This window comes from Pseudophryne corroboree, unplaced genomic scaffold (assembly GCF_028390025.1).
Source record: "Pseudophryne corroboree isolate aPseCor3 unplaced genomic scaffold, aPseCor3.hap2 scaffold_356, whole genome shotgun sequence".
NCBI classification, from domain to species: Eukaryota; Metazoa; Chordata; class Amphibia; order Anura; family Myobatrachidae; genus Pseudophryne; species Pseudophryne corroboree.
Genome location: NW_026970012.1, coordinates 352,619 through 424,707, shown reverse-complemented (window position 1 = coordinate 424,707; position 72,089 = coordinate 352,619).

The window sequence follows — 72,089 nt, the reverse complement described above, 5'->3', positions numbered from 1 at the left end:
CTGGCAGGGGTTAAATATCTCCATATAGCCCCCGGAGGCTATATGTGAGGTATTTTTTGCCAAATAACAGGTTTCCATTGCTGCCCAGGGCGCCCCCCCCCCACCGCCCTGCACCCTCAGTGACTGCCGTGTGAAGTGTGCTGAGAGCAATGGCGCACAGCTGCAGTGCTGTGCGCTACCTTAAGAAGACTGAAGAGTCTTCTGCCGCCGATTTCTGGACCTCTTCTCTTTTCGGCATCTGCAAGGGGGCCGGCGGCGCGGCTCCGGTGACCCATCCAGGCTGTACCTGTGATCGTCCCTCTGGAGCTAATGTCCAGTAGCCTAAGAAGCCAATCCATCCTGCACGCAGGTGAGTTCACTTCTTCTCCCCTAAGTCCCTCGATGCAGTGATCCTGTTGCCAGCAGGACTCACTGTAAAATAAAAAACCTAAAACTAAACTTTTCTAAGCAGCTCTTTAGGAGAGCCACCTAGATTGCACCCTTCTCGGCCGGGCACAAAAACCTAACTGAGGCTTGGAGGAGGGTCATAGGGGGAGGAGCCAGTGCACACCACCTGATCCTAAAGCTTAACTTTTGTGCCCTGTCTCCTGCGGAGCCGCTATTCCCCATGGTCCTTTCAGGAACCCCAGCATCCACTAGGACGATAGAGAAATGGCGCTGTGTGCTGAGGAGATAGGCCCCGCCCCCTATTTCGGCGGGCTCTTCTCCCGGTTTTTCTGATACCTGGCAGGGGTGAAATACATCCATATAGCCTCAGGGACTATATGTGATGTATTCTTTTTACATTGAGATCTCACGGTGCCACTGGGGGCACAACCGGGGGCTGTATATGTAGTACTCCTTTTACAAAAGTCTGGACTTCAGGAACTGAAGCCAATTCTTTCTGGAAGAAAATCGACAGGGCCGAAATTTGAACCTTAATGGACCCTAATTTGAGGCCCATAGATAATCCTGTTTGCAGGAAATGTAGGAATCGACCCAGTTGAAATTCCTCTGTCGGGGCCTTCCTGGCCTCACACCATGCAACATATTTTCTCCAAATGCGGTGATAATGTTGTGCAGTCACCTCCTTCCTGGCTTTGACCAGGGTAGGGATGACCTCTTCCGGAATGCCTTTTTCCTTTAGGATCCGGCGTTCAACCGCCATGCCGTCAAACGCAGCCGCGGTAAGTCTTGGAATAGACACGGTCCCTGCTGAAGCAGATCCCTTCTTAGAGGTAGAGGCCACGGATCTTCCGTGAGCATCTCCTGAAGTTCCGGGTACCAAGTCCTTCTTGGCCAGTCCGGAGCCACTAGTATCGTTCTTACTCCCCTTTGCCGTATAATTCTCAGTACCTTGGGTATGAGAGGCAGAGGAGGAAACACATACACTGACTGGTACACCCATGGTGTTACCAGAGCGTCCACAGCTATTGCCTGAGGATCTCTTGACCTGGCGCAATACCTGTCCAGTTTTTTGTTTGTTTACGTGGGCGACTGCCGTGATGTTGTCCGACTGGATCAACACCGGCTGACCCTGAAGCAGAGGTTTTGCCAGGCTTAGAGCATTGTAGATTGCTCTTAGTTCCAGTATATTTATGTGAAGAGACGTTTCCAGGCTTGACCACACGCCCTGGAAGTTTCTTCCTTGTGTGACCGCTCCCCAGCCTCTCAGGCTGGCATCCGTGGTCACTAGGACCCAGTTCTGTATGCCGAATCTGCGGCCCTCCAACAGATGAGCACTCTGCAACCACCATAGCAGAGAGACCCTTGTCCTTGTCGACAATTTTATGCGCTGATGCATCTGCAGATGCGATCCGGACCATTTGTCTAGCAGATCCCACTGAAAAATTTGTGCATGGAATCTGCCGAATGGAATCGCTTCGTAAGAAGCCACCATTTTTCCCAGGACTCTTGTGCATTGATGCACAGACACTGTCCCTGGTTTTAGGAGGTTCCTGACTAGTTCGGATAACTCCCTGGCTTTCTCCTCTGGAAGAAATACCTTTTTCTGAACAGTGTCCAGAATCATCCCTAGTTACAGCAGACGTGTCATCAGGATCAGTTGGGATTTTGGAAAATTCAGAATCCACCCGTGCTGTTGGAGCACTACTTGAGTTAGTGCTACTCCGACCTCCAGCTGTTCTCTGGATCTTGCCCTTATCAGGAGATCGTCCAAGTAAGGGATAATTAATACGCCTTCTCTTCGAAGAAGGATCATCATTTCGGCCATCACCTTGGTAAAGACCCTGGGTGCCGTGGACAATCCAAACGGCAGCGTTTGAAACTGATAATGACAGTTTTGTACCACGAACCTGAGGTACCCTTGGTGTGAAGGGCAAATTGGGACATGAAGGTAAGCATCCTTGATGTCCAAGGACACCATAAAATACCCTTCTTCCAGATTCGCTATCACTGCTCTGAGTGACTCCATCTTGAACTTGAATTTTTGTATGTACAGGTTCAGAGATTTCAGATTTAAAATAGGTCTTACCGAGCCGTCCGGCTTCGGTACCACAAATAGCGTGGAGTAATACCCCTTTCCCTGTTGTAGAAGGGGTACCTTGACTATCACCTGCTGAGAATACAGCTTGTGAATGGCTTCCAAAACCGTAGCCCTGTCGGAGGGAGACGTTGGCAAAGCAGACTTTAGGAACCGGCGAGGGGGAGACTTCTCGAATTCCAACCTGTAACCCTGAGATATTACCTGCAGGATCCAGGGGTCCACCTGCGAGTGAGCCCACTGTGCGCTGAAATTCTTGAGGCGACCCCCCACCGCCCCTGAGTCCGCTTGTAAGGTCCCAGCGTCATGCTGAGGCCTTTGCTGAAGCCGGGGAGGACTTCTGCTCCTGGGAAGGGGCTGCTTGGTGCAGTCTCTTACCCTTTCCTTTGCCTCGGGGCAAATATGAATGTCCTTTTGCTCGCTTGTTCTTATAGGAACGAAAGGGCTGCGGCTGAAAAGACTGCGTCTTTTTCTGTTGGGAGGGGACTTGAGGTAAAAAGGTGGACTTCCCGGCTGTTGCCGTGGCTACCAAATCCGATAGACCGACCCCAAATAATTCCTCCCCTTTATACGGCAATACTTCCATATGCCGTTTGGAATCCGCATCGCCTGACCACTGTCGTGTCCATAGACTTCTTCTGGCAGATATGGACATCGCACTTACTCTTGATGCCAGAGTGCAGATATCTCTCTGTGTATCTCGCATATAAAGGAATGCATCCTTTAATTGTTCTATAGTCAATAAAATACTGTCCCTATCCAGGGTATCAATATTTTCAGTCAGGGAATCCGACCAAGCCACCCCAGCACTGCACATCCAGGCTGAGGCGATTGCTGGTCGCAGTATAACACCAGTATGTGTGTATATACTTTTTAGAGTATTTTCCAGCCTCCTATCAGCTGGATCCTTGAGGGCGGCCGTATCAGGAGACGGTAACGCCACTTGTTTGGATAAACGTGTGAGCGCCTTGTCCACCCTAGGGGGTGTTTCCCAGCGCGCCCTAACCTCTGGCGGGAAAGGGTATAATGCCAATAACTTCTTTGAAATTAGCAGTTTTTTATCAGGGGTAACCCACGCTTCATCACACACGTCATTCAATTCCTCTGATTCAGGAAAAACTACAGGTAGTTTTTTCAGACCCCACATAATACCCCTTTTTGTGGTACTTGCAGTATCAGAGATATGCAAAGCCTCCTTCATTGCCGTGATCATATAACGTGTGGCCCTACTGGAAAATACGTTCGTTTCTTCACCGTCGACACTAGATTCGGTGTCCGTGTCTGTGTCGACCGACTGAGGCAAAGGGCGTTTTACAGCCCCTGACGGTGTTTGAGACGCCTGTACAGGTACTAATTGGTTTGTCGGCCGTCTCATGTCGTCAACCGACTTTTGCAGCGTGCTGACATTATCACGTAATTCCATAAACAAAGCCATCCATTCCGGTGTCGACTCCCTAGGGGGTGACATCACCATTACCGGCAATTGCTCCGCCTCCACACCAACATCGTCCTCATACATGTCGACACACACGTACCGACACACAGCAGACACACAGGGAATGCTCTGATAGAAGACAGGACCCCACTAGCCCTATGGGGAGACAGAGGGAGAGTTTGCCAGCACACACCAAAGCGCTATAATTATATAGGAACAACCTTATATAAGTGTTGTTTCCTTATAGCTGCTTAAATATATATAATATCGCCAAAAAATGCCCCCCCTCTCTGTTTTTTACCCTGTTTCTGTAGTGCAGTGCAGGGGAGAGCCTGGGAGCCTTCCTAGCAGCGGAGCTGTGTAGGAAAAATAAGAATTTACTTACCGATAATTCTATTTCTCGGAGTCCGTAGTGGATGCTGGGGTTCCTGAAAGGACCATGGGGAATAGCGGCTCCGCAGGAGACAGGGCACAAAAGTTAAGCTTTAGGATCAGGTGGTGTGCACTGGCTCCTCCCCCTATGACCCTCCTCCAAGCCTCAGTTAGGATACTGTGCCCGGACGAGCGTACATAATAAGGAAGGATTTTGAATCCCGGGTAAGACTCATACCAGCCACACCAATCACACTGTACAACCTGTGATCTGAACCCAGTTAACAGTATGAGAACAGAGGAGCCTCTGAAAGATGGCTCACTACAACAATAACCCGATTTAGTTAACAATAACTATGTACAAGTATTGCAGATAATCCGCACTTGGGATGGGCGCCCAGCATCCACTACGGACTCCGAGAAATAGAATTATCGGTAAGTAAATTCTTATTTTCTCTATCGTCCTAGTGGATGCTGGGGTTCCTGAAAGGACCATGGGGATTATACCAAAGCTCCCAAACGGGCGGGAGAGTGCGGATGACTCTGCAGCACCGAATGAGAGAACTCCAGGTCCTCCTTAGCCAGGGTATCAAATTTGTAGGATTTTACAAACGTGTTCTCCCCCGACCACGTAGCCGCTCGGCAAAGTTGTAAAGCCGAGACCCCTCGGGCAGCCGCCCAAGATGAGCCCACCTTCCTTGTGGAATGGGCATTTACATATTTTTGGCTGTGGCAAGCCTGCCACAGAATGTGCAAGCTGAATTGTACTACAAATCCAACGAGCAATAGTCTGCTTAGAAGCAGGGGCACCCAGCTTGTTGTGTGCATACAGGATAAAACAGCAAGTCAGATTTCCTGACTCCAGCCGACCTGGAAAACTATATTTTCAGGGCCCTGACAACATCCAGCAACCTGGAGTCCTCCAAGTCCCTAGTAGCCGCAGGTACCACAATAAGCTGGTTCAGGTAAAACGCTGACACCACCCTAGGGATAAACTGGGGACGAGTCCGCAGCTTTGCTCTGTCCGAATGGACAATCAGATATGGCTTTGTGAGACAAAGCCGCCAACTTTGACACTCGCCTGGCCGAGGCCAGGACCAACCGCATGTTCACTTTCCATGTGAGATATATCAAATCCACAGATTTGAGTGGTTTAAACCAATGTGATTTTTGGAATCCCCAAAACTACGTTGAGATCCCCCAGTGCCACTGGAGACATCAAAGGGGTTGTATATGCAGTACTCCCTTGACAAACTTCTGGACTTCAGGAACTGAAGCCAATTCTTTCTGGAAGAAAATCGACAGGCCGAAATTTGAACCTTAATGGACCCCAATTTGAGGCCCATAGACACTCCTGTTTGCAGGAAATATAGGAATTAACCTAGTTGAAATTCTTCCGTGGAGCCTTCCTGGCCTCACACCATGGAACATATTTTCACCTAAACTGTGATAATGTTGTGCGGTCACCTCCTTCCTGGCTCTGACCAGGGTAGGGATGACCTCTTCCGGAATGCCTTTTTACCTTAGGATCCGGCGTTCACCCGCCCCTGCGTCAACGCAGCTGCGGTAAGTCTTGGAACAGACATGATTCTTGCTGAATCAAGACCCTTCTTATCTCTTGAAGTTCCGGTTACCAAGTCCTTCTTGGCCAAACCGGAGCCACGAGTATAATTCTTACTCCTCTCCTTCCTATAATTCTCAATACCCTGGGTATGAGAGGCAGAGGAGGGAACACATACCCGACTGGTACACCCACGGTGTTACCAGAGCGACCCAGCTATTGCCTGAGGGTCTCTTGACCTGGCGCTTCAGGTGGGACGCCATCTTATGACCACCTTTGGTCTTTCCCACGGTTTACAATCATGTGGAAACTTCCAGATGAAGTTCCCACTTTTCCGAGTGGAATTCATTCCTGCTGAGGAAATTCAGTTTTCCACTCCCGGAATGAACACTGCTGACAGTGTTATCACATGATTTTTTGCTCAGCGAAAAGTTCTTGCTGTCATTGCCCTCCTGCTTCTTGTGCCGCCCCGTCTGTTTACGTGGGCGACTGCCATGATGATGTCCGACCAGATCAGCACCGACTGACTTTGAAGCAGAGGTCTTCCTAGGCTCAGAGCATTGGAAATTGCTCTTAGCTCCAGTATATTCATATGGAGAAAAGTCTCCAGACTTGACCACATTCCTTGGAAATTTCTTCCCTGTGTGACTGCTTCCCAGCCTCTCAGGCTGGCATCCGTGGTCACCAGAACACAGTCCTGAATGCTGAATGTGCTGTCCTCTAGAAGATGAGCACTCTGCAGCCCCCACAGAAGAGACACCCTTGTCCTTGGAGACAGGATTATCTGCTGATGCATCTGAAGATGCGATCCGGACCATTCGTCCAGCAAATCCCCCTGAAAATTTTTTGCGTGAGATCTGCCGAATGGAATTGCTTCGTAAGAAGCCACCATTTTTCCCAGGACTCCTGTGCATTGATGCACTGATACTTGGCCTGGTTTTAGGAGGTTTCTGACTAGTTCGGATAGCTCCCTGGCTTTCTCCTCCAGGAGAAACACCTTTTTCTGGACTATGCCCAGAATCATTCCTAGGAACAGCAGACGTATCGTCGGAAAAACGCTGCAATTTTTGGAATATTTAGAATCCACTCGTGCTGTCATAGAACTACTTTAGATAGTGCTATTCCGACCTCCAACTGTTCTCTGGACCTTTCCCTTTTCAGGATATCGTCCAAGTAAGGGATAATTAAGATGCCCTTTTCTTTGAAGAGAATCATCTTTTCGGCCATTACCTTGGTAAAGGCCCGGGGTGCCGTGGATAATTCAACGGCAGCGTCAGAAACTGATATTGACAGTTCTGTACCACGAACCATAGGTACCCTTGTTGAGAAGGGCAAATTTGGACATGGAGGTAATCCTTGATGTCCAAGGACACCATATAGTCCCCTTTTTTCCGGTTCGCTATCACTGTCTGAGTGACTCCATCTTGATTTGAACCTTTGTATGTAAGTGTTCAAAAATTTCAGATTTAGAATATGTCTCACCAAGCCGTCTGGCTTCAGTACCACAATATAGTGTGGAAGACTAATACCCTTTTCCTTGATTGTAGGAGGGGTACTTTGATTATCACCTGCTGGAAATACAGCTTGTGAATTTTTTCCCAATACTGCCTCCCTGTCGGAGGGAGCCTTTGGTAAAGCAGACTTCAGGAACCTGCGAGGAAAAGATGTCTCGAATCTCCAAACTGTACCCCTGGGATAATACTTTGTACGATCTAGGGGTCAACTTGCGAGTGATCCCACTGCACGCTGAGACTCTTGAGACGACCCCCCACCTCACCTGAGTTAGCTTGCACGGCCCCAGCGTCCTGCTGAGGACTTGGCAGACTCGTTGGAGGGCTTCTGTTCCTGGAAAGGGGCTGCCTTCTGCAGTCTACTTCCCTTTCCTCTATGTCTGGGCAGATATGACTGGCCTTTTGCCCGCATGCCCTTATGGGAACGGAAGGATTGAGGCTGAAAAGACAGTGTCTTTTTCTGCTGAGATGTGACTTGGGGTAAAAAGGTTGGATTTCCCAGCTGTTGCCGTGGCCCCCAGGTCCGATGGACCGACCCCAAGTACCTACTTTCCTTTATACGACCATACTTTCATGTGCCGTATGGGGTCTGCATCACCTGACCACTGTCGTGTCCATAACATCTTCTGGCAGATATGGACAACGCACTTATCTTGATGCCAGAGTGCAAATATCCCTCTGTGCATCTCGCATATATATATATATATATATATATAGACTGCATCCTATTAAATGCTCTATATCACTAAAATATTTTCAGTCAGGGAATCCGACCAAGCCAACCCAGCACTGCATTTCCAGGCTGAGGCGATCGCTGGTCGCAGTATAACCACCGTATGTGTGTATATACTTTTTAGGATATTACTCCAGCTTCATATCAGCTGGCTCCTTGAGGGCGGCCGTATGATAAGCGTGTGAGCGCCTTATCCACCCTAAGGGGTGTTTCCCAACGCGCCCTAACTTCTGGCGGGAAAAGGTATAACGCCAATATTTGCTATCGGGGTAAACCCACGCCTCATCACACACTTCATTTTATTTTATCTGATTCAGGAAAAACTACGGTAGTTTTTTCACTGCCACATAATACCCATCTTTGTGGTACTTGTAGTATCAGAAATATGTAACACCTCCTTCATTGCCCTTAACGTGTGGCCCTAATGAGGAATACGTTTGTTTATTCACCGTCGACACTGGATTCAGTGTCCGTGTCTGTGTCTGTGTCGACCGACTAAGGTAAACGGGCGTTTTAAACCCCTGACGGTGTTTTTGAGACGTCTGGACCGGTACTAATTGTTTGTCGGCCGTCTCATGTCGTCAACCGACCTTGCAGCGTGTTGACATTATCACGTAATTCCCTAAATAAGCCATCCATTCCGGTGTCGACTCCCTAGAGAGTGACATCACCATTACAGGCAATTGCTCCGCCTCCTCACCAACATCGTCCTCATACATGTCGACACACACGTACCGACACACAGCACACACACAGGGAATGCTCTGATAGAGGACAGGACCCACTAGCCCTTTGGAGAGACAGAGGGAGAGTTTGCCAGCACACACCAAAAACGCTATAATTATATAGGGACAACCTTATATAAGTGTTTTCCCTTATAGCATCTTTATATATATGTCTAACGCCAAATTAGTGCCCCCCCTCTCTGTTTTAACCCTGTTTCTGTAGTGCAGTGCAGGGGAGAGCCTGGGAGCCTTCCCTCCAGCCTTTCTGTGAGGGAAAATGGCGCTGTGTGCTGAGGAGATAGGCCCCGCCCCCTTTTCGGCGGGCTCGTCTCCCGCTCTTCAACGGATTCTGGCAGGGGTTAAATATCTCCATATAGCCCCCGGAGGCTATATGTGAGGTATTTTTTGCCAAATAACAGGTTTCCATTGCTGCCCAGGGCGCCCCCCCCCCACCGCCCTGCACCCTCAGTGACTGCCGTGTGAAGTGTGCTGAGAGCAATGGCGCACAGCTGCAGTGCTGTGCGCTACCTTAAGAAGACTGAAGAGTCTTCTGCCGCCGATTTCTGGACCTCTTCTCTTTTCGGCATCTGCAAGGGGGCCGGCGGCGCGGCTCCGGTGACCCATCCAGGCTGTACCTGTGATCGTCCCTCTGGAGCTAATGTCCAGTAGCCTAAGAAGCCAATCCATCCTGCACGCAGGTGAGTTCACTTCTTCTCCCCTAAGTCCCTCGATGCAGTGATCCTGTTGCCAGCAGGACTCACTGTAAAATAAAAAACCTAAAACTAAACTTTTCTAAGCAGCTCTTTAGGAGAGCCACCTAGATTGCACCCTTCTCGGCCGGGCACAAAAACCTAACTGAGGCTTGGAGGAGGGTCATAGGGGGAGGAGCCAGTGCACACCACCTGATCCTAAAGCTTAACTTTTGTGCCCTGTCTCCTGCGGAGCCGCTATTCCCCATGGTCCTTTCAGGAACCCCAGCATCCACTAGGACGATAGAGAAATGGCGCTGTGTGCTGAGGAGATAGGCCCCGCCCCCTATTTCGGCGGGCTCTTCTCCCGGTTTTTCTGATACCTGGCAGGGGTGAAATACATCCATATAGCCTCAGGGACTATATGTGATGTATTCTTTTTAGCCAGAAAGGTAATCTCGTTGCTGCCCAGGGCGCCCCCCCCAGCGCCCTGCACCCTCAGTGACCGCTGGTGTGAAGTGTGCCTGAGCGCAATGGCGCACAGCTGCAGTGCTGTGCGCTACCTCATGAAGACTGAAAAGCCTTCAGCCGCCGGTTTCTGGACCTCTTCTTACTTCGGCATCTGCAAGGGGGTCGGCGGCGCGGCTCCGGTGACCCATCCAGGCTGTACCTGTGATCGTCCCTCTGGAGCTAGTGTCCAGTAGCCTAAGAAGCAAATCCATCTTGCACGCAGGTGAGTTCACTTCTTCTCCCCTAGGTCCCTCGTTGCAGTGAGCCTGTTGCCAGCAGGACTCACTGAAAATAAGAAACCTATCAAAACTTTTACTCTAAGCAGCTCTTTATGAGAGCCACCTAGATTGCACCCTGCTCGGACGGGCACAAAAACCTAACTGAGGCTTGGAGGAGGGTCATAGGGGGAGGAGCCAGTACACACCACCTAGTGGTCAAACTTTTAAATTTTGTGCCCTGTCTCCTGCGGAGCCGCTATTCCCCATGGTCCTGACGGAGTCCCAGCATCCACTAGGACGTCAGAGAAAGATAATTATACTCACCTGATCCAGGTTCCAGATTAAATCCACGTACTTGGCAAAACAACAAACCGAACACCCGGACCAGACGGACTGAAAGGGGTCCCATGTTTACACATGGGACCCCTTTCCACGAATGCAGACATCCGAATCTCGCGGGAATCCGACAGCGGGATGATGACGTTCGGGCGCGCTCGGGTTAGCCGAGCAAGGCGGGAAGGTTCGAACCTGCCTCGGACCCATGTAAAATGGGTGAAGTTCGGGGGGTCCGGATTCCGACGAACCGAACCCACTCATCACTAGTATGTACGTGTGTGTCAGGTGCCGTGCGCGTACGTACGTACGTACGTACGTACGTACGTACGTACGTACGTGTGTGTCAGGTGTCGTGCGTGTACGTGTGTGTGTGTGTGTCAGGTGGCGCGTACCTACATGTGTGTATGTCAGGTGCTGTGCATGTGTGTACGTACACGCGTGTATGTGTCAGGTGCCGCGCGTGTACGTGTGTGTGTGTGTGTGTGTGCCAGGAGCCACGCGTGTACATGCGTGAGGGTGTCAGGAGCCGCGCGTATACGTACATACGTGTAGGTTTCAGGTGCCGCGCGTATACATACGTGTGTGTGTCAGGAGCCGAGCGTGTACGTACATGTGTGTGTGTCAGGAGCAACGCGCGTGTGTGTCAGGAGCCACACGTGTGCATACGTGTGTGTGTCAGGTGCCACACATGTACGTACATGTGTGTGTGTGTCAGGTGCCGCGCGTGTACGTGTGTGTGTCAAGTGCCGCGTGTGTACGTACGTATGTGTGTGCCTGGAGCCGCGCGTGTACATACATGTGTGTGTGTGTGTCTCAGGTGCTGTACGTGTATGTGTGTGTCTCAGGTGCTGCACGTGTATATGTGTGTATTTCAGGTGCTGCATTTGTATGCGTCAGCTGCCACGTGGGTGTCAGGTGTTGAGCGTGTATGTGTTTGTGTCAGCTGTCGCATCTGTATGTGTGTGACTGTCAGGTGCTGCGCGTGTATGTGTGTGTCAGGTGCTGTTCATGTATGTGGGAGTGGCAGGTGCTGCATGTGTATATATGTGTGAGTGGCAGGTGCTGCGTGTGTATACGAGTGTGTGTGAGGTGCTGCGAGTGTATGTGTGTGTTAGGTGCTCTGAGTGTATATGATTGTGTGTCAGGTGCTGTGCGTGTGTGCGTTAAATGCCACATGTATATATGTGTGTCAAGTGCTGCGTGTGTGTGTGTGTGTGTGTGTGTGTGTGTGTGTGTGTGTGTGTCAGGTGCTGCATGTTTGTATGTGTGTGTGTGTGTGTCAGGTGCTGCATGTCTGTATGTGTGTGTGTGTGTGTGTGTCAGGCGCTGCATGTCTGTGTGTGTGTGTGTGTGTGTGTGTGTGTGTCAGGTGCTGCATGTCTGTATATGTGTGTGGGTGTGTCAGGTGATGCATGTCTGTGTGTGTGGGTGTGTCAGGTGATGCATGTGTGTGTGTGTGGGTGTGTCAGGTGCTGCATGTCTGTGTGTGTGTGTGGGTGTGTGTGTCTGTCAGGTGCTGCATGTGTGTGTCAGGTGCTGCATGTCTGCGTGTGTGTGTGTCAGGCGCTGTATGTCTGCGTGTGTGTGTCAGGCGCTGCATATCTGTGTCAGGTGCTGTGTGTGTGTGTGTGTGCGTGTCTGTCAGGTGCTGCGTGTCTGCGTGTGTGTCAGGTGCTGCGTGTCTGCGTGTGTGTCAGGCGCTGCGTGTCTGTCATGCGCTGCGTGTCTGCGTGTGTGTCAGGCGCTGCGTGTCTGCGTGTGTGTCAGGCGCTGCGTGTCTGCGTGTGTGTCAGGCGCTGCGTGTCTGCGTGTGTGTCAGGCGCTGCGTGTCTGTCAGGCGCTGCGTGTCTGCGTGTGTGTCAGGCGCTGCGTGTGTGTCAGGCGCTGCGTGTGTGTCAGGCGCTGCGTGTCTGCGTGTGTGTCAGGCGCTGCGTGTCTGCGTGTGTGTCAGGCGCTGCGTGTCTGCGTGTGTGTCAGGCGCTGCGTGTCTGCGTGTGTGTCAGGCGCTGCGTGTGTGTCAGGCGCTGCGTGTCTGCGTGTGTGTCAGGCGCTGCGTGTCTGCGTGTGTGTCAGGCTCTGCGTGTGTGTCAGGCGCTGCGTGTGTGTCAGGCGCTGCGTGTGTGTCAGGCGCTGCGTGTGTGTCAGGCGCTGCGTGTCTGCGTGTGTGTCAGGCGCTGCGTGTCTGCGTGTGTGTCAGGCGCTGCGTGTCTGCGTGTTTGTGTGTCAGGTGCTGCGTGTGTGTGTCAGGTGCTGCGTGTGTGTGTGTCAGATGCTGCGTGTCTGCGTGTGTGTCAGGTGCTGCGTGTGAGTATGTCAGGTACTGCGTGTGTCAGGAGCATGTGAGTGTCAGGTGCGTGTGTGTGTCAGGCGCTGCGTGTGTCAGGCGCTGCGTGTGTCAGGCGCTGCCTGTGCGTGTGCGTGTGTGTCAGGCGCTGCCTGTGCGTCAGGCGCTGCGTGTCTGTGTGTGTCAGGCGCTGCGTGTCTGTGTGTGTCAGGCGCCGCGTGTCTGTCTGTCAGGCGCCGCGTGTCTGTCTGTCAGGCGCCGCGTGTCTGTCTGTCAGGCGCCGCGTGTCTGTCTGTCAGGCGCCGCGTGTCTGTCTGTCAGGCGCCGCGTGTCTGTCTGTCAGGCGCCGCGTGTGAGTCAGGCGCCGCGTGTGCGTCAGGCGCCGCATGTCTATGTGCGTCAGGCGCCGCGTGTGAGTGTGTGCGTGTGTGTCAGGTCCGTGTGAGTGTCAGGTGCTGCGTCTGTGTGTGCGTGTGTCAGGTGCTGCGTGTGAGTGTGTGTGCGCGTGTGTCAGGTCCGTGTGAGTGTCAGGTGCTGTGTGTGTGTGTGTCAGGTGCTGTGTGTTTGCGTGTGTGTCAGGTGCTGTGTGTGTGTGTGTGTGTGTCAGGTGCTGTGTGTGTGCGTGTGTGTCAGGCGCTGCATATGCGTATGCGTGTCAGGCGTTGCATGTCTGTGTGTGTCAGGCGCTGCGTGTCTGGGGGGGTGGCCGGACACACAGCAGAGAGGGGGTGGGGGTGGCTGGACACACAGCAGAGAGGGGAGGGTGACCGGACACACGGCAGGGAGGGGAGGGGGTAGGGGGTGGCCGAACACAGCGGGAAGAGGGGGGAGTTGCCGAACACACAGCAGGGGAGGGGAGGGGAGGGGATGGTGGCCAGACAAACAGCAGGGGAGGGGAGGGGGAGGGGAGGGTAGGCCGGACACACAGCAGGTGAGGGGGGGGGGTGGCTGGACACACAGCAGGGAGGGGGGGTAGGCAGGACACACAGCAGGGGAGGGGGGGTAGGCAGGACACACAGCAGGGGAGGGGAGGGTGGCCGGACAAACAGCAGGGAGGGGGGGGGGGTAGGCCGGATACACAGCAGGGGAGGAGGGGTGGCTGGACACACAGCAGGTGAGGGGGGGGCTGGACACACAGCAGGTGAGGGGGGGGCTGGACACACAGCAGGTGAGGGGGGGGGGGCTGGGCACACAGCAGGTGAGGGGGGGGGCTGGGCACACAGCAGGTGAGGGGGGGGGGGCTGGACACACAGCAGGTGAGGGGGGGGGGCTGGACACACAGCAAGTGAGGGGGGGGCTGGACACACAGCAGGTGAGGGGGGGGCTGGACACACAGCAGGTGAGGGGGGGGCTGGACACACAGCAGGTGAGGGGGGGGGCTGGACACGCAGCAGGGGAGGGGGGGGGGGGCTGGACACGCAGCAGGGGAGGGGGGGTAGGCCGGACACAGCAGGGGAGGGGAGGGTGGCCGGACACACAGCAGGGGAGGGGAGGGTGGCCGGACAAACAGCAGGGGGGGGTAGGCCGGACACACAGCAGGGGAGGAGGGGGGGGCTGGACACACAGCAGGTGAGGGGGGGGGCTGGACACACAGCAGGTGAGGGGGGGGGTAGGCCGGACACACAGCAGGGAGGGGGGGGGGTAGGCCGCCGGACACACAGCAGGGGAGGGGAGGGTGGCCGGACAAACAGCAGGGAGGGGGGGGTAGGCCGGACACACAGCAGGTGAGGGGGGGGGCGTGGCTGGACACACAGAAGGTGAGGGGGGGTCTGGACACACAGCAGGGAGGGGGGGGGTAGGCCGGACAAACAGCAGGGAGGGAGGGGGGGTAGGCCGGACACAGCAGGGAGGGGGGGGGGGCTGGACACACAGCAGGGGGGGGTAGGCCGGACGCACAGCAGGTGAGGGGGGGGGGTGGCTGGACACACAGCAGGGAGGGGGGGGGTAGGCCGGACACACAGCAGGTGAGGGGGGGGGGCTGGACACACAGCAGGTGAGGGGGGGGGGCGGACACACAGCAGGTGAGGGGGGCGGGTGGCTGGACACACAGCAGGGAGGGAAGGGGGTAGGGGGGTGGCCTTATTATAATAACCGTGTGGGGGAGGAGTCTGCGGCGGTGGGTGAATGAGATGTGGGGGCAGGCTGCTAAGGGTGCAGGGGAAGGGAGCTGGATGGATCTGAATGTGAGCCGCACGTAAGGGACCATACTGATCCTCCCCACCTCAGCCCGCTGGTGCTGCTGCTGCCTGACTTCTTCCGTGCAGCACAGCTGTCTTCTCCGGCTGCCGCTCCCGCACCCGCTTCAGGTGTGGGGGTACCATACCGCTCAGTAGGCAAGCGCTGTCAGTCAGGAGTCAGCGCTGCACCGGATGTCTCTTCTGGATGTCCTCTGACTTTCTCCTGCGGCGCAACTCCAGCTATTCCTCCCGCTGCGGCTCCCACTTCGGGTAAGGGGACCATATTGCTCAGTAGTGAGCACTTTCGGTAAGCCTGCGGCTGCTATGCCGCTACCCCTCTCCTCCACAGTCCTAATGGGTCGCTGCAGTCTGTAAGGGACCGCAGGTGCACACACCCAGGAACCGCTGGCTCTCCTCCCGCCGCCAGCAGCTACTTTTATAACCTCAGCCTGCACGAGACCCCTTCCCTCACTCACTCTCGCTCTCCTGGCGGCCACTGCGCAGCCGCAACAAATTGAAAAGCCCTATCTCTATAATGGGGCATATTTCTCTTAATTAAAAAAACCCTATAACTTTCTGAAAAACCACAACCCCAAAAGGCACTACACTGGGGCATACTCTATCTAGTAAAACAAACCCCAAGTCTTAATTCGTCCTCTATCCGGAGTTATGCCTTCCCAAAAAATATCTAATTCACTCTATAGGAAAACGGTGTCAAAAAGCCACAAAGGAAGTCACAGAAAAAAACTGACAGTTGGAACTTTAGGTTACTCCCAATTCCTCATTTTTTATTATTTTGCCCTGAAATTTTGCATGCAGCACCGGGTGACGATTCTACACGCCCATGCCAAATTTCAGCTCAGTACGTCCAATCAGTTTTGAGGTGTAGCCCCTCAAACACCATGCCCCCATCTCAGAAGTTCCCTATGGGAGAATTCCGTTTGTTCGATTCAGCCTTAATATAAGGGCACGACCGTGCCCTTATAATATCTATCTATCTATCTATCTATCTATCTATCGTATGTGTGTGTATATATACATCTATACATACACGCTAACACCTGGACATACACTGATGTACCCACACCTTATATCCATACATACACGCCCTGACACCTGGACATACACCAACATTCCCACACCTGCATCTATACATACACATGCTGACACCTGGACATACACCAACATACAAGCACCTGCATCTATATATACACGCGCTGACAAATGGACATACACCGACGTACCCACACTTGCATCTATACATACATGCACTGACATCTGGACATACAAGCACCTGCATCTATACATACACGCGCTGACACCTGAACCTACACTGACCTTCCCACACCTGCATCTATACATACACATTCTGACACCTGGACATACACAGACGTACCCACACCTGCATCTATACATACACGCGTTGACACCTGGACGTACACTGACGTACACACACCTACATCTATATATGCATGGATGCAAATGTGGGTACGTCTGTATACGTCCAGGTGTTAGCATGTGTATGTATAGATGTTAGGTGTGGGTACATCAGTGTATGTCCAGGTGTCAGCACATGTATGTATAGATTCACATGTGGGTAAGCCGGTGTACGTCCACGTGTCAGCATGTGTAGGTATAGATGCAGGTGTGGGTACGTTGGTGTACGTTTAGGGGTCAGCGTGTTAATGTATAGATGTTGGTGTGTGTATGTCAGTGTACGTACAGATATAGGTGTGTGTGTGTGTGTGTGTGTGTGTGTGTGTGTGTGTGTGTGTGTGTGTGTATGTATGTATGTATGTATGTATGTATATGTATAGAGGAAGGTGTGATACATACATATAACACATACATGATAGATACATACATATATCACACACACGATAGATAGATAGATAGATAGAACACATACATACAAGATAGATACATACATACATACATACATGATAGATACATATATATACACACACATACGATAGATAGATAGATACATACATATATATATATATCACAAACATATATGATTCATACATATATCACACACACATACATGATACATACATGAGAAAGACCTGGGATGGTGATGAGGCCAGGGCACCCTGCTGATGTTGCGTTCAGGAAGGCAGTGTTCCAGGGCGGATGCCAGTCGGGGAGAGCGCCGCGCAGCCCGGGAAAAATACTGCTGAGGAGCTACATCTGGAAGAGCCCCTGGGAGGGAGAGTGCCACATGCCCCATCCTGCGCGGCAGACTCTGCAGGCCTGCACATGGGAAGGGAGGTCTCTGGCCACACGTACTCACCCTTCTGCTGAAGCCCCGCTGCTGTCCCCATCAGCGCTCTCCAGCGGGGAGCGGGGCCAGGATGAACCTCAACCTGTGAGAACTATCTTCATGATCAAAAGATCTCATATGCAAGATAAGTATGTGTTGGGATAGGGCTGGGGAGGGTGGCTGCTCGGGCACACCCCCGTCAAGTTAAGGAGATTTAACTGAGGAAGCACAAGGGGACAACAACTGCAGGGAGACCACATCTTTTCAGATGAACATGGGAGGGCGGAAGGCTGCCTAATACTGAAGCACCCTCAGACATTAAACCATATGCAACAACTATTGCAAGCATTCCTGGGGGAAGGTCTGCAGCAGATGGATTTGCATACGGTGATGTCATCCAAGCAGTGGGCCAAAGTTGGCTGGAACCCTCATCTGTATATGAAAAGAGAAAAGGGGCATGCAGGGCATGGCGGCCTTTTGCGGCGCTTGGATAACCCCAAGTTTGCATTAAACACCCCCACCCTCCTTCGGTGTGGGGCTCATGTTGGCCATGCCCAAGCCCCTGAAGCATTCAAGCTGATTTCTTGCAGCAGCTGGGCACTGTAACAGCTTCAGAGCTGCTCTACAAGACAAGTAAAAGGGTGTGGGCCCTGCAGCACCACCTGTAGTTTGCATACACACATATATAGGACAGCATCTCTTATATGCCCCAGGGTCAATAAAATAGTATCCTTGTCTAGGCTATCCATCCCCTCAGATAAGGTATTTGTCCATGCCGCTACAGCACTACACACCCAGGCCGACGCAATTGCCGGTCTGAGTAAGGTACCTGAATGTGTATAAATGGACTTCAGGGTAATCTCCTGTTTGCGGTCAGCACACTCTTTGAGGGTAGCCGTATCCTGGGACGGGAGGGCTACCTTCTTGGATAAGCGTGTTAATGCTTTGTCCACCCTAGGGGAGGATTCCCATCGTAACCTATCCGTTGATGGGAAAGGATACGCCATAAGAATCCTTTTGGAAATCTGCAGTCTTTTATCTGGAGATTCCCAAGCTTTTTCACATAACTCGTTCAGCTCGTGTGAGGGGGGAAAGGTTACCTCAGGCTTCTTTCCCTTGTACATATGTACCCTCTTGTCAGCGACAGGGGGTTCCTCTGTGATGTGCAAAACATCTTTTATTGCCATAATCATAAATCGAATGGATTTTGCCAATTTTGGCTGTAACTTTGCATCATCGTAATCGACACTGGAGTCAGAATCCGTGTCGGTATCTGTGTCAACAATCTGGGATAGTGGGCGCTTATGAGACCCTGACAGTCCCTGCAACATAGGATCAGGCATGGGTTGAAACCCTGACTGTCCCAAAGCTTCTGCCTTGTCTAATCTTTTGTGCAATGAGTTTACACTAGCATTTAAAACATTCCACATATCCATCCAATCAGCTGTCGGCGGAGACACCACATTCATTTGCTCCCGCTCCTCTCTAATATAGCCTTCTTCCTCAGACATGTCGACACACGTGTACCGACACACTTCACACACAGGGAATGCTTTTTCTGAAGACAGTTTCCCCACAAGGCCCTTTGGAGAGACAGAGAGAGAGTATGCCAGCACACCCCCCAGCGCTATATAACCCAGGAATAAAACAGTAACTTAATGTTTGCCCAGTAGTGCTGCTGTATGTAATTTGCGAATTATGTGCCCCCCCCACCCCTCTTTTCAACCCTCTTGTCTAACGTGGTATAAGCAGGGTAGAGTCCGGGGAGCTTCCTCTCAGCGGTGCTGTGGAGAAAAAATGGCGCTGGTGAGTGCTGAGGGAGAAGCCCCGCCCCCTCGGAGGCGGGCTTCTGTCCCGCTTAAACTGTAAAATTGGTGGGGGCTTATACATATATAAAGTGCCCAGCTGTATATATGTTATATTTTTGCGAAAGAGGTTTATATTGCTGCCCAGGGCGCCCCCCCTGCGCCCTGCACCCTTACAGTGACCGGAGTATGTGAGGTGTATGGGAGCAAAGGCGCACAGCTGCAGTGCTGTGCGTTACCTCAGTGAAGATCATGAAGTCTTCTGCCGCCTCTGAAGTCTTCTTTTCTTCTCATACTCACCCGGCTTCTATCTTCCGGCTCTGCGAGGGGGACGGCGGCGCGGCTCTGGGACGGACGGCGAGGGTGAGATCCTGCGTACCAATCCCACTGGAGCTAATGGTGTCCAGTAGCCTAAGAAGCAGGACCTTGCAACTCAGAGAGTAGGGCTGCTTCTCTCCCCTCAGTCCCTCGATGAGGGAGTCTGTTGCCAGCAGTGCTCCCTGAAAATGAAAAACCTAACAAAATACTTTCTGTCAGAAAGCTCAGGAGAGCTCCTGAAAAGCACCCAGTCTCCACTGGGTACAGTATCAAACTGAGGTCTGGAGGAGGGGCATAGAGGGAGGAGCCAGTGCACACCCAGAACTAAAGTCTTTCTTAAAGTGCCCATGTCTCCTGCGGAGCCCGTCTATCCCCATGGTCCTTACGGAGTCCCCAGCATCCTCTAGGACGTTAGAGAAAATAGGATTTTAATACCTACCGGTAAATCCTTTTCTCTTAGTCCGTAGAGGATGCTGGGCACCCGTCCCAGTGCGTACTGTGTCTGCAGTTATTAAATGGCCCTTAACTCCAGAACATTTATGTGGAGATGAAAACATCCAAGGAAGACTTGACCATCTTCCTTGGATGTTTTCCCCCTGTGTGACTGCTCTCCAGCCTCAGAGGGTTGCATCCGTGGTCCCTAGGATCCCGTCCTGGATCCCGAACCATCGCCCCTCTAGGTGGTGAGAACTGTGCAGCCACCAATGGAGTGAGATTCTGGTCTTGGAAGACAGGATTATCCTCCGGTGCATGTGTAGGTGGGATCCGGACCACTTGTCCAACAGGTCCCACTGGAACACTCTGGCATGGAACCTGCCAAACTGAATGGCCTCGTAGGCCGCAACCATCTTCCCCAGCAACTGAATGCAATGATGGATTAACACTCTTGCTGGTTTCAGAATTTGTTTGACCAGACTCTGGATCTCCAGAGCCTTTCCACTAGAAGAAAACCTCTTCTGTGTCCAGTATCACTCCCAAAAACAACAACCGCGTCATTGGGACCAACTGCGATTTTGGCAAGTTTAGGAGCCAACCATGTTGTTGAAGAACTGTCAGGGAGAGTAGATGTTTTGCACCAACTGGTCCCTGGATCTCGCCTTTATCAGGAGATCATCCAAGTACGGGATAATTGTGACTCCTTGCTTGCGAAGGAGAACCATCATTTCCGCCATCACCCTGGTGAAAATCCTCGGAGCCGTGGACAGACCAAACGGCAACGTCTGAAATTGGTAATGACAATCCTGAATTGCAAACCTCAGGTAGCTTGATGCAGTGGCTAAATGGGAACATATAAGTAGGCATCCTTTATGTCTACCAAAACCATGAAATCTCCTTTATCCCCCGGACTGGAGATCACTACCCTGAGAGATTCCATCTTGAAATTGAATTTCTTTAGGTAGAAATTAAGGGATTTCAGATTTCAGATTGGTCTGACTGAGCCGTCCGGCTTCGGGACCACGAAGAGGCTTGAATAAAAACCTTCTCCCTGCTGACTAAGGCTGATTTGAACAATCGGTGAGGGGGAACGTCTTGAAACCCCAGTTTGTACCCTTGGGACACTATTTGTAAAACCCACGAGTCCAGGTCCGAATGAATCCAGAACTGACTGAAGAGTTTTAGACGTGCCCCCCACTGGTGCGGGCTCCTGCAAGAGAGCCCCAGCGTCATGCAGTGGATTTGGCAAAAGCAGAGGACGATCTCTGCTCCTGCGATCTTGAAGAGGCTACAGACCTCTTCTCTCTTTTCCTTCCTCTACCTGCAAAGAAAGGGGAATCTTAACTTCTTGCATATCTATTGGGCCAAAATGACTGCGTCAGATAATGATGCGTCTTCATCCGTTGAGAGGGAACATAGGGCAAGAAGGATGACTTACCTGCGGGAGCTGCCGAGATCAAATCAACTAGGCCGTCGCCAAACAAGGCTTCACCTTCATAGGGAAGAGACTCCCTTTCTTCTTGGAGTCAGCATCAGCATTCCCTTGGTGAATCCACAATGCCCTCCTATCCGAGACTGCCATGAAATTGGCCCGGTGTAGGATTTTTAAATATGTGTAGTTTACTGTATGCAAAGGTTTAAAACCTTTTAGGAACTGAGATCTAAGGTGTATTACATGTAGTTTAAAAAAAACAAAAAAGGTTTATTTTATGGCAGTAGTTTCCAAACTGGGGTTCTTGCACTGGTAGCATAGTTTGGTGGTCCAGGACCAATTAAAATTATTTATACTTTATTAAATTGGCAAAACCATTCCCTCACAACATAACTGAACCTGAGGATGACATGCTATAAACACAATTTACTTAATTTTATATTTTTTTCTGAATTTCTCAATAAAAAAAACTTTGGCCTAGGGGTGCCGTGAAACAAATTTTGATACTCTAGGGCAGGGGTGTCAAACCCATGGGCCGCATGCCGCCCCCAATGCATCCTTTTGTGGCCCACAGGCCGGGGTCCGACAGGGGTCCTTTTGTGGCCCGATCACCTTGCTTAGAGCGAGGGCAGGAGAGTGCAGCCAGAGTCTTTGCTTTCTATGTGCGGCACCATCTTCCCGAAGAGATCACCGGGAAGATAGTGCCCCTTCCACTGGCTACAGCACAGGTATACTGGGGTGGGGTAGCAAACTGGGGGCCCCAATGGGCCCCTCCAGCAGTCCCTCTACCAAAACACGTCTTTTGGTTTTGCGGTGTTGTTATAACTACATGGTGACGATACTGTAGCACAGAGATTTTCAACCATTTACAACTCACGTCACACAGAACAAGATTTAAATATTGACAAGGCACACTGAAATATAATGGTTATGCATGGTGCAGTATCGTGTCCTAGGATGTCATGTCGCAGCTTCTCCATAGGTAACGCCTGAACAGGCCCGGTGACAGGGGGGACAAAGGGGACACTTGTTCAGGGCTCCAAGTATTAAGAACAGAAATAATGGGGCCACAGTGCCAATATTGCTTTTTAAAGTGTATCCACCAACTGCTCAATTTAAGCAGGAAAACAATTAACAGGCCAACTAAACCCTCCCCCCTCCTTTTACCCCATCACTTTGTCCAGTCCCTGTGGTCCATACTGTATTGCCATTATTATGCATGTTGCTGTGCTGGCCCTTTTCTGAATGTCCCTGCCACCGCCACCGAAGAGCTGGATAGCCCAGTATGAAAACCACCTGCCGGCCTCACTGACGGTCCGAGTCAAAGGCTCCATTTTTTTTTAAAGATCCCTCTGCCAAGTTAAGGGGGGGTTGAGGGGGCCCCAGAGATATCAGTGTACTGGGCCCCGAGATTTCTGTTGCTGGCCCTGACCCTCAGGGGCGTATCTACCCCTTGGCCAGGATGGCACTTGCCAGGGGCACCATCCAGCTGTGCCAACCGTGGCTAAGGGATAGAGTTCTGCAGTCTCGAAAGGGCGCTATGGCAATCAGCGTGGGACTGACCAATTAGACGGTGAGGGAAGGATACTGAAATTGTCCCAACCCTGTTACAGTTTGAAACGCCCCTCAACTGCTGTCCACTGCTTCACTCCTAGCTCTGCCCCTTTGAAATTATTAATCCCTACCCCCCGGTAGGCGGAGTTCTCCAGGCCCATACTCAGGAGTCACCACTGCTGTACATTATGTGCCGGTTGTAGAGGCAGAGCGGGGAACATCAGAGAACGCCACAAATTACACAGTGGGCAAGGAGATGGCTGGAGACAGCTGCACAGCCATGCCTTGCAAGTTCGAGAGAGCTGTTGAATTTCAGCACTTCAAGTCAGAGCCTGCCCCCTGCTGCCCAAGCAGTCCGTGACAGTTAGTGTCGAGGAGGGGGGGATTTGTGCATGTGTGCTATCAGTGTGTGTGTGGGGGGGTGGAGGATGTGTGTGACTGTGAGGGAGCTGTCAGTGTCAGTGGGGAGAGGAGCAGGAGGGAGTTGTCAGTGTGTGGAAGTGATGAGAGTTGTCAGTACTGGGGAAATGTGTGTGTGTGTGTGTACTAGATTTAGGAGTGTGTGTTTGTGAGAGGTTTCAGTTGGGGAATTAGAGTTCATACAGTAATTAAATGTTTTCATATTGAGAACTACATCTCCCAGCATATACAGTGTGCTGGGGATGCTAACAAGCTTTATTTAAAAGTTTAAAAAACATTGCTTTTATGACTGCAATGGTTAAAAAGGGAGAGCTATAAATCAATTTATCAGTGAATGATCGCAGTTTGAGCTGTTACATTTTACTGAACCACCTATCCCTCCACACTCACTACCTGTCCTCAGGATACATTTACCATCCCGGCAGACGGTATACCGGCGGTCATTTGACCGATGTTGGAATCCTGACACCACTTGGGAGACTGGTGCCGGCACACAGACAGCCAACATCCCGAAGGCGAGTATTGGAGGGAGGGTTAGGACCGGGGGAGGGGGTGTTAGGGAAGGCACTAGGAGGGGGGGGGGGGTTAGTCCTAGCTGCCAGCCCCTGAGGGTTAGCCCTATCCGCCACCCCCCCAGAGGGTTAGGATTAGGTATCATGTGACTGCTGGAATCCCGAGCGCCGGATGCCATACCCAACCCCCTTTACTTTTTCAGGCATTTCTATCTCTCCTCTCTCTATGGTGTTCCGATTGCCCACTTTCCCTTGTGCTTTTCTCTCTCTCTCTCTCTCCTTTGTTTAGAGCATCAGTTTCTGTAGTCCACTTTATCCTTATTTTTTCCAGTGTTTCACTATCTCTCTGATGTAATGAGGATGTATGGTCTAGAGGGATCAGTAATGCATTGTACTGTATAGAGGCGTCAGGGATGTAGCGTAGGGTATAGAGGCGTCAGGGATGTAGCGTAGGTTATAGAGGCATCAGGAATGTAGCGTAGGGAATAGAGGCATCAGGGATGTAGCGTAGGGTATAGAGGCGTCAGGGATGTAGCATAGGGAATAGAGGCGTCAGGGATGTAGCGTAGGGAATAGAGGCGTCAGGGATTTAGCTTAGGGAATATAGGCATCAGGGATGTACTAGCAGGTATATAGAGGTCAGTGTACTGTATAGAGGGTAGAGATGAGCGGGTTCGGTTCCTCGGAATCCGAACCCGCCCGAACTTCAGGTTTTTTTACACGGGGCCGATCGACTCGGATCTTCCCGCCTTGCTCGGTTAACCCGAGCGCGCCCGAACGTCATCATCCCGCTGTCGGATTCTCGCGAGGCTCGTATTCTATCGCGAGACTCGGATTCTATATAAGGAGCCGCGCGTCGCCGCCATTTTCACACGTGCATTGAGATTGATAGGGAGAGGACGTGGCTGGCGTCCTCTCCGTTTAGACTAGAGTACTAGAGAGAGACACAAATTTTGGGGAGCATATTATTAGGAGGACTACTACTTGCTGCTGATAGTGTGACCAGTGACCACCAGTTTAATTAATCCGTTCTCTGCCTGAAAAAAAACGATACACAGTGTGACACAGTCACATACCATATCTGTGCTCAGCCCAGTGTGCTGCATTATATATAATACTGTATATCATTATCTGACTGTGCTGAGTGCTCACTGCTCACACAGCTTAATTGTGGGGGAGACTGGGGAGCAGTTATAGCAGGAGTACATATTTTAAGTACAGTGCACACTTTTGCTGCCAGAGTGCCACTGCCAGTGTGACTGACCAGTGACCACTGACCACCAGTATTGTGATTGTCTGCTGACCACCAGTATATTGTGATTGTCTGCCTGAAAAAGTTAAACACTCGTTGTGTGGTGTTTTTATAAACGCATTCTGCAGACAGTGTCCAGCAGGTCCGTCATTACATAATATATACCTGTCCGGCTGCAGTACTAGTGTGATATATATATATATATTTTAATTTTATCTCATTATCATCCAGTCTATATTAGCAGCAGACACAGTACGGTAGTCCACAGCTGTAGCTACCTCTGTGTCGGCAGTCGCTCGTCCATCCATAATTGTATACCACCTACCCGTGGTTTTTTTTTTTCTATCTTCTTGATACTAGTAGCTTACTTTAGGAGTCTGCAGTGCTGAGTCTGACAGACAGTGTCCAGCAGGTCCGTCATTACATAATATATACCTGTCCGGCTGCAGTACTAGTGTGATATATAATATATATATATTTTAATTTTATCTCATTATCATCCAGTCTATATTAGCAGCAGACACAGTACGGTAGTCCACGGCTGTAGCTACCTCTGTGTCGGCAGTCGCTCGTCCATCCATAATTGTATACCACCTACCCGTGGTTTTTTTTTTCTATCTTCTTGATACTAGTAGCTTACTTTAGGAGTCTGCAGTGCTGACAGACAGTGTCCAGCAGGTCCGTCATTACATAATATATACCTGTCCGGCTGCAGTACTAGTGTGATATATATATATATATTTTAATTTTATCTCATTATCATCCAGTCTATATTAGCAGCAGACACAGTACGGTAGTCCACGGCTGTAGCTACCTCTGTGTCGGCAGTCGCTCGTCCATCCATAATTGTATACCACCTACCCGTGGTTTTTTTTTTTCTATCTTCTTGATACTAGTAGCTTACTTTAGGAGTCTGCAGTGCTGACAGACAGTGTCCAGCAGGTCCGTCATTACATAATATATACCAGTCTGGCTGCAGTACTAGTGTGATATATATATATATTTTAATTTTATCTCATTATCATCCAGTCTATATTAGCAGCAGACACAGTACGGTAGTCCACGGCTGTAGTTACCTCTGTGTCGGCAGTCGCTCGTCCATCCATAATTGTATACCACCTACCCGTGGTTTTTTTTTTTTCTATCTTCTTGATACTAGTAGCTTACTTTAGGAGTCTGCAGTGCTGACAGACAGTGTCCAGCAGGTCCGTCATTACATAATATATACCTGTCCGGCTGCAGTACTAGTGTGATATATATATATATATATATTTTAATTTTATCTCATTATCATCCAGTCTATATTAGCAGCAGACACAGTACGGTAGTCCACGGCTGTAGCTACCTCTGTGTCGGCAGTCGCTCGTCATCCATAAGTATACTAGTATCCATCCATCTCCATTGTTTACCTGAGGTGCCTTTTAGTTGTGCCTATTAAAATATGGAGAACAAAAATGTTGAGGTTCCAAAAATAGGGAAAGATCAAGATCGACTTCCACCTCGTGCTGAAGCTGCTGCCACTAGTCATGGCCGAGACGATGAAATGCCAGCAACGTTGTCTGCCAAGGCCGATGCCCAATGTCATAGTACAGAGCATGTAAAATCCAAAACACCAAATATCAGTAAAAAAAGGACTCAAAAATCTAAAATAAAATTGTCGGAGGAGAAGCGTAAACTTGCCAATATGCCATTTACCACACGGAGTGGCAAGGAACGGCTGAGGCCCTGGCCTATGTTCATGGCTAGTGGTTCAGCTTCACATGAGGATGGAAGCACTCAGCCTCTCGCTAGAAAAATGAAAAGACTCAAGCTGGCAAAAGCACAGCAAAGAACTGTGCGTTCTTCGAAATCCCAAATCCACAAGGAGAGTCCAATTGTGTCGGTTGCGATGCCTGACCTTCCCAACACTGGACGTGAAGAGCATGCGCCTTCCACCATTTGCACGCCCCCTGCAAGTGCTGGAAGGAGCACCCGCAGTCCAGTTCCTGATAGTCAGATTGAAGATGTCAGTGTTGAAGTACACCAGGATGAGGAGGATATGGGTGTTGCTGGCGCTGGGGAGGAAATTGACCAGGAGGATTCTGATGGTGAGGTGGTTTGTTTAAGTCAGGCACCCGGGGAGACACCTGTTGTCCGTGGGAGGAATATGGCCATTGACATGCCTGGTGAAAATACCAAAAAAATCAGCTCTTCGGTGTGGAAGTATTTCAACAGAAATGCGGACAACAGGTGTCAAGCCGTGTGTTGCCTTTGTCAAGCTGTAATAAGTAGGGGTAAGGACGTTAACCACCTCGGAACATCCTCCCTTATACGTCACCTGCAGCGCATTCATAATAAGTCAGTGACAAGTTCAAAAACTTTGGGCGACAGCGGAAGCAGTCCACTGACCAGTAAATCCCTTCCTCTTGTAACCAAGCTCACGCAAACCACCCCACCAACTCCCTCAGTGTCAATTTCCTCCTTCCCCAGGAATGCCAATAGTCCTGCAGGCCATGTCACTGGCAATTCTGACGAGTCCTCTCCTGCATGGGATTCCTCCGATGCATCCTTGCGTGTAACGCCTACTGCTGCTGGCGCTGCTGTTGTTGCTGCTGGGAGTCGATGGTCATCCCAGAGGGGAAGTCGTAAGCCCACTTTTACTACTTCCACCAAGCAATTGACTGTCCAACAGTCCTTTGCGAGGAAGACGAAATATCACAGCAGTCATCCTGTTGCAAAGCGGATAACTGAGGCCTTGACAACTATGTTGGTGTTAGACGTGCGTCCGGTATCCGCCGTTAGTTCACAGGGAACTAGACAATTTCTTGAGGTAGTGTGCCCCCGTTACCAAATACCATCTAGGTTCCACTTCTCTAGGCAGGCGATACCGAGAATGTACACGGACGTCAGAAAAAGACTCACCAGTGTCCTAAAAAATGCAGTTGTACCCAATGTCCACTTAACCACGGACATGTGGACAAGTGGAGCAGGGCAGGGTCAGGACTATATGACTGTGACAGCCCACTGGGTAGATGTATGGACTCCCGCCGCAAGAACAGCAGCGGCGGCACCAGTAGCAGCATCTCGCAAACGCCAACTCTTTCCTAGGCAGGCTACGCTTTGTATCACCGGTTTCCAGAATACGCACACAGCTGAAAACCTCTTACGGCAACTGAGGAAGATCATCGCGGAATGGCTTACCCCAATTGGACTCTCCTGTGGATTTGTGGCATCGGACAACGCCAGCAATATTGTGTGTGCATTAAATATGGGCAAATTCCAGCACGTCCCATGTTTTGCACATACCTTGAATTTGGTGGTGCAGAATTATTTAAAAAACGAGAGGGGCGTGCAAGAGATGCTGTCGGTGGCCAGAAGAATTGCGGGACACTTTCGGCGTACAGGCACCACGTACAGAAGACTGGAGCAACACCAAAAACGCCTGAACCTGCCCTGCCATCATCTGAAGCAAGAAGTGGTAACGAGGTGGAATTCAACCCTATATATGCTTCAGAGGTTGGAGGAGCAGCAAAAGGCCATTCAAGCCTATACAATTGAGCACGATATAGGAGGTGGAATGCACCTGTCTCAAGCGCAGTGGAGAATGATTTCAACGTTGTGCAAGGTTCTGCTGCCCTTTGAACTTGCCACACGTGAAGTCAGTTCGGACACTGCCAGCCTGAGTCAGGTCATTCCCCTCATCAGGCTTTTGCAGAAGAAGCTGGAGACATTGAAGGAGGAGCTAACACAGAGCGATTCCGCTAGGCATGTGGGACTTGTGGATGGAGCCCTTAATTCGCTTAACAAGGATTCACGGGTGGTCAATCCGTTGAAATCAGAGCACTACATTTTGGCCACCGTGCTCGATCCTAGATTTAAAACCTACCTTGGATCTCTCTTTCCGGCACACACAAGTCTGCTGGGGTTCAAAGACCTGCTGGTGAGAAAATTGTCAAGTCAAGCGGAACGCGACCTGTCAACATCTCCTCCTTCACATTCTCCCGCAACTGGGGGTGCGAGGAAAAGGCTCAGAATTCCGAGCCCACCCGCTGGCGGTGATGCAGGGCAGTCTGGAGCGACTGCTGATGCTGACATCTGGTCCGGACTGAAGGACCTGACAACGATTACGGAGTCGGACATGTCGTCTACTGGCACTGCATATGATTCTCTCCCCATTGAAAGAATGGTGGAGGATTATATGAGTGACCGCATCCAAGTAGGCACGTCAGACAGTCCGTACTTATACTGGCAGGAAAAAGAGGCAATTTGGAGGCCCTTGCACAAACTGGCTTTATTCTACCTAAGTTGCCCTCCCACAAGTGTGTACTCCGAAAGAGTGTTTAGTGCCGCCGCTCACCTTGTCAGCAATCGGCGTACGAGGTTACTTCCAGAAAATGTGGAGAAGATGATGTTCATTAAAATGAATTATAATCAATTCCTCCGTGGAGACATTGACCAGCAGCAATTGCCTCCACAAAGTACACAGGGAGCTGAGATGGTGGATTCCAGTGGGGACGAATTGATAATCTGTGAGGAGGGGGATGTACACGGTGATATATCGGAGGATGATGATGAGGTGGACATCTTGCCTCTGTAGAGCCAGTTTGTGCAAGGAGAGATTAATTGCTTCTTTTTTGGTGGGGGTCCAAACCAACCCGTCATTTCAGTCACAGTCGTGTGGCAGACCCTGTCACTGAAATGATGGGTTGGTTAAAGTGTGCATGTCCTGTTTATACAACATAAGGGTAAGTGGGAGGGCCCAAGGACAATTCCATCTTGCACCTCTTTTTTCTTTCATTTTTCTTTGCGTCATGTGCTGTTTGGGGAGTATTTTTTTGAAGGGCCATCCTGCGTGACACTGCAGTGCCACTCCTAGATGGGCCAGGTGTTTGTGTCGGCCACTAGGGTCGCTTATCTTACTCACACAGCTACCTCATTGCGCCTCTTTTTTTCTTTGCGTCATGTGCTGTTTGGGGAGTGTTTTTTGGAAGGGCCATCCTGCGTGACACTGCAGTGCCACTCCTAGATGGGCCAGGTGTTTGTGTCGGCCACTAGGGTCGCTTATCTTACTCACACAGCTACCTCATTGCGCCTCTTTTTTTCTTTGCGTCATGTGCTGTTTGGGGAGTGTTTTTTGGAAGGGCCATCCTGCGTGACACTGCAGTGCCACTCCTAGATGGGCCAGGTGTTTGTGTCGGCCGCTAGGGTCGCTTAGCTTACTCACACAGCTACCTCATTGCGCCTCTTTTTTTCTTTGCGTCATGTGCTGTTTGGGGAGTGTTTTTTGGAAGGGCCATCCTGCGTGACACTGCAGTGCCACTCCTAGATGGGCCAGGTGTTTGTGTCGGCCACTAGGGTCGCTTAGCTTAGTCATCCAGCGACCTCGGTGCAAATTTTAGGACTAAAAATAATATTGTGAGGTGTGAGGCGTTCAGAATAGACTGAAAATGAGTGGAAATTATGGTTTTTGAGGTTAATAATACTTTGGGATCAAAATGACCCCCAAATTCTATGATTTAAGCTGTTTTTTAGTGTTTTTTGAAAAAAACACCCGAATCCAAAACACACCCGAATCCGACAAAAAAAATTCGGTGAGGTTTTGCCAAAACGCGGTCGAACCCAAAACACGGCCGCGGAACCGAACCCAAAACCAAAACACAAAACCCCGAAAAATTTCAAGTGCACATCTCTAATAGAGGGGTCAGTAATGCAGTGATGGTTATAGAAAGGTCAGTGATGTAGTGTAGGGTATAGAGGGGTCAGTTATGTAGTGTGGGGTAAAGAGGGGTCAGTAAAGATACTAAGCTGAAGTACTTAGAACACTTCTTGAATTAATACACAACCTGCAAGAAAAAGTATGCAATATGGGTGAAAAGGCAAATGTCAGAGGTCTGATACAAGTGACCTGCTCCACACCTTGCACCACATAGCGTTATGTTAAACTGGGATATGTTCTTTTTTGGTGTGTGTGTGTGTGTGTGTGTGTGTGTGTGTGTGTGTGTGTGTGTATGTGTGTGTGTGTGTGGGGGGGGGGTGCCAAAGGAAATTTTTGCCATTGGCTCCTTTGGTCTAGAACCAGCCCTGATCACAAAATATTTTTGTCTGAGCAGACTGGACACTGATCAGCGTTGCCTCATTCTCAGCCCCCCGCCCAGCCTCTGCTGCCAACAGACTGCTATTAGCTAGTTAACCTTCTGCCTTCCCTATCTATGACACAGACTGCTGCTAATGCTACCAGAATGTTCCCAGTGGCTTCACACCAACAGTGAATCCCAGCCGATGATGTAGGGCAGCGTGTGGGGGAGGGGGTCAGTTGCTGTGGCTCCAACATGGTAACCGCCAATGGACTGCAATGCTTTATCGAAAGGGGGGGCGCCAGTCCCTTACTTTGCCAGGGGCGCTTGGACCCCTAGCTACACCTCAGAGATAGTGGGTGACTAAAGCAGGGGTGACTGGTATAGTGGGTGACTGAGGCAGGGGTCGCAGGTATAGTGGTTAACTGAGGCAGCGGTGACTGGGAGATAGTGGGTAACTGGGGCAGGGGTGACAGGGAAAGTGTGTGACTCAGGCAGGGGTGATAGGGAGATAGTGGGCAGCAGATCACTGCCTCGCTGACAGCAGCACATCCCTGCTTCACTGACAGCAGCACATCCCTGCCTCATTGACAGCAGCACATACCTGCCTCACTTATAGCAGCACATCCCTGCCTCACTGGCAGCAGCAGCACATCCCTGCCTCACTGGCAGCAGCAGATCACTGCTTCACTGACAGCAGCACATCCCTGCCTCACTGGCAGCAGCAGATCCCTGCCTTTCTGACAGCTGTATATAGGGCCTAATTCAGACCTGATCTCTGCTGTGCATATTCACACAACAGGAGATCAGGTCTGAAGTGTGTGTGTGTGTGTGTGTGTGTGTGTGTGCTGGTGCCGCAGTGCACCGGCACATGCCAGAGATGCGATCAGCATCTCTGCCCAGTGAGCGCCTCTGCCAACACATACTTATCTTGCATATGAGATCTCTTGATCATGAAGATAGTTCTCACAGGGTGAGGTTCATCCATTACATTTTAAAGTAGGAAGGTACAAATTACATATTCAAATTACATATATGTGCTGGATTCAAATGTTTTCCCCCCTTCCTTTCTCAATTGTGCCCATCAGCAGCTATTCTAATGTTGCTGCCAATGGGTGTGACACATTCATTTCTTCTGTGGGGTACACTGGACTCCACAAGGATTCACATTGGGGTGTAGAGTAGGATCTTGATCTGAGGCACCAACAGGCTCAAAGCTTTTGACTGTTCCCAAGATGCTCAGCGCCCCCTGCTCTATAACCTCGCTTCCATGAACAGGGAGCTCAGTTTGTAGTTGGTGCCTTCAGGAGCAGGACACTTAACAGGGGGCTGCCTCAGGCAGCCTATACTTAGCTATTAATTTTGACAAGAAAAGAAGAACTTTTTTTATAAGAATGTACAAGGGCTGCAGCAGGCTAGGTCTAATAGACATCTTTACTGCAGCTCCATCACTCCCAGCGGCGCAGTATACTCCCGTGCCCTGGTTGCTGGGTCACTGCAGCGGAGGCTCCGGTTTCTTCCTAAGGTCAGTCACACACACACCGCCCTCCGGGATCACGAGGCCGCTGATGAAAGGGAGGTAAGGGGTTTCTGTGCCCACACTATACCGTGATCCAGCGTGGCAGTAGGGGGCGGGCCGTGTGCGCACTGGCTTGGACACTGATTACTGGGCAGCCGCTCCACTAGCCACCAGGGACAGTTAAGGAGCACAGCTCTGGGGGGTTTTCTCCTATATTAACCCCATTTTGTACTACCTGCAGTGCATTGTGATAGGTAATAGAGCCTGATTCAGGTTGGATTGCAATCACAATAAGCAATCCAACTGCAAAAATTGCTAAGAGCATACGCATGCGCCTGCATTTTCTGTGACTGTCAATCGGTGCGGGGGGGGGGGGGGGGTCAGCAACACTCCATTTCAAAGTCGGAGATGGAGCGGTGCGGGGGCAGGGCTTCAACGGAGAAACAGGAGGCGTGGTCAGAGCGGCTGCATGACATCACATGCAGCCGTTGCGATCACAGAAATGGTGGCGGCTTCCTGCGCACACGTACAGTCTGCACCAACAGGAGGCTAACCCATTTTTTATGATCACGCTGAACTGCACTGAGTCTGCAATTTCAGCGTGGTCAAGAAGGGAGGCGGCATGCTGGGTGGCCATGCCCTGTGATGGGTGGCCCCAGCATGCGAACCAAAGGATTGCAAATTCTGTTACTTAGCAGAATTTGCAATCCATACTGAATTAGGCCATTGATTACAAAATTGTAAACAATATTTGAAGTTTTTCTTCAGGGACTAACACAAAAGATGCTTGGGGCTACTAACACATGGGTAAGCCACGTAAAGCTTCCCATGGGTCAGTGGCATCACAACGGGGTTGCGGCACACACCCGAGTGTCACCCGCCAAGGGGGGTGACACCAAAGTGCCAGCTCTTCTTCAGTGACAGAATATGGGTGTTTCACTGTGACATTACGTGCAACACCCAGTTTCTGTCACTGTGCAGGAGCCAGCACCACTCACACACTAGTCCCCGGGTACAGCCCCCAACCCCCGGGATACCCGCAGCAACAAAATGGTGATTCAGGCCACACCCCTACCTATGAGACCATGCCTCCTTTTTACCATTGCGCTGCTTATCTGCGCGCACTGCATTACAATCTCCCTCGCCGCCTCTCTGGGTGTCACCAGTGATAGTGACACCTCTGCCATGCTTGTAGCAGCTGGTCCTAAGATCTACGCCTCCAGCCCTGAGTGTTTTCCCTTGTGACTTGTTGATCATCATAGCGAAGCAGATGCTTACAGAAAACTGCAGGGGCTTAGATTGAAAAGAAAAACATTGACGAACCCATCATTTCAGCGACAGGGTCTGCCACACGACTGACTGAAATGACTGGTTGGTTTGGGCCCCCACCAAAAAAGAATCAATCAATCTCTCCTTGCACAAACTGGCTCTACAGAGGCAAGATGTCCACCTCATCATCCTCCGATTCCTCACCCCTTTCACTGTGTACATCCCCCTCCTCACAGATTATTAATTTGTCCCCACTGGAATCCACCATCTCAGATCCCTGTGTACTTTCTGGAGGCAATTGCTGGTGAATGTCTCCACGGAGGAATTGATTATAATTAATTTTGATGATCATCATCTTCTCCACATTTTCTGGAAGTAACCTTGTACGCCGATTGCTGACAAGGTGAGCGGCCGCACTAAACACTCTTTCGGAGTACACACTGGAGGGAGGGCAACTTAGGTAGAATAAAGCCAGTTTGTGCAAGGGCCTCCAAATTGCCTCTTTTTCTCCACCATTCTTTCAAAGGTGACAGAATCATATGCAGTGACAGTAGACGACATGTCAGTAATCGTTGCCAGGTCCTTCAGTCTGGACCAGATGTCAGCACTCACTCCAGACTGCCCTGCATCACCGCCAGCGGGTGGGCTCGGAATTCTTAGCCTTTTCCTCGCACCCCCAGTTGCGGGAGAATGTGAAGGAGGAGCTGTTGACGGGTCACGTTCCGCTTGACTTGACAATTTTCTCACCAGCAGGTCTTTGAACCTCTGCAGACTTGTGTCTGCCGGAAAGAGAGATACAATGTAGTTTTTAAATCTAGGATCGAGCACGGCGGCCAAAATGTAGTGCTCTGATTTCAACAGATTGAATCCTGGTTAAGCAAATTAAGGGCTCCATCCACAAGTCCCACATGCCTAGTTGAATCGCTCTGTTTTAGCTCCTCCTTCAATGTCTCCAGCTTCTTCTGCAAAAGCCTGATGAGGGGAATGACCTGACTCAGGCTGGCAGTGTCTGAACTGACTTCACGTGTGGAAAGTTCAAAGGGTTGCAGAACCTTGCACAACGTTGAAATCATTCTCCACTGCGCTTGAGTCAGGTGCATTCCCCCTCCTTTGCCTATATCGTGGACAGATGTATAGGCTTGAATGGCCTTTTGCTGCTCCTCCATCCTCTGAAGCATATAGAGGGTTGAATTCCACCTCGTTACCACCTCTTGCTTCAGATGATGGCAGGGCAGGTTCAGGAATGTTTGGTGGTGCTCCAGTCTTCGGCATGCGGTGGCTGAAGGCAGAAAGTGGCCCGCAATTCTTCGGGCCACCGACAGCATCTCTTGCACGCCCCTGTCGTTTTTTAAATAATTCTGCACCACCAAGTTCAATGTATGTGCAAAACATGGGACATGCTGGAATTTGCCCAGATGTAATGCACGCACAATATTGGTGGCATTGTCCGATGTCACAAATCCCCAGGAGAGTTCAATTGGGGTAAGCCATTCTGCGATGATGTTCCTCAGTTTCCGTAAGAGGTTGTCAGCTGTGTGCCTCTTATGGAAAGCGGTGATACAAAGCGTAGCCCGCCTAGGAACGAGTTGGCAATTGCGAGATGCTGCTACTGGTGCCGCCGCTGCTGTTCTTGCTGCGGGAGGCAATACATCTACCCAGTGGGCTGTCACAGTCATATAGTCCTGAGTCTGCCCTGCTCCACTTAACCACAGACAAGTGGACATTGGGTACAACTGCATTTTTTAGGACACTGGTGACTCTTTTTCTGAGGTCTGTGTACATTTTCGGTATCGCCTGCCTAGAGAAATGGAACCTAGAGGGTATTTGGTACCGGGGACACAGTACCTCAATCAAGTCTCTAGTTGCCTCTAAATTAACGATGGATACCGGAACCACGTTTCTCACCACCCAGACCTGAGTTATCCGCTTTGCAGCAGGATGACTGCTGTGATATTTCATCTTCCTCGCAAAGGACTGTTGGACAGTCAATTGCTTACTGGAAGAAGTACAAGTGGTCTTCCGACTTCCCCTCTGGGATGACGATCGACTCCCAGCAGCAACAACAGCAGCGCCAGCAGCAGTAGGCGTTACACTCAAGGATGCATCGGAGGAATCCCAGGCAGGAGAGGACTCGTCAGACTTGCCAGTGACATGGCCTGCAGGACTATTGGCTCTCCTGTCTAAGGAGGAAATTGACACTGAGGGAGTTGGTGGTGTGGTTTGCAGGAGCTTGGTTACAAGAGGAAGGGATTTAGTGGTTAGTGGACTGCTTCCGCTGTCATCCAAAGTTTTTGAACTTGTCACTGACTTATGATGAATGCGCTGCAGGTGACGTATAAGGGAGGATGTTCCGAGGTGTTTAACGTCCTTATCCCTACTTATTACAGCTTGACAAAGGCAACACACGGCTTGACACCTGTTGTCCGCATTTGTGTACAGGATGCATACCTTCATGTCCCCATTTATCCACCTCATCAGGCGTAACTCAGATTTGCGGTACAGGACTGTCATTGCCAATTTCAGACGTTGCTGTTTGGTCTCTCCATGGCCCTGAGAATTTTCACCAAGGTAATGGCGGAAATGATGGTGCTCCTGTGCAAGCAAGGTGTCACAATTATCCCGTACTTGGGCGATCTCATAAAAGCGAGATCAAGAGAGCAGTTGCTGAACAGCGTATCACTTTCACTGAAAGTGTTACAGCAACACGGCTGGATTCTCAATATCCCGAAGTCGCAGTTGATTCCTACTACTCGTCTGTCTTTCTTGGGCATGATTCTGGACACAGACCAGAAGAGGGTTTATCTCCTGATAGAAAAGGCCCAGGAACTCATGACTCTTGTCAGGAACCTATTGAAACCAAAACAGGTGTCAGTGCATCACTGCACTCGAGTCCTGGGAAAGATGGTGGCATCATACGAGGCCATTCCATTCGGCAGGTTCCATGCGAGGACTTTCCAATGGGACCTACTGGACAAGTGGTCCGGGTCACATTTACAGATGCATTGGTTGATCACCCTGTCCCCCAGGGTCAGGGTATCACTCTTGTGGTGGCTGCAGAGTGCTCACCTTCTCGGGGGACGCAGATTCAGCATTCAGGGCTGGATCCTGGTGACCACAGACGCAAGCCTCCAAGGTTGGGGAGCAGTCACACAAGGAAGAAATTTCCAAGGTCTTTGGTCAAGTCAAGAGACTTGTCTTCACATCAACATCCTGGAACTAAGGGCCATATACAATGCCCTACGTCAAGCGGAGACCTTACTTTGCGACCAACCGGTTCTGATCCAGTCAGACAACGTCACCGCAGTGGCTCATGTAAACCGCCAAGGCGGCACAAGAAGCAGAGTGGCGATGGCACAAGCCACCAGAATTCTTTGCTGGGTGGAGAATCACGCAAGCGCACTGTCAGCAGTGTTCATTCCGGGAGTGGACAACTGGGAAGCAGACATCCTCAGCAGACACGACCTACATCCGGGAGAGTGGGGACTTCATCAGGAAGTCTTTGCACAGATTACAAGTCGGTGGGAACTGCCACAGATAGACATGATGCCGTCCCGGCTCAACAAAAAGCTACAGAGGTATTGCGCAAGGTCAAGAGACCCTCAGGCAGTAGCTGTAGACGCCCTAGTGACACCGTGGGTGTTCCGGTCGGTCTATGTATTTCCTCCTCTTCCTCTCATACCCAAGGTGTTGAGGATAATAAGACAAAGAGGAGTGAGAACAATCCTCATTGTTCCAGATTGGCCACGGAGGACCTGGTATCCGGATCTGCAGGAAATGCTCACAGAAGATCCTTGGCCTCTCCCTCTAAGACAGGACCTGTTGCATCAGGGGCCCTGTCTGTTCCAAGACTTACCGCGGCTGCGTTTGACGGCATGGCGGTTGAATGCCGGATCCTAGCATTCCGGTTGAGGTCATCCCTACGCTGATAAAGGCTAGGAAGGATGTAACGTTAAAACATTACACCGTATATGGCGAAATTATGTTTCTTGGTGTGAGGCCAGGAATGCTCCTACGGAAGAATTCCATCTGGGCCGTTTCCTTCACTTCCTACAAACTGGAGTGAATTTGGGCCTAAAATTAGGCTCTATTAAGGTCCAGATTTCGGCCTTATCCATTTTCTTTCAAAAAGAATTGGCTTCTCTTCCAGAAGTTCAGACTTTTGTAAAAGGAGTGCTGCATATTCAGCCTCCTTTTGTGCCTCCGGTGGCACCTTGGGACCTTAACGTGGTGTTAAGTTTTCTAAAATTACACTGGTTTGAACCACTTAAAACAGTGGAGTTAAAATATCTCACATGGAAGGTGGTCATGTTATTAGCCTTGGCTTCGGCTAGGCGAGTGTCGGAATTAGCGGCTTTGTCACATAAAAGCCCATATTTGGTATTCCATGTGGATAGAGCGGAATTGCAGACCCGTCCTCAATTCCTACCAAAAGTGGTCTCATCTTTTCATATGAACCAACCTATTGTGGTGCCTGTGGCTACGCGTGACTTGGAGGATTCCGAGTTACTTGATGTGGTTAGGGCTTTGAAAATTTACGTGGCCAGGACGGCTAGAGTCAGGAAAACTGAAGCGCTGTTTGTCCTGTATGCAACCAACAAGATTGGTGCCCCTGCTTCAAAGCAGGCTATTGCTCGCCGGATTTGTAACACGATTCAGCAAGCGCATTCTATGGCTGGATTGCAGTTACTGAAATCGGTCAAGGCCCATTCCACGAGGAAAGTGGGCTCTTCTTGGGCGGCTGCCCGAGGGGTCTCGGCACTACAGCTGTGTCAAGCTGCTACTTGGTCGGGTTCACACACCTTTGCAAAATACTATAAGTTTGATACCCTGGCTGAGGAGGAACTCATGTTTGCTCAATCGGTGCTGCAGAGTCATCCGCACTCTCCCGCCCATTTTGGAGCATTGGTATAATCCCCATGGTCCTTACGGAGTCCCCAGCATCCTCTAGGACGTTAGAGAAAATAAGATTTTAAACCTACTGGTAAATCTTTTTCTCGTAGTCCGTAGAGGATGCTGGGCGCCCGTCCCAAGTGCGGACTACTTCTGCAATACTTGTATATAGTTATTGCTTCAATAAGGGTTATGTTATAGTTGCATCGGTCCTGCACTGATGCTATGTTGTTTTTTCATACTGATAACTTTGTAGTTTATCACAAGTTATACGGTGTGATTGGTGTGGCTGGTATGAATCTTGCCCTGGATTAACAAAATCCTTTCCTCATACTGTCCGTCTCCTCTGGGCACAGTTTCTCTAACTGTGGCATAGAGGGAGGAGCCAGTGCACACCCAGAACTAAAGTCTTTCTTAAAGTGCCCATGTCTCCTGTGGAGCCCGTCTATCCCCATGGTCCTTACGGAGTCCCCAGCATCCTCTACGGACTACGAGAAAAAGATTTACCGGTAGGTTTAAAATCTTATTTTCTACTTTATTCTTTTCTATCCTAGTTTATTACGACCAACTCTCATCCAAGGAGTTTGATATTCTACTACCTGCATGCAATTTAAATTGCTTAAATTGTTTATATGGTTGATTTGTCCTTCACAATCCATAATCTGCAAATTGGATGTACTTGTGTCATTGAAAATCTTATAATAAAAATGTATATACAGATACTCAACCTGTATATTGAAAAAAAAAAAGTTATAAGACATATGCATTCAATATTTGAAGAAACAAAATAAAATAAAGCTATCTATTGGGTTTCACTAACAAGCACATTGGAAGACTTGACTACTGTTAAAAGACATGCATTACATGGTATAGAGCCACAAACCACAATGTAGTAAAATAAAAACAAACTTACATGTGTATCAAACCTATGTGAGGCTTACATTGATAGTGCAAGATCAACACTCTATCAACTGTGCAAACTAGACTGCACATAAATGCCATAAAATTTATCTGAGATTTTAGTAAATAAGGCCCGTTGCTGTCCGGGTCACGCAGCCGTCACGGCCCGCCCCCATACGGTCTGGTCATGTCTGCGTTGTCCTGACTGTGCCCCCAAAATGGCGGCACAACGCCGCTGGCCCGACTCCTCCTGCCCAGTGACCGCCTCTGCCTGTCAATCAGGCAGAGGCGCTCACTGGGCAGAGATGCTGATCGCATCTCTGGCATGTGCCGGTGCACTGCGGCACCAGCACACACGCACTTCAGACCTGATCTCCTGTTGTGTGAATATGCACAGCAGGGATCAGGTCTGAATTAGGCCCTATATACAGCTGTCAGTAAGGCAGGGATGTGCTGCTGCCAGTGAGGCAGGGATGTGCTGCTGGTAGTGAAGCAGTGATGTGCTGCTGTCAGCGAAGCAGTGCTGTGCTGCTGTCAGCGAGACAGGGATGTGCTGCTGTCAGCGAGGCAGGGATGTGCTGCTGTCAGCGAGGCAGGGATGTGCTGCTGTCAGCGAAGCAGGGATGTGCTGCTGTCAGCGAAGCAGGGATGTGCTGCTGTCAGCGAAGCAGGGATGTGCTGCTGTCAGCGAGGCAGGGATGTGCTGCTGTCAGCGAGGCAGGGATGTGCTGCTGTCAGCGAGGCAGGGATGTGCTGCTATAAGTGAGGTAGGGATGTGCTGCTGTCATTGAAGCAGGAATGTGCTGCTGCAGTGAGGCAGAGATATGCAGCCCACTATCTCCCTATCACCCCTGCCTGAGTCACACACTTTCCCTGTCACCCCTGCCTCAGTTACCCACTATCTCCCAGTCACCGCTGCCTCAGTCAACCACTATATCTGCGATCCCTGCCTCAGTCACCCACTATACCAGTCACCCCTGCTTTAGTCACCCACTGTCACCCTATCACCCCTGCTTCAGTCACCCACTATCCCTGTCAACCCTGCCTCAGTCACCCACTATCTCCCAGTCACCCCTGCCTCAGTCAGCCACTATCCCTGTCACCCCTGCCTCAGTCTCTTACTGTCCCTGTCACCCCTGCCACAGTCATCCACTATCTCCCTATCACCCCTGCCTTAGTCATTTATTATACCTGTCACCCACTTTCTTCCCATACTTACCCAACCCCTTCCTATCACCCCTCCCTCAGTAACCCACTATCTCCCTGTCACCCACTATATCCCAGTCACCCCGGCCTCAGTCACCCACTATCTCCCACTCATACATGCTTCAGTCACCCACTATCTCCCAGTCATCCCTGCCTCAGTCACCTACTGACACCAGTGCAGACATTTCTGCTGCGGCCTCTCCACTCTCCAGCGTGAACGTCCTGACGACTGAGGAAATCCGCTTCCTAGTTGAGGACTCCGGGAATGAACACTGCCGATATTGCTGTCAGATGACTTTCTACCCATTGGAGGATTTTTGATACTTCCAGCTTTGCCATGCAGTTTCGAGTGCCGCCTTGATGATTTGTGTACACTACCATGGTGGCGTTGTCAGATTGTACTTGAACAGGCCTGTTCTGTACTAGAGGCAGGGCCAGTGTCAATTAATTGAACACTGCCTGCAATTCCAGAATGTATATCAGGAGGAGAGATTCCTCCCTGGTCCACCGACCCTGGAGAAAGTGTTGCTCCAACACCATGGCCCAGCCCAAAAGACTGGCATCCATTGTCAGGAGGACACAGTTGGAGATCCAGAAGGGATGGCCCCTGCTCAACTGTTGGTCCTGTAGCCACCAGCTCAGTGTCAGACGAACCTCCGGAGACAAGGAGATCATTTGAGACATCATCCGATGAGGCAGGCCGTCCCACTTGGAGAGGATTAACCTCTGCAGAGGGCGGTAATGAAATTGAGCGTACTCTACCATATCGAAAGCCGACACCATGAGGTCTAGTACTTGCATCGCCGTGTGTATCAACACTCTTGGGCGAGAGAGGACGATACTGTCCTGAATTTTCAGGACTTTCTCTGGAGACAGAAACAATTGTTGGCTGTGTGTGTCCAGCAGTGCCCCTAGGTGCACAATGTTCCGAGCAGGGACCAGCGAGGACTTTTTTCAGTTGATGAGCCACCCGTGGACTTTTAGGAATTGGACCGCCAGTTCCAGATAACTGTGGAGAACCTCTTGGGAGTTCACCAGGATCAGCAAGTCGTCCAGATTTGGCAGGATCCTGATTCTCTGATGGTGAAGGGTCGTCATCACGGCCATGACCTTGGTGAATATCCGAGGTGCCGTGGCCAAACCAGAAGGCAGGACTTGAAATCCAAAAACAAACCAGGCACAACACTGCTTAGCTTCCATCATCAGATGAGATTGGACCAGTGGAGTAACTACTGCCCCCGCAGTCCTCGCGGTGGCTTGGGGGCGAGGGGCTGCGGGGGCGCCACTGATTTACAGCAGACTGACATGCGGATGAGCGTCCGCATGTCAGTCTGCAGTCTCCTTCCCTCCGCCGCTTTTTGGAGGGACACGGAGGGCACACAGCGCGCCTCCCTGTGTCCCTCCTGCTGCATCATCTCCGGCGGCCGCGGGTCTAATAGGGGGAAGTGCCGTCCGTGAGCTCTAATTGGCTTACGAACCGGCACTTCCCCCTATTAGACCCGCGGCCGCCGGAGATGATGCAGCAGGAGGGACACAGGAGAGACGAGCTGTGCCCTCCGTGTCCCTCCAAAAAGCGATGGCGGGGGGTGGGGTAAATATCTGGCACTGGGGGCATATATGGCACGGGGGGGGGGAGGGAGGAATATCTGGCACTGGGGCATTTCTGGCACTGGGGGGAATATCTGGCACTGGGGGCATATCTGGCACTGGGGGGGATATCTGGCACTGGGGCATATATGGCACTGGGGGGGAATATCTGGCACTGGGGGCATATATGGCACTGGGGGGGGTATCTGGCACTGGGGGCATATATGGCACGGGGGGCATATATGGCACTGGGGGGAATATCTGGCACTGGGGGCATATATGGCACTGGGGGGGAATATCTGGCACTGGGGGCATATGTGTACCTGGCACATGGGGGGGACGACTATATTTGGCACTGGGGCATGTAAGTACCTGGCACCGTGGGGGAATATCTGGCACTGGGGACATATGTGGCACTGGGAGCACAGCCCTAGCAACAAGGACTACCTCCTAGCAACGAGCATGACACCCAGTGCATGAAACATCTGGCAACGAGCATGACACCCAGTGCATGAAACACCTGGCAACGAGCATGACACCCAGTGCATGAAACCCCTGGCAACGAGCATGACACCCTGAGCATGAAAACCCCTGGCACCGTGCATGGAACCAAGAGCATGAAACCCCTGGCAACGAGCATGACACCCAGTGCATTAAACCCCTGACAACGAGCAGGTAATTGAAAAGTAATTAGAAGCCTTACTGTAGGACTTAATGTGTAATGGGCATTACGGTGTGTGGCATAATGTATCACGGACATTGCGGTGTGTGTCATAATGTGTCGCAGGCATTACGGTGTATGGTATACTATATCGCGGGCATTGTGATATGTGGTATAATGTCTCAGGGTCATTGCAGTGTGTGGCATAATGTATCACGGACATTGCGGTGTGTGTCATAATGTGTCAGGCATTACGGTGTGTGGTATACTATATCACGGGCATTGTGGTATGTGGTATAATGTCTCAGGGTCATTGCAGTGTGGCATAATACATAACGGGCATTGCGATGTGTGGCATAGGGTATAACGGGCAGGGCATTGCGGTATGTGTCACAGGCATTACGGTGTATGGTATACTATATCACGGGCATTGTGGTATAATGTCTCAAGGTCATTGCAGTGTGTGGCATAATGTGTCACAGGCATTGTATGTGCTATAATGTATCGGGCATTGCAGTGTGTGGCATAATGTATCACGGACATTGCGGTGTGTGTCATAATGTGTCACAGACATTGTATGTGCTATAATGTATCAGGGGCATTGCAGTGTGTAGCATAATGTATAACGGGCATTGCGATTCCTGTCATAATGTGTCACAGGCATTACGGTGTGTGGCATAATGTGTCACAGACATTACGGTGTGTGGCATAATGTGTCGGGGGCATTACAGTGTGTGCATATTGTGTCGTGCATTATTGTGTGCGGCATAATGTCTAAGGGCCATTGCAGTATGTGGCATAATGTATACTGGGCATTACTATAAGGAGGAAAAATGACAAATAATGTAAGGGGCATGAATCAGGATTATTTTTCTTTCCTGTGGTGGCCAACGTATGGGCGTGCAGGTTGCAAAACTGGGGTGTAAGGTAGTCTTTTCCTGCAATGCCACGCCGCTTTATGCGAAACCACGCCCACTCCGACAAAACCACGCCCCTTTTTTTATTTAGGCGCGCGCATATTTATCCCTTTCTTGCTCCCAATTATGGAGCATGAAGGGGGGGGGGGGGGGGGGGGGCGCCAAAGAATTTCTTGGCTTGGGGGAGAAAAATTTCTAGTTACGCCACTGGATTGGACATATCCAGTGTGATGCGGCTGTAGATGATTTTTGCTGTTTCTAACTTCTACATCAATGAATAAGTTTCAAAATAGAATGCATCAAGAGAACGGTGTTGGTAGTATAAAACTACCTACAGCACCTGGTATTCCCAGGTGGTCTCACATCCAAGAACAAACCAGGCCTAAGATCAGGTGATATTGGGCATATACAGTGTGGTGTGGCTGTAGATGAGCTTAGTGGTTTCTGTTAGAGTTCTTCTACTTCTAACTACTCGTACATAAATGAATAAGCGGACGATTTATTAAACCTGGTGAAATGATAATTTGCATGGTGATAAAGTACCAGCCAATCAGCTCCTAATTGCCATGTCACAGGCTGGGTTTGAAAAATGACAGTTAGGAGCTGACTGGCTGGTACTTTATCACCTTGCACTTTATCAGTTCACCAGGCTTAATAGATCTGCCCCAATGTTTCAAAATGGAATGCATCAAGAGAACGTTGTTGGTATTGTAAAAATACACACAGCTCCTGGTATTTCCTGGTGGTCTCCCATCCAAGTACTAAAACCAGGAGGAGCTGTTGACGGGTCACGTTCCGCTTGACTTGACAATTTTCTCACCAGCAGGTCTTTGAACCTCTGCAGACTTGTGTCTGCAGGAAAGAGAGATACAATGTAGGTTTTAAATCTAGGATCGAGCACGGTGGCCAAAATTTATTGCTCTGATTTCAACAGATTGAATCCTGGTTAAGCGAATTAAGGGCTCCATCCACAAGTCCCACTAACGCTGATTGAACGCTGCTGTTATGTGTCAATTTTTTCTTTCTTCTTTATACATACTACATCTCATTATCAACCAGTATATATTAGCAGCAGACACAGTACAGTACGGTAGTCCACGGCTGTAGCTACCTCTGTGTCGGCACTCGGCAGTCCGTCCATAATTGTATACCACCTACCCGTGGTTTTTTTTTCTTTCTTCTTTATACATACTACATCTCATTATCATCCAGTCTATATTAGCAGCAGACACAGTACAGTACGGTAGTCCACGGCTGTAGCTACCTCTGTGTCGGCACTCGGCAGTCCATCCATAATTGTATACCACCTACCCGTGGTTTTTTTTTTCTTCTTTATACATACTACATCTCATTATCATCCAGTCTATATTAGCAGCAGACACAGTACAGTACGGTAGTCCACGGCTGTAGCTACCTCTGTGTCGGCACTCGGCAGTCCATCCATAATTGTATACCACCTACCCGTGGTTTTTTTTTCTTTCTTCTTTATACATACTACATCTCATTATCATCCAGTCTATATTAGCAGCAGACACAGTACAGTACGGTAGTCCACGGCTGTAGCTACCTCTGTGTCGGCACTCGGCAGTCCATCCATAATTGTATACCACCTACCCGTGGTTTTTTTTTCTTTCTTCTATATACATACTACATCTCATTATCATCCAGTCTATATTAGCAGCAGACACAGTACAGTACGGTAGTCCACGGCTGTAGCTACCTCTGTGTCGGCACTCGGCAGTCCATCCATAATTGTATACCACCTACCCGTGGTTTTTTTTTCTTTCTTCTTTATACATACTACATATCATTATCATCCAGTCTATATTAGCAGCAGACACAGTACAGTACGGTAGTCCACGGCTGTAGCTACCTCTGTGTCGGCACTCGGCAGTCCATCCATAATTGTATACCACCTACCCGTGGTTTTTTTTCTTCTTCTTTATACATACTACATCTCATTATCATCCAGTCTATATTAGCAGCAGACACAGTACAGTATGGTAGTCCACGGCTGTAGCTACCTCTGTGTCGGCACTCGGCAGTCCATCCATAATTGTATACCACCTACCCGTGGTTTTTTTTTCTTGCTTCTTTATACATACTACATCTCATTATCATCCAGTCTATATTAGCAGCAGACACAGTACAGTACGGTAGTCCACGGCTGTAGCTACCTCTGTGTCGGCACTCGGCAGTCCGTCCATAATTGTATACCACCTACCCGTGGTTTTTTTTTCTTTCTTCTTTATACATACATACTACATCTCTTTATCAACCAGTCTATATTAGCAGCAGACACAGTACGGTAGTCCACGGCTGTAGCTACCTCTGTGTCGGCACTCGGCAGTCCGTCCATAATTGTATACCACCTACCCGTGGTTTTTTTTTCTTTCTTCTTTATACATACATACTACATCTCTTTATCAACCAGTCTATATTAGCAGCAGACACAGTACGGTAGTCCACGGCTGTAGCTACCTCTGTGTCGGCACTCGGCAGTCCGTCCATAATTGTATACCACCTACCCGTGGTTTTTTTTTCTTTCTTCTTTATACATACATACTACATCTCTTTATCAACCAGTCTATATTAGCAGCAGACACAGTACAGTACGGTAGTCCACGGCTGTAGCTACCTCTGTGTCGGCACTCGGCAGTCCATCCATAATTGTATACTAGTATCCATCCATCTCCATTGTTTACCTGAGGTGCCTTTTAGTTGTGCCTATTAAAATATGGAGAACAAAAATGTTGAGGTTCCAAAATTAGGGAAAGATCAAGATCCACTTCCACCTCGTGCTGAAGCTGCTGCCACTAGTCATGGCCGAGACGATGAAATGCCAGCAACGTCGTCTGCCAAGGCCGATGCCCAATGTCATAGTACAGAGCATGTCAAATCCAAAACACCAAATATCAGTAAAAAAAGGACTCCAAAACCTAAAATAAAATTGTCGGAGGAGAAGCGTCAGGAGAGGACTCGTCAGAATTGCCAGTGACATGGCCTGCAGGACTATTGGCATTCCTGGGGAAGGAGGAAATTGACACTGAGGGAGTTGGTGGGGTGGTTTGCGTGAGCTTGGTTACAAGAGGAAGGGATTTACTGGTCAGTGGACTGCTTCCGCTGTCACCCAAAGTTTTTGAACTTGTCACTGACTTATTATGAATGCGCTGCAGGTGACGTATAAGGGAGGATGTTCCGAGGTGGTTAACGTCCTTACTCCTACTTATTACAGCTTGACAAAGGGAACACACGGCTTGACACCTGTTGTCCGCATTTCTGGTGAAATACCTCCACACCGAAGAGCTGATTTTTTTGGTATTTTCACCTGGCATGTCAACGGCCATATTCCTCCCACGGACAACAGGTGTCTCCCCGGGTGCCTGACTTAAACAAACCACCTCACCATCAGAATCCTCCTGGTCAATTTCCTCCCCAGCGCCAGCAACACCCATATCCTCCTCATCCTGGTGTACTTCAACACTGACATCTTCAATCTGACTATCAGGAACTGGACTGCGGGTGCTCCTTCCAGCACTTGCAGGGGGCGTGCAAATGGTGGAAGGCGCATGCTCTTCACGTCCAGTGTTGGGAAGGTCAGGCATCGCAACCGACACAATTGGACTCTCCTTGTGGATTTGGGATTTCGAAGAATGCACAGTTCTTTGCTGTGCTGCTTTTGCCAGCTTGAGTCTTTTCATTTTTCTAGCGAGAGGCTGAGTGCTTCCATCCTCATGTGAAGCTGAACCACTAGCCATGAACATAGGCCAGGGCCTCAGCCGTTCCTTGCCACTCCGTGTCGTAAATGGCATATTGGCAAGTTTACGCTTCTCCTCCGACAATTTTATTTTAGGTTTTGGAGTCCTTTTTTTTCTGATATTTGGTGTTTTGGATTTGACATGCTCTGTACTATGACATTGGGCATCAGCCTTGGCAGACGACGTTGCTGGCATTTCATCGTCTCGGCCATGACTAGTGGCAGCAGCTTCAGCACGAGGTGGAAGTGGATCTTGATCTTTCCCTAATTTTGGAACCTCAACATTTTTGTTCTCCATATTTTAATAGGCACAACTAAAAGGCACCTCAGGTAAACAATGGAGATGGATACTAGTATACAATTATGGACTGCCTGCCGAGTGCAGACACAGAGGTAGCCACAGCCGTGAACTACCGTACTGTACTGTGTCTGCTGCTAATATAGACTGGTTGATAAAGTGATGTCTATGTAACTATGTATGTATAAAGAAGAAAGAAAAAAAAACCACGGTTAGGTGGTATACAATTATGGACGGACTGCCTGCCGAGTGCCGACACAGAGGTAGCCACAGCCGTGAACTACCGCACTGTACTGTGTCTGCTGCTAATATATAGACTGGTTGATAAAGAGATAGTATACTCGTAACTAGTATGTATGTATAAAGAAAGAAAAAAAAACCACGGTTAGGTGGTATATACAATTATGGACGGGCTGCCGAGTGCCGACACAGAGGTAGCCACAGCCGTGAACTACCGCACTGTACTGTGTCTGCTGCTAATATATAGACTGGTTGATAAAGAGATAGTATACTCGTAACTAGTATGTATGTATAAAGAAAGAAAAAAAAACCACGGTTAGGTGGTATATACAATTATGGACGGGCTGCCGAGTGCCGACACAGAGGTAGCCACAGCCGTGAACTACCGCACTGTACTGTGTCTGCTGCTAATATAGACTGGTTGATAAAGAGATAGTATACTCGTAACTAGTATGACTATAAAGAAAGAAAAAAAAACCACGGTTAGGTGGTATATACAATTATGGACGGGCTGCCGAGTGCCGACACAGAGGTAGCCACAGCCGTGAACTACCGCACTGTACTGTGTCTGCTGCTAATATATAGACTGGTTGATAAAGAGATAGTATACTCGTAACTAGTATGTATGTATAAAGAAAGAAAAAAAAACCACGGTTAGGTGGTATATACAATTATGGACGGGCTGCCGAGTGCCGACACAGAGGTAGCCACAGCCGTGAACTACCACACTGTACTGTGTCTGCTGCTAATATATAGACTGGTTGATAAAGAGATAGTATACTCGTAACTAGTATGTATGTATAAAGAAAGAAAAAAAAACACGGTTAGGTGGTATATACAATTATGGACGGGCTGCCGAGTGCCGACACAGAGGTAGCCACAGCCGTGAACTACCGCACTGTACTGTGTCTACTGCTAATATATAGACTGGTTGATAAAGAGATAGTATACTCGTAACTAGTATGTATGTATAAAGAAAGAAAAAAAAACCACGGTTAGGTGGTATATACAATTATGGACGGGCTGCCGAGTGCCGACACAGAGGTAGCCACAGCCGTGAACTACCGCACTGTACTGTGTCTGCTGCTAATATAGACTGGTTGATAAAGAGATAGTATACTCGTAACTAGTATGTATGTATAAAGAAAGAAAAAAAAACCACGGTTAGGTGGTATATACAATTATGGACGGGCTGCCGAGTGCCGACACAGAGGTAGCCACAGCCGTGAACTACCGCACTGTACTGTGTCTGCTGCTAATATATAGACTGGTTGATAAAGAGATAGTATACTCGTAACTAGTATGTATGTATAAAGAAAGAAAAAAAAACCACGGTTAGGTGGTATATACAATTATGGACGGGCTGCCGAGTGCCGACACAGAGGTAGCCACAGCCGTGAACTACCGCACTGTACTGTGTCTGCTGCTAATATATAGACTGGTTGATAAAGAGATAGTATACTCGTAACTAGTATGTATGTATAAAGAAAGAAAAAAAAACCACGGTTAGGTGGTATATACAATTATGGACGGGCTGCCGAGTGCCGACACAGAGGTAGCCACAGACGTGAACTACCGCACTGTACTGTGTCTGCTGCTAATATAGACTGGTTGATAAAGAGATAGTATACTACTAATATTATATATACTGGTGGTCAGGTCACTGGTCACTAGTCACACTGGCAGTGGCACTCCTGCAGCAAAAGTGTGCACTGTTTAATTTTAATATAATATTATGTACTCCTGGCTCCTGCTATAACCTATAACTGGCACTGCAGTGCTCCCCAGTCTCCCCCACAATTATAAGCTGTGTGAGCTGAGCACAGTCAGATATATATATACATTGATGCAGCACACTGGGCTGAGCAGTGCACACAGATATGGTATGTGACTGAGTCACTGTGTGTATCGTTTTTTTCAGGCAGAGAACGGATATATTAAATAAAACAAACAACTGCACTGTCTGTGTCTGGTGGTCACTGTGGTCGTCAGTCACTAAACTCTGCACTCTCTTCTACAGTATCACAGCCTCAGGTCAATCTCTCTCTCTCTCTCTCAACCCTAATCTAAATGGAGAGGACGCCAGCCACGTCCTCTCCCTATCAATCTCAATGCACGTGTGAAAATGGCGGCGACGCGCGGCTCCTTATATAGAATCCGAGCCTCGCGAGAATCCGACAGCGTCATGATGACGTTCGGGCGCGCTCGGGTTAACCGAGCAAGGCGGGAAGATCCGAGTCGCTCGGACCCGTGAAAAAAAACATGAAGTTCGGGCGGGTTCGGATTCAGAGAAACCGAACCCGCTCATCTCTATATATACCTTAGGTGGCAAAAAGAATACATCACATATAGCTCCTGGGCTATATGGATGTATTTTAACCCCTGCCATTTTTACACTAAAAAGCGGGAGATAAGGACGTCGTGAAGGGGCGGAGCCTATCTCCTCAGCACACAAGCGCCATTTTCCCTCACAGCTCCGCTGGAAGGACGGCTCCCTGACTCTCCCCTGCAGTCCTGCTTCAGAATCAGGGTAAAAAAGAGAAGGGGGGGCATTTTTGGCAGCAAATAACGATAATAACGGCAGCTATAAGGGAATAACACTTATATAAGGTTATCCCTGTATATATATATAGCGCTGGGTGTGTGCTGGCAGACTCTCCCTCTGTCTCTCCAAAGGGCTAAGTGGGGTCCTGTCCTCTATCAGAGCATTCCCGGTGTGTGTGCTGTGTGTCGGTACGCGTGTGTCGACATGTATGAGGAGGAAAATGAAGTGGAGGCGGAGCAGTTGCCTGGGTTAGTGATGTCACCCCCTAGGGAGTCGACACCTGACTGGATGATTGTGTTTAAACAATTAAGTGATAATGTCAGCAATTTGCAAAAAACTGTTGACGACATGAGACAGCCGGCAAATCAATTAGTGCCTGTTCAGGCGTTTCAGACACCGTCAGGGGCCCTAAAACGGCCGTTACCTCAGTGGGTCGACACAGACCCAGACACAGATACTGAGTCTAGTGTCGACGGTGACGAGACAAACGTAATGTCCAGTAGGGCCACACGTTACATGATCACGGCAATGAAAGAGGCATTGAACCTTTCTGACACTACAAGTACCACAAAGAAGGGTATTATGTGGGGTGTGAAAAAACTGCCAATAGTTTTTCCTGAGTCAGATGAAATTAATGAGGTGTGTGATAAAGCGTGGGTTTCCCCCGATAAAAAACAGCTAATTTCTAATAAATTATTAGCACTATATCCTTTCCCGCCAGAGGTTAGGGCGCGGTGGGAAACACCCCCTAGGGTAGATAAGGCGCTCACACGTTTATCTAAACAAGTAGCGTTACCGTCCCCTGATTCGGCCACCCTCAAAGAACCAGCTGATAGGAGGCTGAAAAATATCCTAAAAAGTATATACACACATACTGGTGTTATACTGCGACCAGCAATCGCCTCAGCCTGGATGTGCAGTGCTGGAGTCGCATGGGCGGATTCCCTGACTGAGAATATTGATACCCTGGATAGGGACAATATTTTGTTAACTATAGAACATTTAAAGGATGCATTGCTATATATGCGTGATGCACAGAGGGATATTTGCACCCTGGCATCAAGAGTAAGTGCAATGTCCATCTCTGCCAGAAGAGCATTATGGACGCGACAGTGGTCAGGGGATGCAGATTCCAAACGGCACATGGAAGTATTGCCGTATAAAGGGGAGGAGTTATTTGGGGCTGGTCTATCGGACCTGGTGGCCACGGCAACGGCTGGGAAATCCACCTTTTTACCCCAGGTCACTTCACATCAGCAGAAAAAGACACAGTCTTTTCAAACTTTGCATTTTCTCGTTTGGGAGAAAAATGCAAAGGTACCTGACAGCTTTTCCTTGCCAATATTGCAGCACCACCTGTAGTTTGCATACACACATATATAGGACAGCATCTCTTATATGCCCCATGGTCAATAAAATAGTATCCTTGTCTAGGCTATCCATCCCCTCAGATAAGGTATTTGTCCATGCCGCTACAGCACTACACACCCAGGCCGACGCAATTGCCGGTCTGAGTAAGGTACCTGAATGTGTATAAATGGACTTCAGGGTAATCTCCTGTTTGCGGTCAGCACACTCTTTGAGGGTAGCCGTATCCTGGGACGGGAGGGCTACCTTCTTGGATAAGCGTGTTAATGCTTTGTCCACCCTAGGGGAGGATTCCCATCGTAACCTATCCGTTGATGGGAAAGGATACGCCATAAGAATCCTTTTGGAAATCTGCAGTCTTTTATCTGGAGATTCCCAAGCTTTTTCACATAACTCGTTCAGCTCGTGTGAGGGGGGAAAGGTTACCTCAGGCTTCTTTCCCTTGTACATATGTACCCTCTTGTCAGCTACAGGGGGTTCCTCTGTGATGTGCAAAACATCTTTTATTGCCATAATCATAAATCGAATGGATTTTGCCAATTTTGGCTGTAACTTTGCATCATCGTAATCGACACTGGAGTCAGAATCCGTGTCGGTATCTGTGTCAACAATCTGGGATAGTGGGCGCTTATGAGACCCTGACAGTCCCTGCAACATAGGATCAGGCATGGGTTTAAACCCTGACTGTCCCAAAGCTTCTGCCTTGTCTAATCTTTTGTGCAATGAGTTTACACTAGCATTTAAAACATTCCACATATCCATCCAATCAGCTGTCGGCGGAGACACCACATTCATTTGCTCCCGCTCCTCTCTAATATAACCTTCTTCCTCAGACATGTCGACACGTGTACCGACACACTACACACACAGGGAATGCTTTTTCTGAAGACAGTTTCCCCACAAGGCCCTTTGGAGAGACAGAGAGAGAGTATGCCAGCACACCCCCCAGCGCTATATAACCCAGGAATAAAACAGTAACTTAATGTTTGCCCAGTAGTGCTGCTGTATGTAATTTGCGAATTATGTGCCCCCCCCCCACCCCTCTTTTCAACCCTCTTGTCTAACGTGGTATAAGCAGGGTAGAGTCCGGGGAGCTTCCTTTCAGCGGTGCTGTGGAGAAAAAATGGCGCTGGTGAGTGCTGAGGGAGAAGCCCCGCCCCCTCGGAGGCGGGCTTCTGTCCCGCTTAAACTGTAAAATTGGTGGGGGCTTATACATATATAAAGTGCCCAGCTGTATATATGTTATATTTTTGCGAAAGAGGTTTATATTGCTGCCCAGGGCGCCCCCCCTGCGCCCTGCACCCTTACAGTGACCGGAGTATGTGAGGTGTATGGGAGCAAAGGCGCACAGCTGCAGTGCTGTGCGTTACCTCAGTGAAGATCATGAAGTCTTCTGCCGCCTCTGAAGTCTTCTTTTCTTCTCATACTCACCCGGCTTCTATCTTCCGGCTCTGCGAGGGGGACGGCGGCGCGGCTCTGGGACGGACGGCGAGGGTGAGATCCTGCGTACCAATCCCACTGGAGCTAATGGTGTCCAGTAGCCTAAGAAGCAGGACCTTGCAACTCAGAGAGTAGGGCTGCTTCTCTCCCCTCAGTCCCTCGATGAGGGAGTCTGTTGCCAGCAGTGCTCCCTGAAAATGAAAAACCTAACAAAATACTTTCTGTCAGAAAGCTCAGGAGAGCTCCTGAAAAGCACCCAGTCTCCACTGGGTACAGTATCAAACTGAGGTCTGGAGGAGGGGCATAGAGGGAGGAGCCAGTGCACACCCAGAACTAAAGTCTTTCTTAAAGTGCCCATGTCTCCTGCGGAGCCCGTCTATCCCCATGGTCCTTACGGAGTCCCCAGCATCCTCTAGGACGTTAGAGAAAATAGGATTTTAATACCTACCGGTAAATCCTTTTCTCTTAGTCCGTAGAGGATGCTGGGCACCCGTCCCAGTGCGTACTGTGTCTGCAGTTATTAAATGGCCCTTAACTCCAGAACATTTATGTGGAGATGAAAACATCCAAGGAAGACTTGACCATCTTCCTTGGATGTTTTCCCCCTGTGTGACTGCTCTTCAGCCTCAGAGGGTTGCATCCGTGGTCCCTAGGATCCCGTCCTGGATCCCGAACCATCGCCCCTCTAGGTGGTGAGAACTGTGCAGCCACCAATGGAGTGAGATTCTGGTCTTGGAAGACAGGATTATCCTCCGGTGCATGTGTAGGTAGGATCCGGACCACTTGTCCAACAGGTCCCACTGGAACACTCTGGCATGGAACCTGCCAAACTGAATGGCCTCGTAGGCCGCAACCATCTTCCCCAGCAACTGAATGCAATGATGGATTAACACTCTTGCTGGTTTCAGAATTTGTTTGACCAGACTCTGGATCTCCAGAGCCTTTCCACTAGAAGAAAACCTCTTCTGTGTCCAGTATCACTCCCAAAAACAACAACCGCGTCATTGGGACCAACTGCGATTTTGGCAAGTTTAGGAGCCAACCATGTTGTTGAAGAACTGTCAGGGAGAGTAGATGTTTTGCACCAACTGGTCCCTGGATCTCGCCTTTATCAGGAGATCATCCAAGTACGGGATAATTGTGACTCCTTGCTTGCGAAGGAGAACCATCATTTCCGCCATCACCCTGGTGAAAATCCTCGGAGCCGTGGACAGACCAAACGGCAACGTCTGAAATTGGTAATGACAATCCTGAATTGCAAACCTCAGGTAGCTTGATGCAGTGGCTAAATGGGAACATATAAGTAGGCATCCTTTATGTCTACCAAAACCATGAAATCTCCTTTATCCCCCGGACTGGAGATCACTACCCTGAGAGATTCCATCTTGAAATTGAATTTCTTTAGGTAGAAATTAAGGGATTTCAGATTTCAGATTGGTCTGACTGAGCCGTCCGGCTTCGGGACCACGAAGAGGCTTGAATAAAAACCTTCTCCCTGCTGACTAAGGCTGATTTGAACAATCGGTGAGGGGGAACGTCTTGAAACCCCAGTTTGTACCCTTGGGACACTATTTGTAAAACCCACGAGTCCAGGTCCGAATGAATCCAGAACTGACTGAAGAGTTTTAGACGTGCCCCCCACTGGTGCGGGCTCCTGCAAGAGAGCCCCAGCGTCATGCAGTGGATTTGGCAAAAGCAGAGGACGATCTCTGCTCCTGCGATCTTAAAGAGGCTACAGACCTCTTCCCTCTTTTCCTTCCTCTACCTGCAAAGAAAGGGGAATCTTAACTTCTTGCATATCTATTGGGCCAAAATGACTGCGTCAGATAATGATGCGTCTTCATCCGTTGAGAGGGAACATAGGGCAAGAAGGATGACTTACCTGCGGGAGCTGCCGAGATCAAATCAACTAGGCCGTCGCCAAACAAGGCTTCACCTTCATAGGGAAGAGACTCCCTTTCTTCTTGGAGTCAGCATCAGCATTCCCTTGGTGAATCCACAATGCCCTCCTATCCGAGACTGCCATGAAATTGGCCCGGTGTAGGATTTTTAAATATGTGTAGTTTACTGTATGCAAAGGTTTAAAACCTTTTAGGAACTGAGATCTAAGGTGTATTACATGTAGTTTAAAAAAAACAAAAAAGGTTTATTTTATGGCAGTAGTTTCCAAACTGGGGTTCTTGCACTGGTAGCATAGTTTGGTGGTCCAGGACCAATTAAAATTATTTATACTTTATTAAATTGGCAAAACCATTCCCTCACAACATAACTGAACCTGAGGATGACATGCTATAAACACAATTTACTTAATTTTATATTTTTTTCTGAATTTCTCAATAAAAAAAACTTTGGCCTAGGGGTGCCGTGAAACAAATTTTGATACTCTAGGGCAGGGGTGTCAAACCCATGGGCCGCATGCCGCCCCCAATGCATCCTTTTGTGGCCCACAGGCCGGGGTCCGACAGGGGTCCTTTTGTGGCCCGATCACCTTGCTTAGAGCGAGGGCAGGAGAGTGCAGCCAGAGTCTTTGCTTTCTATGTGCGGCACCATCTTCCCGAAGAGATCACCGGGAAGATAGTGCCCCTTCCACTGGCTACAGCACAGGTATACTGGGGTGGGGTAGCAAACTGGGGGCCCCAATGGGCCCCTCCAGCAGTCCCTCTACCAAAACACGTCTTTTGGTGGTTTTGCGGTGTTGTTATAACTACATGGTGACGATACTGTAGCACAGAGATTTTCAACCATTTACAACTCACGTCACACAGAACAAGATTTAAATATTGACAAGGCACACTGAAATATAATGGTGATGCATGGTGCAGTATCGTGTCCTAGGATGTCATGTCGCAGCTTCTCCATAGGTAACGCCTGAACAGGCCCGGTGACAGGGGGGACAAAGGGGACACTTGTTCAGGGCTCCAAGTATTAAGAACAGAAATAATGGGGCCACAGTGCCAATATTGCTTTTTAAAGTGTATCCACCAACTGCTCAATTTAAGCAGGAAAACAATTAACAGGCCAACTAAACCCTCCTCCCTCCTTTTACCCCATCACTTTGTCCAGTCCCTGTGGTCCATACTGTATTGCCATTATTATGCATGTTGCTGTGCTGGCCCTTTTCTGAATGTCCCTGCCACCGCCACCGAAGAGCTGGATAGCCCAGTATGAAAACCACCTGCCGGCCTCACTGACGGTCCGAGTCAAAGGCTCCATTTTTTTTTAAAGATCCCTCTGCCAAGTTAAGGGGGGGTTGAGGGGGCCCCAGAGATATCAGTGTACTGGGCCCCGAGATTTCTGTTGCTGGCCCTGACCCTCAGGGGCGTATCTACCCCTTGGCCAGGATGGCACTTGCCAGGGGCACCATCCAGCTGTGCCAACCGTGGCTAAGGGATAGAGTTCTGCAGTCTCGAAAGGGCGCTATGGCAATCAGCGTGGGACTGACCAATTAGACGGTGAGGGAAGGATACTGAAATTGTCCCAACCCTGTTACAGTTTGAAACGCCCCTCAACTGCTGTCCACTGCTTCACTCCTAGCTCTGCCCCTTTGAAATTATTAATCCCTACCCCCCGGTAGGCGGAGTTCTCCAGGCCCATACTCAGGAGTCACCACTGCTGTACATTATGTGCCGGTTGTAGAGGCAGAGCGGGGAACATCAGAGAACGCCACAAATTACACAGTGGGCAAGGAGATGGCTGGAGACAGCTGCACAGCCATGCCTTGCAAGTTCGAGAGAGCTGTTGAATTTCAGCACTTCAAGTCAGAGCCTGCCCCCTGCTGCCCAAGCAGTCCGTGACAGTTAGTGTCGAGGAGGGGGGGATTTGTGCATGTGTGCTATCAGTGTGTGTGTGGGGGGGTGGAGGATGTGTGTGACTGTGAGGGAGCTGTCAGTGTCAGTGGGGAGAGGAGCAGGAGGGAGTTGTCAGTGTGTGGAAGTGATGAGAGTTGTCAGTACTGGGGAAATGTGTGTGTGTGTGTGTACTAGATTTAGGAGTGTGTGTTTGTGAGAGGTTTCAGTTGGGGAATTAGAGTTCATACAGTAATTAAATGTTTTCATATTGAGAACTACATCTCCCAGCATATACAGTGTGCTGGGGATGCTAACAAGCTTTATTTAAAAGTTTAAAAAACATTGCTTTTATGACTGCAATGGTTAAAAAGGGAGAGCTATAAATCAATTTATCAGTGAATGATCGCAGTTTGAGCTGTTACATTTTACTGAACCACCTATCCCTCCACACTCACTACCTGTCCTCAGGATACATTTACCATCCCGGCAGACGGTATACCGGCGGTCATTTGACCGATGTTGGAATCCTGACACCACTTGGGAGACTGGTGCCAGCACACAGACAGCCAACATCCCGAAGGCGAGTATTGGAGGGAGGGTTAGGACCAGGGGAGGGGGTGTTAGGGAAGGCACTAGGAGGGGGGGGGGGGTTAGTCCTAGCTGCCACCCCCTGAGGGTTAGCCCTATCCGCCACCCCCCCAGAGGGTTAGGATTAGGTATCATGTGACTGCTGGAATCCCGAGCGCCGGATGCCATACCCAACCCCCTTTACTTTTTCAGGCATTTCTATCTCTCCTCTCTCTATGGTGTTCCGATTGCCCACTTTCCCTTGTGCTTTTCTCTCTCTCTCTCTCTCCTTTGTTTAGAGCATCAGTTTCTGTAGTCCACTTTATCCTTATTTTTTCCAGTGTTTCACTATCTCTCTGATGTAATGAGGATGTATGGTCTAGAGGGATCAGTAATGCATTGTACTGTATAGAGGCGTCAGGGATGTAGCGTAGGGTATAGAGGCGTCAGGGATGTAGCGTAGGTTATAGAGGCATCAGGAATGTAGCGTAGGGAATAGAGGCATCAGGGATGTAGCGTAGGGTATAGAGGCGTCAGGGATGTAGCATAGGGAATAGAGGCGTCAGGGATGTAGCGTAGGGAATAGAGGCGTCAGGGATTTAGCTTAGGGAATATAGGCATCAGGGATGTACTAGCAGGTATATAGAGGTCAGTGTACTGTATAGAGGGTAGAGATGAGCGGGTTCGGTTCCTCGGAATCCGAACCCGCCCGAACTTCAGGTTTTTTTACACGGGGCCGAGCGACTCGGATCTTCCCGCCTTGCTCGGTTAACCCGAGCGCGCCCGAACGTCATCATCCCGCTGTTGGATTCTCGCGAGGCTCGTATTCTATCGCGAGACTCGGATTCTATATAAGGAGCCGCGCGTCGCCGCCATTTTCACACGTGCATTGAGATTGATAGGGAGAGGACGTGGCTGGCGTCCTCTCCGTTTAGACTAGAGTACTAGAGAGAGACACAAATTTTGGGGAGCATATTATTAGGAGGAGTACTACTTGCTGCTGATAGTGTGACCAGTGACCACCAGTTTAATTAATCCGTTCTCTGCCTGAAAAAAAACGATACACAGTGTGACACAGTCACATACCATATCTGTGCTCAGCCCAGTGTGCTGCATTATATATAATACTGTATATCATTATCTGACTGTGCTGAGTGCTCACTGCTCACACAGCTTAATTGTGGGGGAGACTGGGGAGCAGTTATAGCAGGAGTACATATTTTAAGTACAGTGCACACTTTTGCTGCCAGAGTGCCACTGCCAGTGTGACTGACCAGTGACCACTGACCACCAGTATTGTGATTGTCTGCTGACCACCAGTATATTGTGATTGTCTGCCTGAAAAAGTTAAACACTCGTCGTGTGGTGTTTTTATAAACGCATTCTGCAGACAGTGTCCAGCAGGTCCGTCATTACATAATATATACCTGTCCGGCTGCAGTACTAGTGTGATATATATATATATATTTTAATTTTATCTCATTATCATCCAGTCTATATTAGCAGCAGACACAGTACGGTAGTCCACGGCTGTAGCTACCTCTGTGTCGGCAGTCGCTCGTCCATCCATAATTGTATACCACCTACCCGTGGTTTTTTTTTTTTCTATCTTCTTGATACTAGTAGCTTACTTTAGGAGTCTGCAGTGCTGAGTCTGACAGACAGTGTCCAGCAGGTCCGTCATTACATAATATATACCTGTCCGGCTGCAGTACTAGTGTGATATATAATATATATATATTTTAATTTTATCTCATTATCATCCAGTCTATATTAGCAGCAGACACAGTACGGTAGTCCACGGCTGTAGCTACCTCTGTGTCGGCAGTCGCTCGTCCATCCATAATTGTATACCACCTACCCGTGGTTTTTTTTTTTCTATCTTCTTGATACTAGTAGCTTACTTTAGGAGTCTGCAGTGCTGACAGACAGTGTCCAGCAGGTCCGTCATTACATAATATATACCTGTCCGGCTGCAGTACTAGTGTGATATATATATATATATATATTTTAATTTTATCTCATTATCATCCAGTCTATATTAGCAGCAGACACAGTACGGTAGTCCACGGCTGTAGCTACCTCTGTGTCGGCAGTCGCTCGTCCATCCATAATTGTATACCACCTACCCGTGGTTTTTTTTTTTTCTATCTTCTTGATACTAGTAGCTTACTTTAGGAGTCTGCAGTGCTGACAGACAGTGTCCAGCAGGTCCGTCATTACATAATATATACCTGTCCGGCTGCAGTACTAGTGTGATATATATATATATTTTAATTTTATCTCATTATCATCCAGTCTATATTAGCAGCAGACACAGTACGGTAGTCCACGGCTGTAGTTACCTCTGTGTCGGCAGTCGCTCGTCCATCCATAATTGTATACCACCTACCCGTGGTTTTTTTTTTCTATCTTCTTGATACTAGTAGCTTACTTTAGGAGTCTGCAGTGCTGACAGACAGTGTCCAGCAGGTCCGTCATTACATAATATATACCTGTCCGGCTGCAGTACTAGTGTGATATATATATATATTAATTTTATCTCATTATCATCCAGTCTATATTAGCAGCAGACACAGTACGGTAGTCCACGGCTGTAGCTACCTCTGTGTCGGCAGTCGCTCGTCATCCATAAGTATACTAGTATCCATCCATCTCCATTGTTTACCTGAGGTGCCTTTTAGTTGTGCCTATTAAAATATGGAGAACAAAAATGTTGAGGTTCCAAAAATAGGGAAAGATCAAGATCGACTTCCACCTCGTGCTGAAGCTGCTGCCACTAGTCATGGCCGAGACGATGAAATGCCAGCAACGTTGTCTGCCAAGGCCGATGCCCAATGTCATAGTACAGAGCATGTAAAATCCAAAACACCAAATATCAGTAAAAAAAGGACTCAAAAATCTAAAATAAAATTGTCGGAGGAGAAGCGTAAACTTGCCAATATGCCATTTACCACACGGAGTGGCAAGGAACGGCTGAGGCCCTGGCCTATGTTCATGGCTAGTGGTTCAGCTTCACATGAGGATGGAAGCACTCAGCCTCTCGCTAGAAAAATGAAAAGACTCAAGCTGGCAAAAGCACAGCAAAGAACTGTGCGTTCTTCGAAATCCCAAATCCACAAGGAGAGTCCAATTGTGTCGGTTGCGATGCCTGACCTTCCCAACACTGGACGTGAAGAGCATGCGCCTTCCACCATTTGCACGCCCCCTGCAAGTGCTGGAAGGAGCACCCGCAGTCCAGTTCCTGATAGTCAGATTGAAGATGTCAGTGTTGAAGTACACCAGGATGAGGAGGATATGGGTGTTGCTGGCGCTGGGGAGGAAATTGACCAGGAGGATTCTGATGGTGAGGTGGTTTGTTTAAGTCAGGCACCCGGGGAGACACCTGTTGTCCGTGGGAGGAATATGGCCATTGACATGCCTGGTGAAAATACCAAAAAAATCAGCTCTTCGGTGTGGAAGTATTTCAACAGAAATGCGGACAACAGGTGTCAAGCCGTGTGTTGCCTTTGTCAAGCTGTAATAAGTAGGGGTAAGGACGTTAACCACCTCGGAACATCCTCCCTTATACGTCACCTGCAGCGCATTCATAATAAGTCAGTGACAAGTTCAAAAACTTTGGGCGACAGCGGAAGCAGTCCACTGACCAGTAAATCCCTTCCTCTTGTAACCAAGCTCACGCAAACCACCCCACCAACTCCCTCAGTGTCAATTTCCTCCTTCCCCAGGAATGCCAATAGTCCTGCAGGCCATGTCACTGGCAATTCTGACGAGTCCTCTCCTGCCTGGGATTCCTCCGATGCATCCTTGCGTGTAACGCCTACTGCTGCTGGCGCTGCTGTTGTTGCTGCTGGGAGTCGATGGTCATCCCAGAGGGGAAGTCGTAAGCCCACTTTTACTACTTCCACCAAGCAATTGACTGTCCAACAGTCCTTTGCGAGGAAGATTAAATATCACAGCAGTCATCCTGTTGCAAAGCGGATAACTGAGGCCTTGACAACTATGTTGGTGTTAGACGTGCGTCCGGTATCCGCCGTTAGTTCACAGGGAACTAGACAATTTCTTGAGGTAGTGTGCCCCCGTTACCAAATACCATCTAGGTTCCACTTCTCTAGGCAGGCGATACCGAGAATGTACACGGACGTCAGAAAAAGACTCACCAGTGTCCTAAAAAATGCAGTTGTACCCAATGTCCACTTAACCACGGACATGTGGACAAGTGGAGCAGGGCAGGGTCAGGACTATATGACTGTGACAGCCCACTGGGTAGATGTATGGACTCCCGCCGCAAGAACAGCAGCGGCGGCACCAGTAGCAGCATCTCGCAAACGCCAACTCTTTCCTAGGCAGGCTACGCTTTGTATCACCGGTTTCCAGAATACGCACACAGCTGAAAACCTCTTACGGCAACTGAGGAAGATCATCGCGGAATGGCTTACCCCAATTGGACTCTCCTGTGGATTTGTGGCATCGGACAACGCCAGCAATATTGTGTGTGCATTAAATATGGGCAAATTCCAGCACGTCCCATGTTTTGCACATACCTTGAATTTGGTGGTGCAGAATTATTTAAAAAACGAGAGGGGCGTGCAAGAGATGCTGTCGGTGGCCAGAAGAATTGCGGGACACTTTCGGCGTACAGGCACCACGTACAGAAGACTGGAGCAACACCAAAAACGCCTGAACCTGCCCTGCCATCATCTGAAGCAAGAAGTGGTAACGAGGTGGAATTCAACCCTATATATGCTTCAGAGGTTGGAGGAGCAGCAAAAGGCCATTCAAGCCTATACAATTGAGCACGATATAGGAGGTGGAATGCACCTGTCTCAAGCGCAGTGGAGAATGATTTCAACGTTGTGCAAGGTTCTGCTGCCCTTTGAACTTGCCACACGTGAAGTCAGTTCGGACACTGCCAGCCTGAGTCAGGTCATTCCCCTCATCAGGCTTTTGCAGAAGAAGCTGGAGACATTGAAGGAGGAGCTAACACAGAGCGATTCCGCTAGGCATGTGGGACTTGTGGATGGAGCCCTTAATTCGCTTAACAAGGATTCACGGGTGGTCAATCCGTTGAAATCAGAGCACTACATTTTGGCCACCGTGCTCGATCCTAGATTTAAAACCTACCTTGGATCTCTCTTTCCGGCACACACAAGTCTGCTGGGGTTCAAAGACCTGCTGGTGAGAAAATTGTCAAGTCAAGCGGAACGCGACCTGTCAACATCTCCTCCTTCACATTCTCCTGCAACTGGGGGTGCGAGGAAAAGGCTCAGAATTCCGAGCCCACCCGCTGGCGGTGATGCAGGGCAGTCTGGAGCGACTGCTGATGCTGACATCTGGTCCGGACTGAAGGACCTGACAACGATTACGGAGTCGGACATGTCGTCTACTGGCACTGCATATGATTCTCTCCCCATTGAAAGAATGGTGGAGGATTATATGAGTGACCGCATCCAAGTAGGCACGTCAGACAGTCCGTACTTATACTGGCAGGAAAAAGAGGCAATTTGGAGGCCCTTGCACAAACTGGCTTTATTCTACCTAAGTTGCCCTCCCACAAGTGTGTACTCCGAAAGAGTGTTTAGTGCCGCCGCTCACCTTGTCAGCAATCGGCGTACGAGGTTACTTCCAGAAAATGTGGAGAAGATGATGTTCATTAAAATGAATTATAATCAATTCCTCCGTGGAGACATTGACCAGCAGCAATTGCCTCCACAAAGTACACAGGGAGCTGAGATGGTGGATTCCAGTGGGGACGAATTGATAATCTGTGAGGAGGGGGATGTACACGGTGATATATCGGAGGATGATGATGAGGTGGACATCTTGCCTCTGTAGAGCCAGTTTGTGCAAGGAGAGATTAATTGCTTCTTTTTTGGTGGGGGTCCAAACCAACCCGTCATTTCAGTCACAGTCGTGTGGCAGACCCTGTCACTGAAATGATGGGTTGGTTAAAGTGTGCATGTCCTGTTTATACAACATAAGGGTAAGTGGGAGGGCCCAAGGACAATTCCATCTTGCACCTCTTTTTTCTTTCATTTTTCTTTGCGTCATGTGCTGTTTGGGGAGTATTTTTTTGAAGGGCCATCCTGCGTGACACTGCAGTGCCACTCCTAGATGGGCCAGGTGTTTGTGTCGGCCACTAGGGTCGCTTATCTTACTCACACAGCTACCTCATTGCGCCTCTTTTTTTCTTTGCGTCATGTGCTGTTTGGGGAGTGTTTTTTGGAAGGGCCATCCTGCGTGACACTGCAGTGCCACTCCTAGATGGGCCAGGTGTTTGTGTCGGCCACTAGGGTCGCTTAGCTTAGTCATCCAGCGACCTCGGTGCAAATTTTAGGACTAAAAATAATATTGTGAGGTGTGAGGCGTTCAGAATAGACTGAAAATGAGTGGAAATTATGGTTTTTGAGGTTAATAATACTTTGGGATCAAAATGACCCCCAAATTCTATGATTTAAGCTGTTTTTTAGTGTTTTTTGAAAAAAACACCCGAATCCAAAACACACCCGAATCCGACAAAAAAAATTCGGTGAGGTTTTGCCAAAACGCGGTCGAACCCAAAACACGGCCGCGGAACCGAACCCAAAACCAAAACACAAAACCCGAAAAATTTCAAGTGCACATCTCTAAAGGGGTCAGTAATGCAGTGATGGTTATAGAAAGGTCAGTGATGTAGTGTAGGGTATAGAGGGGTCAGTTATGTAGTGTGGGGTAAAGAGGGGTCAGTAAAGATACTAAGCTGAAGTACTTAGAACACTTCTTGAATTAATACACAACCTGCAAGAAAAAGTATGCAACATGGGTGAAAAGGCAAATGTCAGAGGTCTGATACAAGTGACCAGCTCCACACCTTGCACCACATAGCGTTATGTTAAACTGGGATATGTTCTTTTTTGGTGTGTGTGTGTGTGTGTGTGTGTGTATGTGTGTGTGTATGTGGGGGGGGGGGGTGCCAAAGGAAATTTTTGCCATTGGCTCCTTTGGTCTAGAACCAGCCCTGATCACAAAATATTTTTGTCTGAGCAGACTGGACACTGATCAGCGTTGCCTCATTCTCAGCCCCCCGCCCAGCCTCTGCTGCCAACAGACTGCTATTAGCTAGTTAACCTTCTGCCTTCCCTATCTATGACACAGACTGCTGCTAATGCTACCAGAATGTTCCCAGTTGCTTCACACCAACAGTGAATCCCAGCCGATGATGTAGGGCAGCGTGTGGGGGAGGGGGTCAGTTGCTGTGGCTCCAACATGGTAACCGCCAATGGACTGCAATGCTTTATCGAAAGGGGGGGCGCCAGTCCCTTACTTTGCCAGGGGCGCTTGGACCCCTAGCTACACCTCAGAGATAGTGGGTGACTAAAGCAGGGGTGACTGGTATAGTGGGTGACTGAGGCAGGGGTCGCAGGTATAGTGGTTAACTGAGGCAGCGGTGACTGGGAGATAGTGGGTAACTGGGGCAGGGGTGACAGGGAAAGTGTGTGACTCAGGCAGGGGTGATAGGGAGATAGTGGGCAGCAGATCACTGCCTCGCTGACAGCAGCACATCCCTGCTTCACTGACAGCAGCACATCCCTGCCTCATTGACAGCAGCACATACCTGCCTCACTTATAGCAGCACATCCCTGCCTCACTGGCAGCAGCAGATCCCTGCCTCACTGGCAGCAGCAGATCACTGCTTCACTGACAGCAGCACATCCCTGCCTCACTGGCAACAGCAGATCCCTGCCTTACTGACAGCTGTATATAGGGCCTAATTCAGACCTGATCTCTGCTGTGCATATTCACACAACAGGAGATCAGGTCTGAAGTGTGTGTGTGTGTGTGTGTGTGTGTGTGTGTGTGTGTGTGTGTGTGTGTGTGTGTGTGTGTGTGTGTGTGTGCTGGTGCCGCAGTGCACCGGCACATGCCAGAGATGCGATCAGCATCTCTGCCCAGTGAGCGCCTCTGCCAACACATACTTATCTTGCATATGAGATCTCTTGATCATGAAGATAGTTCTCACAGGGTGAGGTTCATCCATTACATTTTAAAGTAGGAAGGTACAAATTACATATTCAAATTACATATATGTGCTGGATTCAAATGTTTTCCCCCCTTCCTTTCTCAATTGTGCCCATCAGCAGCTATTCTAATGTTGCTGCCAATGGGTGTGACACATTCATTTCTTCTGTGGGGTACACTGGACTCCACAAGGATTCACATTGGGGTGTAGAGTAGGATCTTGATCTGAGGCACCAACAGGCTCAAAGCTTTTGACTGTTCCCAAGATGCTCAGCGCCCCCTGCTCTATAACCTCGCTTCCATGAACAGGGAGCTCAGTTTGTAGTTGGTGCCTTCAGGAGCTGGACACTTAACAGGGGGCTGCCTCAGGCAGCCTATACTTAGCTATTAATTTTGACAAGAAAAGAAGAACTTTTTTTATAAGAATGTACAAGGGCTGCAGCAGGCTAGGTCTAATAGACATCTTTACTGCAGCTCCATCACTCCCAGCGGCGCAGTATACTCCCGTGCCCTGGTTGCTGGGTCACTGCAGCGGAGGCTCCGGTTTCTTCCTAAGGTCAGTCACACACACACCGCCCTCCGGGATCACGAGGCCGCTGATGAAAGGGAGGTAAGGGGCTTCTGTGCCCACACTATACCGTGATCCAGCGTGGCAGTAGGGGGCGGGCCGTGTGCGCACTGGCGTGGACACTGATTACTGGGCAGCCGCTCCACTAGCCACCAGGGACAGTTAAGGAGCACAGCTCTGGGGGGTTTTCTCCTATATTAACCCCATTTTGTACTACCTGCAGTGCATTGTGATAGGTAATAGAGCCTGATTCAGGTTGGATTGCAATCACAATAAGCAATCCAACTGCAAAAATTGCTAAGAGCATACGCATGCGCCTGCATTTTCTGTGACTGTCAATCGGTGCGGGGGGGGGGGGGGGGTCAGCAACACTCCATTTCAAAGTCGGAGATGGAGCGGTGCGGGGGCAGGGCTTCAACGGAGAAACAGGAGGCGTGGTCAGAGCGGCTGCATGACATCACATGCAGCCGTTGCGATCACAGAAATGGTGGCGGCTTCCTGCGCACACGTACAGTCTGCACCAACAGGAGGCTAACCCATTTTTTACGATCACGCTGAACTGCACTGAGACTGCAATTTCAGCGTGGTCAAGAAGGGAGGCGGCATGCTGGGTGGCCATGCCCTGTGATGGGTGGCCCCAGCATGCGAACCAAAGGATTGCAAATTCTGTTACTTAGCAGAATTTGCAATCCATACTGAATTAGGCCATTGATTACAAAATTGTAAACAATATTTGAAGTTTTTCTTCAGGGACTAACACAAAAGATGCTTGGGGCTACTAACACATGGGTAAGCCACGTAAAGCTTCCCATGGGTCAGTGGCATCACAACGGGGTTGCGGCACACACCCGAGTGTCACCCGCCAAGGGGGGTGACACCAAAGTGCCGGCTCTTCTTCAGTGACAGAATATGGGTGTTTCACTGTGACATTACGTGCAACACCCAGTTTCTGTCACTGTGCAGGAGCCAGCACCACTCACACACTAGTCCCCGGGTACAGCCCCCAACCCCCGGGATACCCGCAGCAACAAAATGGTGATTCAGGCCACACCCCTACCTATGAGACCATGCCTCCTTTTTACCATTGCGCTGCTTATCTGCGCGCACTGCATTACAATCTCCCTCGCCGCCTCTCTGGGTGTCACCAGTGATAGTGACACCTCTGCCATGCTTGTAGCAGCTGGTCCTAAGATCTACGCCTCCAGCCCTGAGTGTTTTCCCTTGTGACTTGTTGATCATCATAGCGAAGCAGATGCTTACAGAAAACTGCAGGGGCTTAGATTGAAAAGAAAAACATTGATGAACCCATCATTTCAGCGACAGGGTCTGCCACACGACTGACTGAAATGACTGGTTGGTTTGGGCCCCCACCAAAAAAGAATCAATCAATCTCTCCTTGCACAAACTGGCTCTACAGAGGCAAGATGTCCACCTCATCATCCTCCGATTCCTCACCCCTTTCACTGTGTACATCCCCCTCCTCACAGATTATTAATTCGTCCCCACTGGAATCCACCATCTCAGATCCCTGTGTACTTTCTGGAGGCAATTGCTGGTGAATGTCTCCACGGAGGAATTGATTATAATTAATTTTGATGATCATCATCTTCTCCACATTTTCTGGAAGCAACCTTGTACGCCGATTGCTGACAAGGTGAGCGGCCGCACTAAACACTCTTTCGGAGTACACACTGGAGGGAGGGCAACTTAGGTAGAATAAAGCCAGTTTGTGCAAGGGCCTCCAAATTGCCTCTTTTTCTCCACCATTCTTTCAAAGGTGACAGAATCATATGCAGTGACAGTAGACGACATGTCAGTAATCGTTGCCAGGTCCTTCAGTCTGGACCAGATGTCAGCACTCACTCCAGACTGCCCTGCATCACCGCCAGCGGGTGGGCTCGGAATTCTTAGCCTTTTCCTCGCACCCCCAGTTGCGGGAGAATGTGAAGGAGGAGCTGTTGACGGGTCACGTTCCGCTTGACTTGACAATTTTCTCACCAGCAGGTCTTTGAACCTCTGCAGACTTGTGTCTGCCGGAAAGAGAGATACAATGTAGGTTTTAAATCTAGGATCGAGCACGGCGGCCAAAATGTAGTGCTCTGATTTCAACAGATTGAATCCTGGTTAAGCAAATTAAGGGCTCCATCCACAAGTCCCACATGCCTAGTTGAATCGCTCTGTTTTAGCTCCTCCTTCAATGTCTCCAGCTTCTTCTGCAAAAGCCTGATGAGGGGAATGACCTGACTCAGGCTGGCAGTGTCTGAACTGACTTCACGTGTGGAAAGTTCAAAGGGTTGCAGAACCTTGCACAACGTTGAAATCATTCTCCACTGCGCTTGAGTCAGGTGCATTCCCCCTCCTTTGCCTATATCGTGGGCAGATGTATAGGCTTGAATGGCCTTTTGCTGCTCCTCCATCCTCTGAAGCATATAGAGGGTTGAATTCCACCTCGTTACCACCTCTTGCTTCAGATGATGGCAGGGCAGGTTCAGGAATGTTTGGTGGTGCTCCAGTCTTCGGCATGCGGTGGCTGAAGGCAGAAAGTGGCCCGCAATTCTTCGGGCCACCGACAGCATCTCTTGCACGCCCCTGTCGTTTTTTAAATAATTCTGCACCACCAAGTTCAATGTATGTGCAAAACATGGGACATGCTGGAATTTGCCCAGATGTAATGCACGCACAATATTGGTGGCGTTGTCCGATGTCACAAATCCCCAGGAGAGTTCAATTGGGGTAAGCCATTCTGCGATGATGTTCCTCAGTTTCCGTAAGAGGTTGTCAGCTGTGTGCCTCTTATGGAAAGCGGTGATACAAAGCGTAGCCTGCCTAGGAACGAGTTGGCAATTGCGAGATGCTGCTACTGGTGCCGCCGCTGCTGTTCTTGCTGCGGGAGGCAATACATCTACCCAGTGGGCTGTCACAGTCATATAGTCCTGAGTCTGCCCTGCTCCACTTAACCACAGACAAGTGGACATTGGGTACAACTGCATTTTTTAGGACACTGGTGACTCTTTTTCTGAGGTCTGTGTACATTTTCGGTATCGCCTGCCTAGAGAAATGGAACCTAGAGGGTATTTGGTACCGGGGACACAGTACCTCAATCAAGTCTCTAGTTGCCTCTAAATTAACGATGGATACCGGAACCACGTTTCTCACCACCCAGACCTGAGTTATCCGCTTTGCAGCAGGATGACTGCTGTGATATTTCATCTTCCTCGCAAAGGACTGTTGGACAGTCAATTGCTTACTGGAAGAAGTACAAGTGGTCTTCCGACTTCCCCTCTGGGATGACGATCGACTCCCAGCAGCAACAACAGCAGCGCCAGCAGCAGTAGGCGTTACACTTAAGGATGCATCGGAGGAATCCCAGGCAGGAGAGGACTCGTCAGACTTGCCAGTGACATGGCCTGCAGGACTATTGGCTCTCCTGTCTAAGGAGGAAATTGACACTGAGGGAGTTGGTGGTGTGGTTTGCAGGAGCTTGGTTACAAGAGGAAGGGATTTAGTGGTTAGTGGACTGCTTCCGCTGTCATCCAAAGTTTTTGAACTTGTCACTGACTTATGATGAATGCGCTGCAGGTGACGTATAAGGGAGGATGTTCCGAGGTGTTTAACGTCCTTATCCCTACTTATTACAGCTTGACAAAGGCAACACACGGCTTGACACCTGTTGTCCGCATTTGTGTACAGGATGCATACCTTCATGTCCCCATTTATCCACCTCATCAGGCGTAACTCAGATTTGCGGTACAGGACTGTCATTGCCAATTTCAGACGTTGCTGTTTGGTCTCTCCATGGCCCTGAGAATTTTCACCAAGGTAATGGCGGAAATGATGGTGCTCCTGTGCAAGCAAGGTGTCACAATTATCCCGTACTTGGGCGATCTCATAAAAGCGAGATCAAGAGAGCAGTTGCTGAACAGCGTATCACTTTCACTGAAAGTGTTACAGCAACACGGCTGGATTCTCAATATCCCGAAGTCGCAGTTGATTCCTACTACTCGTCTGTCTTTCTTGGGCATGATTCTGGACACAGACCAGAAGAGGGTTTATCTCCTGATAGAAAAGGCCCAGGAACTCATGACTCTTGTCAGGAACCTATTGAAACCAAAACAGGTGTCAGTGCATCACTGCACTCGAGTCCTGGGAAAGATGGTGGCATCATACGAGGCCATTCCATTCGGCAGGTTCCATGCGAGGACTTTCCAATGGGACCTACTGGACAAGTGGTCCGGGTCACATTTACAGATGCATTGGTTGATCACCCTGTCCCCCAGGGTCAGGGTATCACTCTTGTGGTGGCTGCAGAGTGCTCACCTTCTCGAGGGACGCAGATTCAGCATTCAGGGCTGGATCCTGGTGACCACAGACGCAAGCCTCCAAGGTTGGGGAGCAGTCACACAGGGAAGAAATTTCCAAGGTCTTTGGTCAAGTCAAGAGACTTGTCTTCACATCAACATCCTGGAACTAAGGGCCATATACAATGCCCTACGTCAAGCGGAGACCTTACTTTGCGACCAACCGGTTCTGATCCAGTCAGACAACGTCACCGCAGTGGCTCATGTAAACCGCCAAGGCGGCACAAGAAGCAGAGTGGCGATGGCACAAGCCACCAGAATTCTTTGCTGGGTGGAGAATCACGCAAGCGCACTGTCAGCAGTGTTCATTCCGGGAGTGGACAACTGGGAAGCAGACATCCTCAGCAGACACGACCTACATCCGGGAGAGTGGGGACTTCATCAGGAAGTCTTTGCACAGATTACAAGTCGGTGGGAACTGCCACAGATAGACATGATGCCGTCCCGGCTCAACAAAAAGCTACAGAGGTATTGCGCAAGGTCAAGAGACCCTCAGGCAGTAGCTGTAGACGCCCTAGTGACACCGTGGGTGTTCCGGTCGGTCTATGTATTTCCTCCTCTTCCTCTCATACCCAAGGTGTTGAGGATAATAAGACAAAGAGGAGTGAGAACAATCCTCATTGTTCCAGATTGGCCACGGAGGACCTGGTATCCGGATCTGCAGGAAATGCTCACAGAAGATCTGTGGCCTCTCCCTCTAAGACAGGACCTGTTGCATCAGGGGCCCTGTCTGTTCCAAGACTTACCGCGGCTGCGTTTGACGGCATGGCGGTTGAATGCCGGATCCTAGCATTCCGGTTGAGGTCATCCCTACGCTGATAAAGGCTAGGAAGGATGTAACGTTAAAACATTACACCGTATATGGCGAAATTATGTTTCTTGGTGTGAGGCCAGGAATGCTCCTACGGAAGAATTCCATCTGGGCCGTTTCCTTCACTTCCTACAAACTGGAGTGAATTTGGGCCTAAAATTAGGCTCTATTAAGGTCCAGATTTCGGCCTTATCCATTTTCTTTCAAAAAGAATTGGCTTCTCTTCCAGAAGTTCAGACTTTTGTAAAAGGAGTGCTGCATATTCAGCCTCCTTTTGTGCCTCCGGTGGCACCTTGGGACCTTAACGTGGTGTTAAGTTTTC